At 45.2% G+C, this 65,356-nt stretch overlaps 1 protein-coding gene across 2 annotated transcripts; it reads right to left on the bottom strand.

The window, feature by feature from the left end:
- Nucleotides 1–13,205: 13,205 nt before the first annotated feature.
- Nucleotides 13,206–43,113, bottom strand: LOC124118937 (noggin-2-like). 2 transcript variants are annotated; one of them, XM_046481263.2, is made up of 2 exons: nt 42,588–43,113; nt 13,206–14,962 (listed from the first exon to the last, which is right to left on the bottom strand). In XM_046481263.2, the coding sequence occupies exon 2, from the start codon at nt 14,951–14,953 to the stop codon at nt 14,171–14,173; it is 783 nt and encodes a 260-aa protein (XP_046337219.1). In that variant the 5' UTR covers nt 14,954–14,962; nt 42,588–43,113; the 3' UTR covers nt 13,206–14,170. The 2 variants fall into 2 exon arrangements, with proteins under 2 accessions (XP_046337219.1, XP_046337220.1); XM_046481264.2 differs by lacking the exon at nt 42,588–43,113 and adding an exon at nt 16,301–16,680.
- Between the last annotated feature and the right edge of the window lie 22,243 nt (nt 43,114–65,356).

The following is a 65,356-nucleotide window of genomic DNA, read 5'->3' as shown; positions in this document are numbered from 1 at the left end:
GATGGTGGGAGAAGTGGGTGGTGGGGGTGATGGGTGGGGGGTATTTGGGCGAGGATGGTGGGAGAAGTGGGTGGTGGGGGTGATGGGTGGTGGGTAGATGGGTGAGGATGATGGGGGTAGTGGGTGGTGGGGGTGATGGGTGGTGGGTAGATGGGTGAGGATGGTGGGGGTGATGGGTGGGGGTAGATAGGTGAGGGTGGTGGGAGAAGTGGGTGGTGGGGGTGATGGGTGGGGCTAGATAGGTGAGGGTGGTGGGAGAAGTGGGTGGTGGGAGTAGTGGGTGGGGGGTAGATAGGTGAGGGTGGTGGGAGAAGTGGGTGGTGGGGGTGATGGGTGGGGGTAGATAGGTGAGGGTGGTGGGAGAAGTGGGTGGTGGGGGTGATGGGTGGGGGTAGATAGGTGAGGGTGGTGGGAGAAGTGGGTGGTGGGGGTGATGGGTGGGGGTAGATAGGTGAGGGTGGTGGGAGAAGTGGGTGGTGGGGGTGATGGGTGGTGGGAGTAATGGTGGTGGAGGCGATGGGTGTGTGTGTGTGTGTGTGTGGGGGGGGGGGGGGGTAGATGGGTGTGAATGGTGGGAGTAGTGGGTGCGGGGTAGATAGGTGGGGATGGTGGGAGTAGTGGGTGGGGGGGGGGGGTGATGGGTGGTGGGTAGATGGGTGAGGATGATGGGGTAGTGGGTGGGGGGGGTGATGGGTGGTGGGTAGATGGGTGAGGATGGTGGGAGAAGTGGGTGGTGGGGGTGATGGGTGGGGGTAGATAGGTGAGGATGATGGGGGTAGTGGGTGGTGGGGGTGATGGGTGGTGGGTAGATGGGTGAGGATGATGGGGGTAGTGGGTGGGGGGGGGGGTGATGGGTGGGGGGTAGATGGGTGAGGATGATGGGGGTAGTGGGTGGTGGGGGTGATGGGTGGTGGGTAGATGGGTGAGGATGGTGGGAGAAGTGGGTGGTGGGGGTGATGGGTGGTGGGAGTAATGGTGGTGGAGGCGATGGGTGTGTGTGTGTGTGTGTGTGTGGGGGGGGGGGGGGTAGATGGATGTGAATGGTGGGAGTAGTGGGTGCGGGGTAGATAGGTGAGGATGGTGGGAGTAGTGGGTGGGGGGTAGATAGATGAGGATGATGGGGGTAGTGGGTGGAGGAAACCATTGCGCGGGTAGGAAGGTGTGCTCGTCGGTGGATGAGTAAGTGAGAGTAATGGGGCGGTGGTTGAGTAAAGGCAGGGAGCGTGAGAGAGTGGGTCCATGATGAGTAGGATGAGTGTATGGGTGAGCGACTGGGTGGTGAGTGAGTCAGTACGCGGCTGGGGGGTTTGGCTGTAGTCACTATGGCCTACAATGTGTGACAGAGCCTGGACCGACCATACCTCTTGGTGTACACTACACAGTGATCTCACACTACAGCATATTATTGCCACTGTATCTGGCCACAAATCCACATTTCAGCGCCTGTTAGAATCGCACGACAGGGGACAGTCGTCTCATGCGCCCCTCTTCGATGTGTAGAGATGTGTCCCTTACTACCGTGGGTTCGACCTCATTATGTTTCTAGGTTTTTCAGCACAATATCTAGTCTGTCGGAGGCACGGGTGGCCCAGTCGTCTAAGGCGCCGCGATTCGCTGTGCAGAGTTGCGTCCCTTGGGCACGCCAGAAACCTATGATTGTGGGTTCGAATCCCGGTTCGCCCCGATTATGTTTCTAGGTTTGTCAGCACCATACCCGTGCTCGTGGGTTTCACCGAAGCGGTAAAGGTCTGAGACCTGCATCACTTCGGGCTTTCCTCCCACATTAAGCTGACACGCCGCGATATAACTGGAATACTGTTAAAAGCGGCGTAAAACCCAACTCACTCACTCACTCACTCTAGTCTGTCTTACAGACCCTGATACAAATATATATCAAATACAGCCCATGCAAGTCTATAATGTTTGGCAAGTCTAGATCACTGCAGTATCAGGGGAAGAGAGTCACTGGGCTCCTTTTTATTATATTTTTATTAAGATACCTGAACAACTGTTTTTTTATGTACGATATGTTCATTTCAGAGACTAGATTTTAGTCTACACAATATCCGTCTTCTTTGGTTACGTCTGAGAACTACATCACTTTGGGCTTTCCTCTCACAAGTTGACAAGCCGTGATTAAACTGAATGAATGAATGATTGAATGAATGAATGAATGAATGAATGAATGATAGAGGATAGAGACTGATACATGGCTCAGGTGTGGTGTAATATATCTACATAATAAAGAAGAAATATTGTAGAGGTTGTTTTTAGACGCCGCGAGGTGAACTCCGGCGACAGGCACGATATCGGATCTGCATCTCCCCATCCATTCATCACCGGCGACAGTGACGGCATATCTCGCAGCGGCTGTCTGTATCGGGGTGTCGGGGTACACGGGGTGAGGTGCAGCAAGATGGCGGGAAGGGATGGGAGGCGTCCCTTGTTTTCCTATCTCTACGTGTGCATTCTGAACACGCCAGTGGGAATACAGCTCAATGGGAAAACGTAGATGTTGATATCATCAGTTCATAATGGTTAAGTTTCAATCTACAAATAGCACCCAACATTCGTCCATGTTTATATATATCTACAACACGTTAAACGGGTGCAGCACGGGGGGGATGGGGTAAAGTGTGCATTTTGATCTGCGGGTGGAAACGAGTGGCCGAAGGGGTGGGGTTAAGTAGAGTGTGAGTGAGTGAGTGAGTGAGTGAGTGGGTGGGTGAGTGAGTGAGTGAGAGAGAGAGAGTGAGTGAGTGAGTGAGTGAGTGAGTGAGTGAGAGAGTGAGTGAGTGAGTGAGAGAGAGGGTGAGTGAGTGAGTGAGTGAGTGGGTGGGTGGGTGGATGGGTGAGTGAGTGAGTGAGTGAGTGAGTGAGTGAGTGAGTGAGTGGGAGAGAGAGTGAGTGAGTGAGTGAGTGAGAGAGTGAGTGAGTGAGTGAGAGAGAGAGAGAGAGAGTGAGAGAGAGAGAGAGTGAATGAGTGAGTGGGTGAGTATTGTTTAACGCCGCTCTTAGCAATATTCCAGCAAGATCACGGCGGGTGGGGGGATTGGAGTGCGGGGTGCACCAGAAATGGGCTTCACACATTGTACCCATGTGGGGCATCGAACCGGGCCTTCGGCGTGACGAGCGAACGCTTTAACCACGTTGAGGGGTGGGGAAAGAGGTAAGAGGTAATCACGGGGGTCGGGTGGAACAGTGTTTACATCAACTGTTGGTGAGGCAGAGTTGAGTGGGAAGCAGGTTGGATGAGGATGGTCATCTGGAACAACTCGGTAGAGGGGCTCAGGTGGACAAAGGGTTCAGATGAAACAGCGGGTAGAGGGGGCAGACCAGCAGTTGTTGAATTGTTGAATGTGTATTGTAGGCCGTTGTTGAATGTGTATTATAGGCCGGTGTTGAATGTGTACTATAGGTCAGTGTTGAATGTGTATAATAGGTCGGTGTTAAATGTGTACTGTAGGTCAGTGTTGAATGTGTACTATAGGTCAGTGTTGAATGTGTATTGTAGGCCGTTGTTGAATGTGTATTATAGGCCGGTGTTGAATGTGTACTATAGGTCAGTGTTGAATGTGTATAATAGGTCGGTGTTAAATGTGTACTATAGGTCGGTGTTGAATCTGTACTGTAGGTCAGTGTTGAATGTATATTAAAGGCCGTTGTTAAAAGTGTATAAAAGGTTGGTGTTGAATGTGTATTGTAGGCCGTTGTTGAATGTGTATTATAGGCCGGTGTTGAATATGTACTATAGGTCAGTGTTGAATATGTATACTAGGTCGGTGTTGAATGTATATTAAAGGCCGTTGTTAAAAGTGTATAAAAGGTTGGTGTTGAATGTGTATTGTAGGCCGTTGTTGAATGTGTATTATAGGCCGGTGTTGAATATGTACTATAGGTCAGTGTTGAATATGTATAATAGGTCGGTGTTGAATGTATATTAAAGGCCGTTGTTAAAAGTGTATAAAAGGTTGGTGTTGAATGTGTATTGTAGGCCGTTGTTGAATGTGTATTATAGGCCGGTGTTGAATGTGTACTATAGGACAGTGTTGAATGTGTACTATAGGTCAGTGTTGAATGTGTACTATAGGTCGGTGTTGAATGTGTATAATAGGTCGGTGTTAAATGTGTACTATAGGTCAGTGTTAAATGTGTATTATAGGCCGGTGTTGAATGTGTACTGTAGGTCAGTGTTGAATGTGTACTATAGGTCAGTGTTGAATGTGTACTATAGGTCGGTGTTGAATGTGTATAATAGGTCGGTGTTAAATGTGTACTATAGGTCGGTGTTGAATGTGTATTATAGGCCGGTGTTGAATGTGTACTGTAGGTCAGTGTTGAATATGTATGATAGGTCGGTGTTGAATGTATATTATAGGCCGTTGTTGAATGTGTTTTATTAGACAATATACCGGTTTCACAAGTTCTGCCAATTGTTGGGAATCAGTGCAAGTTTGTCTGTTTGTTTGTTTGTTTAACGCCGCACTACCAATATTCCAGCTATATGACGGCTGTTTGTAAATAATCGAGTCTGGACCAGACAATCCAGCGATTGATATCATGACCATCGATCCACTTAATTGGGATACGATGACATGCATCAACCAAGTTGCCTGACCACCCGATCCCGTTAGTCGCCTCTTACGACAAGCATAGTCTCCTTTTACGGCAAGCATGGGTTGCTGAAGACCTATTCTACCCCGGATCTTCACGGGTCTGTTGAATGTGTACTATAGGTCTTTGTTATCCAAATGTGCGCATAACATGCATGGTATGGGTTGATGCCTGAATATTGCTGAGTGCTATTGTGAAGCGGCCACGTGAGTGAGTGAGTATGGTTTTAAGCCGCTTTTAGCAATATTTCAGCAATATCACGACGGGGGACATCAGAAATGGGCTTCACACAATGTATCCGTGTGTGGAATCGAACCCAGGGTTTAGGCGTGACGAGCGAACACTTTAACCACTAGGCTACCCCACCGCCCCGAAACAAACAAACAAACAAACAAACAAACAAACAAACAAACAAACAAAGCACCACACTGAAATGTTGAGGGAACTGAAGCGGCAGTAAAATATAGGTATATATATATATATATTATATTATCTTAAAGAGCTGAGATTACTGTGGGAGCGCGGGCTGCCTGTCATCATCTGGGGTACCGGAATCTCCTGTGCGGATGCTTACCCCTAGGCCTTCCAGGAACCTAAGATCTAGGGCTCGAATCTTGTTCACCCTGACTATGTTGCTAGGTTTGCTATCACCTGTTACCTATGCTCGTGAGTTCTACCACGAATTCCATCACTTTGGCTTTGCTACCACACCAAAACTTAAAGTATTGTGTAAAGTGAGTGAGTGAGTGAGTGAGTGAGTGAGTAAGTATGGTTTTACGCCGCTTTTAGTTGTATTCCAGCAATATCACGGCTGGGGGCACCAGAAATGGGTTTCACACATTGTTACCATGAGGGGAATCGAGCCCGGGTTTTCGGCGTGACGAGCGAACGCTTTAACCACTAGGCTACCCGACCACCCCAGTGTGTAGAGTGAGAACAAAGCGACAACTTGATGTAGGAGGAAGTCGGAATGAGACATGATGTTAAACCCACGAGTTTAGTGCTGATTAACATGCTAACCAGGACGAACCGGGATTCGCATGTTTCTGACATGCCTAAGGGACACACCTCCCAGACCCTATAGAATAAATAAAAAAAGAGAGTCCTAGTCAAGTCTAGACTGATTTGGCAAGTCTAGGCTGTCTCAGCTGACATTAAAGATTGTTCTTGCATGAGGGACTCACCTAAATATGTCTTCCAGACCCGAGTGAATAAATTAAAAAAGGAGTCCATGTCAAGTCTAGAATTATTTGGCAAGTCTAGGTTGCCTAGGCTGAAGTTAAGGATTGTTCTGTGCTCCATTTGGATTTTATTTTTTTCTATTTTGTAGAAACCTGACAACACCAAATACCGGGTATGTAAATTGGATATATGTTATTAAAAAATGTCGTTGGCCTGCTATTCGACAAACGGTGCGTCAAAACGCAGCCATTGTTGATTTCGAATGTCTTAAACGGCATTGTTTTCACACTTGTTCAGAAATGTCATGGTGGAAAACAGTAAAGCGAAATGCACGTGCAAATTATGGCATTCGTAATTCGTGGTAAAAGGCAAGCATAAGCCAATAATTTGTCATTCAAATGTCAACATTTTTCAAGTTCGAAAATGCCGAGACTCAGCGCTGCCGATCGGAACATTGCCATAGGACGTATCCAAAGAGGGGAATAGCAGTCTTCTGTTGCACGCAACTTAAACGTCCACACCAGCGCCATTTGCCGCCTTTGTGACCGATACACACAGTTGAATTCCACTTCAGACCGTCCGAGAACCGGCCGACCAAGAGTTACCACCCCTGCACAGGATCGCTACATTCGACTGTTCCACCTACGTCATCGCAATGCCACAGCGTCCCTGGTTTGAGGAGGATATCGGACCAGTTTGCCAGGAACCATCTTCGCGAGGCTGGAATCCGACCCAGACCAGTTATCGTCCCTGTTTTGCAACAGATCCATCGACAGCGACGCTTGCGTTGGTGCCATACCTTACAGCCTTGGAATATCCTACACCACGAGATCTGACTTGGTTGTGGTTCAGGGAAATTTGACAGCAAATCACTACATAAATCAAATTCTTCAAGCTCACCTTCTTCCAACCATTGACCGCCAGAGGGAACTGTTTCAACAGGACAACGCACCACCGCACACAGCTCCTGTCACGGCAGACTGCCTTCATAATGCCAACATCAACGACTTGCCCTGGCCGTCGAGATCTCCAGATCACAATCCAATCGAACACCTCTGGGATGAACTCGATCGACGTGTACGTCAACGTCAGAACACACCGCAGACCGCAGACATTCCCACAACTGGCCAACAACAAGCAGAATGGCGCAGAATTCCGCAGGACAGAATTCGTACACTTATCCAGTCAGTGCCGAGGAGATGCAGAGCCGTGATTGCTGCCCGGGGCGGTCACACGAGATACTGAGTTCAGCGCTACCTTGTGGCCTTATGTGACATGACAATGAACTGTTTTCAATGCCTTTGTACAACGACAACATGTGACTATCGAGCTCCAAAATGTCATATTTGTATCTATGATATTAAATTAAATATATCGACTTTATTAGGTACAATAAATTGAAGAGTGATATATAAAGATAACTTTATTTCTTGGACTAAATGTTAGTCCAGGACGCACCTCTGCCCGGCGAACCGCTGAGACTCAGACAGCTGTTCAACTGTGCCCCCGTGTGAGATGAGATGCAGGCCAGGAGCACTGATGCTAGACAGGTCCAGCACTTGACCATCCTATGCGATAAACACGTCTGTCCAGGAAGTCGCTGGTCCAGTATTAATTACTCTCAGAAACAGCTTTCGTCACCTAATCAACAGGTTAATCGCCTTTGACGACAACCATAGCAACCTTGCTTCACTCAAAAGACCAGAGATCTAAAACCCAGCTGAAAAAAGTATAACCCATGTGTACAAAGCGAATAAAATGTAGCTTTATTCCAATACTTTGATATCGGCTTACAGGAGACATAGCGCTAAGACCGCATGGTGCACGTGGGTCCGTATTCATGTCGGCGCATCTGAAGCATTAGCTTATATATATATATACTTGAGATATATCTGAGATATGGCTTACATACTAGTTTATACTTGTGATATATCTGAGATATAACTTATAAATATACATTTTAGTTATACTAGCATACGATGAGATATAAATTAGTTTCAATATGCTGATCTATATGTGCCATGTATGTGAGATATTGTTGAGACACGGCTGAGATTTAGCTGACATGATATTGCTGATGTGGTGCTGCTATCAACTGATATCAAGGTAAATTCACAATCTCTTACTCATCCTAGAGTAACATTAAGTCTCAGTCATGATAAAAAGAAATATGTTTAAGGGTATTTGGGTTAAATTGTCTTTTACTGTTTAATTATCAAGGCGTCAAGTCTTTGAATGGCATTTAGAAGTGATGAGGAAGAGAATTTATGGATGTCAACTTCTTTATTATAATTTCTCATGTAACTGAAGAAATTTAAGACTTGCCAAAGTATTGTCGGCCTCCTTGGAAGATTTCAAACATTTTTGTACCAGGGACTGTATGTGAGACTATCCCATTGTCATCATGTACTTGTTATTTGCATTAATATGCATTCTTGAGGCCGGGGCCAGGTTTCACAGATGCTGCTGACTCGCCGTGATATCACTGAAACACTGTACAAAGCGACCTTAATCCCAACTCCCATTATCAACCGGAACGGGTACGAATGTTTATGTTTTGTTTGTTTGTTGTTTAATGCCGCACTCACCAATATTCCAGCTATATGACTGCGGTCATATAATAATAATATGATCACATGGTCGCTCGTCACGCCGAATGCCTACGCGATTCCCTGCATGTGTACAATGAGTGGGGGCCACGGGTGGCCCAGTCGTCTAAGGCGCCGCGATTCGCTGTGCAGAGTTACGTCCCTTGGGTACGCCAGAAACCTATGATTGTGGGTTCGAATCCCGGTTCGCTCTGATTATGTTTCTAGGTTTGTCAGCACAATACTCGTGCTCGTGGGTTTCACCGAAGTGGTAAACGTCTGAGATCTGCATCACTTCGGGCTTTCCTCCCACATGAAACTGACACGCCATGATATAACTGTAATACTGTTAAAAGCGGCGTTAAACCCAACTCACTCACTCACTCGCTACAATGAGTGCCGCCCCGTCCATGGGGGCTTGTAACAATAATTAGCAGCAAGAGATATCCTTTTATATAGTACCATCACCCCGTTAGTTACCGTATATATCTTGTTGCTAATTTTTGCGTTACAAACACCCGTGGCCCGTCACGACACCGCTGAAAGCGGCGTAAAACAATTCTCACTCATTCTACGACTGTTATCGCTACGACGAGCAATGTGATCTTTCCAAATAGATATAGACGAGAATAACAAATAAATATTGTTCCGTCAAGGACATCAGCGTCCATGCTAACCACTGAGCCGTTTGATGTCATGAAAAGGGTATTTTTTAAAACCATTCATAAATAGCCTTCAGTTGGTTGAAACTATAAGGTGTGGCACCGAGTACTGGGGATAGGTTCCCTGTGACGTCACTGGAATTACCACTATCATTGACGTCCCGGCACCAGCGTCTTATTCCTGTGTGTACAGGAGCCAAATGAAGCTAGTTACCTACTTTCTCACAAGGTCTGCTTCATGGCACCTGCCAAACACTCTTTAACACTCCGACTGAGAAAACAGGGCGTGTTAATGGGGACCCTTGTGTTGGCGAGTTGTGCGAGGGACTCCGCGGTGATGGGGTTATCATGACATATCAATAGTGTTATGGTGATCTTGACATCGAAATAATGATATGGGTTATCCTTATGTCGCCCTCATGATATGGGTTATCTTGAAATCGCAATACCTATGTCAACCACACGATACGAAGATCCGTATATCTTGCTAATCATATGCGTCATACTGACATCTCCATAGTGACATCGGTGATCCTGACATCTCCATAGTGACATCGGTGATCCCGACATCTCCATAGAGACATCGGTGATCCTGTCATCTCCATAGAGACATCGGTGATCCTGTCATCTCCATAGAGACATCGGTGATCCTGACATCTCCATAGAGACATCGGTGATCCTGATATCTCCATAGAGACATCGGTGATCCTGACATCTCCATAGTGACATCGGTGATCCTTTCATCTCCTTAGTGACATCGGTTATCCTGTCATCTCCATGGTGACATGAGTGATCCTGTCATCTCCATAGTGACATGAGTGATCCTGACATCTCCATAGTGACATCGGTGATCCTGTCATCTCCATAGTGACATCGGTGATCCTGATATCTCCATAGAGACATCTGTGATCCTGACATCTCCATGGTGGCATGAGTGATCCTGACATCTCCATAGTGACATGAGTGATCCTGTCATCACCATAGTGACATCGGTTATCCTGTCATCTCCATGGTGACATGAGTGATCCTGTCATCTCCATAGTGACATGAGTGATCCTGACATCTCCATAGTAACATCGGTGATCCTGTCATCTCCACACTGACATCGGTGATCCTGTCATCTCCATGGTGACATGAATGATCCTGTCATCTCCATAGTGACATCGGTGATCCTGACATCTCCATGGTGACATGAGTGATCCTGACATCTCCATAGTGACATGGGTGATCCTGTCATCTCCAAAGTGACATCGGTGATCCTGTCATCTCCAAAGTGACATCGGTGATCCTGACATCTCCATAGTGACATCGGTGATCCTGTCATCTCCATAGTGACATCGGTGATCCTGTCATCTCCATAGTGACATGAGTGGTCCTGTCATCTCCATAGTGACATCGGTGATCCTGTCATCTCCATAGTGACATGAGTGATCCTATCATCTCCATAGTGACATCGGTGATCCTGTCATCTCCATAGTGGCATGAGTGATCCTATCATCTCCATAGGTACATCGGTGATCCTCTCATCTCCACAGTGACATGAGTGATCCTGTCATCTCTATAGTGACATGGGTGATCCTGACTTTTTGACAGTGACATGATCCTGTCATCTCCATAGTGACATCGGCGATCCTGATAAAGTGACATAAATTTAACTTATTGTGGGTTACCCTTGCTTCCTCATGCTGAGTATCTCCCGGTGTAGCCCCACCCCCATCAGTTAACTGCATCCTGTAAATGAACACAATGTTCCACGGTCAGGTATCCATTTCAACCGTAGTTGCTGGAACTAAACTGGCGGGCGAAAGAAAGTATACACCCATGTTTGATGCTGGCGATGGTGAAGTATTTTATACAGGTATCAGAGTTGTGATTTGGACCTTAAGTTTGCAGTGTTCCTGGGACTGTTTTCACACTAGTAACCTTTTAAAAACGTTTGCAATTTTTGGGTCAAATTAAATTGTAGGCTTTCTTTTCCCCCGAAGTTTTTTGCGGTGTTAAGATGACGGCATTGTGGCTGTGTACTGTTGATACTCATATCTACATGATTATACACAGCAAGATACAGACATACAGAGGCAAAGGGGACCTTTTCGTCCAACATGTATAATTTGCTGTGAAGATTGGTTGGTTTGTTGTTTTACGCCGCAGTCAGCAACATTCCAGCTATATGACGGCGGTCTGCAAATAACAGAGTCTGGACCAGGCAATCCAGTGATTGATATCATGAGCATCGATCCAGCATCAGCGAGCCTGACCACCCGATCCCGTTGGTCGTCTTTTACGACAAGCATAGTCGCCTTTTTTACGGCAAGCATGGGTTTCTGAAGACCTATTTAACCCATGTTCTTTACGGGTCTTGCTGTGAAGAGGCACGCCAGAAACCTATGATTGTGGGTTCGAATCCCGCTTCGCCCCGATTGTTTTTAAGTTTAGCAGCACCATACCTCTGCTCGTGGGTTTCACCAAGTGATAAACGTCTAAGACTTGCATTACTTCGGGCTTTCCTCCCACATTTAACTGACACGTCATAATATAGTTACTGGAATACTGTACAAAGTGGCGTTAACACATACTCACTCACTGAAATACACTCAATGCCGATACTGCCAATTACCCGAGTGCAGTTCCCCTTTAACACCCCATTCTGTACCGTTATGTGTATCACCCCTGGAGGAGATACCCTCCCGACCAGATCGCCCGCCGGAGTTGGGGGCAGATGGCTTTCATCTGCTGGACCGCTGGGCAGAAGACCTCCCTTATTAGTCCGTGTATTACATCTCATTATCTCAACCATCTGAAAACAAGTCCCCACCATCTATGAGGTGTACAGTCCCCGAAACTAGAGCAAGGAACTTGGCTTCCCTATCTCCCAGCTTACATTCACCAGTAGTTAATCAGACCATCAACGACGCCAATATGGCCATAGGCTATCACAGCTTAGAATTCCAAGCTGTGAATGCAGTGCTTTGTGGCTAGCCAACACTACAATCTCGGGAATCAAAGTCTCGTGTGACCCACGCGAGATCAGCCATCAGCATACCGTGGCATCAACACACAGTATGCACGGAGCTGAAGGAGCTGACCCAACACAACGCGAGACACCGGCAGATACGTCATCTCGGCATGTGGTTAAAGGGAGACATCGTTTTGTTTCTTTATTAAACGCTGCACACAGCAGTATTCTAGCCATATGGCGGATGTCTGTAGATAATCGAGTCTGGACCAGACAATCCAGTGTCTGACATCATGAGCATCGATCCACGAAATTGGGATACGATGACATGCATCAACCTAGTCAGCGAGCCTGACCACCCATCCCGTTAGTCGCCTCTTACGCCAAGCATGCGTTGCTGAAGACCTGTTCTTCTCCGGATCTTCACGTGTGAGGGAGACATCGACCGAGACCCAAACACCGCAAGTGACACGTGACATAAATACGTCACATAGGATCCCTTTCTGCACAATGCACCAGTGTTCTAACGACTACCACTAAGGATTTAGGTGGAGTTAAAAACATGAATGGATAGGGCGACGATGTAAGCCTCGTTTGGGGATTATAAACTGCACTATGAGCGCTCGTTGGCTACTTTAGGACACACCAATTTGATGTGTTGCCTCCCTTAGACGCTTGTCGTGGATCGAATCCCATTAGGACCATTGGTTTGACTGCACCATTACCGTGCTCGTGGGCTCCAGGAAAAACGTGGCGCATGCTAGGGTGTTAATGGAACGCTGTTGATAAGACATACCGTGGTGTAGCAGAGTGTGGTTGAAATACAAAAACATGGACCAGGAATGTTGGGCACTCTCTTTTGCAAATTTTTATTTGTGTGTATATCATTTGAGAAGAGACTTGGGTTGGGAGGGTAATAACTTTCATTAGATCCATAGCATAGTGATGCTTTAGTTCAGAGTCACAAAACTAAAAAAAATAAACAAATAAAAAACACGAGCTAAATTTAGGATGAATTTAAAAAAAAATAACTAGGACATTGGACGCCGGATGTAAGGGATCCCGCCAGTAAAGACATTGAATACATGGGTAAGGGAACTATCACATTCAGAACAGCAAAACTCCTCTATCATATTGTTTGCGTGAACGGGAACGAAATGTTATGTTGAAAAGAACGTGAAATGACATAAAAACAACATATGGTGTAAATGCAAATAATACTTTATAATAACTGTTCAAAGTTTGATATTTACATAACACTTTATGTACAGTACCTATGTGTAAAGCATGGTATTTACAGCCGACACGATACCGACGCGCCATCCCCGAATATCCAGACCATTAGCATAACCACCGTGCTCTGACGTTCCGCTGGTGACACGACATCTTCACTTCTAGGGCGTGTATGTTGGTCCACGCCCCGACATCGTTACTGCTCTTTCAAGAGCATCCCTTTAAATAACGCGTTCACAAGAGATCTCATATTTTATCTCACGAAGGCTTCAAAGCTATCGGTACACACCGACCAAGACATCATTTGATTAATGTTCTACCTACCTAATATCTGATCTCAGGGTTCCATTAATCCAATTTTTGTCAGGAACGGGATAACACCAACGGTGCTACAATATTACATTTTACAACATTCGTCGGTAACCATGGACACCTGCAGGTTCAACACGTGCTGAAACAAAGGTTCTGTGAACTCAGTTGACTCTCGGCAATCTCCGGTGGTCATAGATGGCATGTCGGCTTAAGATTATTCTACGTCGGTGAGAAACTCCCTTTGTCAAACACATTATAGCTGTGTTGTAAGCAGTGTATACGTAAAAATATGCAACAACACATTATACCTATATTATACACACATATGTACATGTCATACAACACTAATATGTATCACACTCGCGATGTGGCGGTAATACAGTCAACTTCCGGCGGAACCGGAACAAGTTTCATCGCCTTCAGCATGTTCAGGTGTCATACCATGATGGTCCATGGTTCCAGCACGTTCCACAGTTACACAACACGAAGCCCTCTATATACCAAGTCCGCATACGTCGCACAACAGTTATGCATATGCCACATCAGCGCCACCTGGTGTCCGTGAGGCGTTGCTCACAATACACTCGATTCACAGTATCCTTGTCAGGTCAAGGTAGTCCTGCTCAGCATCCACAATAGCACGAATCTGTGATTGGGTACGGCACCTTCACCCATTTGCATCGCTTCCCGAGTTTAACATGGCGGCCCCTGTGGGGTCGCACCCAGGTCTCCGTGTCATTGGAGTCATCATCCGTGTTCCCGCCATGCCTTGAGGGTCGTCTGCCTCGACCTCTGCCTCCCCGCCAGGGTCGACAGTGCCACCTGAGAATCTTGATCCGTCGTGATTTAGTGGGGATACAGTGCATCCCTGGGGGCCAGGAACAGGAAGGGGTCCCTACACACTCCCCACGCTTAATCCAGCGTGGCCAGAAGAAGCTACCAAGGTCCTCCCAGCGGTAATGGACCGGGCACGAAGCCCTGCGAACCAGCCAAGACTGCATCGCTTGGATCACCGTCTGATTCAACTGAAGCTGCAAGCCGTTGATGTCGGTCAGGTCGATGTCGAGGCTCTGTACGGCGTCCACCGTCTCGTCCTGCACTTGTTGCACTATTATTTCATTAACAATGCTCGGTCTCTCGACAGACATGTAGTTTTTGTTGAAATCCCCTGAAAGTCTTTTCATGAGTTTGTGTGTCTTGAGATGCTTCTTCCTCGGTTTGAGTCTGAGAAGGTCAGAATCACGGATGGGTATTTTCAACATCAGTCCTTGGGAAGCGGGGTTTACGGGCAATGAAGGTTGGATCGCCCTTCTCATGAACGGCGCCATGTTGCCGACAACGTCACCCAGCAACTGAACGCCGACGACCACGGACATCAGACTGTGGAGGACGTCATTCATCCTCATCGTGAGCCTCTGCAACATACAAACATACAGTACAGGCTAATGACACTATTCCATGAATCAGACTCAGCGAGGATGGGTTGAACAATGTTAACGACTTGGTGATATTCCTCGAAACGTGCTTTTCATGAGACATGGCAAGGTTAATAGCAGACAGTCTGGCGGACAACCCAAACTCGCAGCAACAGCATTCGTCCTAAAGTAAAACAAATGTATGAATGTTAAGATGCAGTTATAGACAGCGACACCCTATTAATGCGAACAAAACCGCTTCATGTAAAATCGCCAGGATTAACAAACACATTCGAAAGAATAACTGATGCAGTAACCTGTTTGTTACAACGGCAATCGTCCGTTAGACGGGTTAACTGATTAGCGGTGTTTCTTTGTATGAAGACGCATATGCTCGTTGTGTTGCACACATAGCCAACATCGGGCATGACGCCTGAGTCGGAGACGGTATGGTTGCCACATGGCAGACTCCAGAGATGAATGTCGGATCACGCACCTGCTCCTTAGAGAAGCAAATTCCACATAAACATGGGCTACATGTACTGATGTCAGCACTTGGGCTGCTAAGACATTGAAAAAGACAAGTAATACAATTTCAGTTGCTATAACGTTACAGCACGTGCGTTTCTATGTGTCATGAGTTATGCTCTCACAACTAGACATCCTGCGTGTCTCCATATTGGTGGGTGTCGTCCAATACACCCGAAACAGCGAAATGCTATTGGTCTGACTAATCACAACTATTCAGAGAACATAGAACATTGCTACATGTGACTATTCAGAGAACACGGAACATTGCTACATGTGACTATTCAGAGAACACGGAACATTGCTACATGTGACTATTCAGAGAGCATAGAACATTACTACATGTGACTATTCAGAGAACGCAGAACATTGATACATTTAACTATTCAGAGGACACAGAACATTGCTACATGTGACTATCCAGAGAACATAGAACATGGCTACATTTAACTATTCAGAGAACATAGAGCATTGCTACATGTGACTATTCAGAGAACACGGAACATTGGAACATGTGAATATCCAGAGAACATAGAACATGGCTACATTTAACTATTCAGAGAACATAGAACATGGCTACATGTGACTATTCAGAGAACACGGAACATGGCTACATTTAACCCCCATTTATCAGCTGATAAGGAATAAACGCACATGCACACGATAAGAATAGTTGCCCAAATGAACGCGAGAATTCTATAAACCTAGCACATTTATAGTTCCTGCTAATGGTCGACAATGAAACATCCAACTAATCAAATCACAGTCTACCATCGAAACAAACTTGGTTGTCGCGCAACAAAACCTTACCTACGCCACTCTCAGCAAGTTTTTTGTTTCAAGGGTCAGTACTTTGTGTGGTATGTTGTCATGTCACCAGCTGTCTCCGGTCTTCTGGAGATCACTGACCAGACTCTCGCTGGGTTCACTGTCCTCGCCGAGTTGTCGGGGGTACTGTCGTAACTGCACACATCCGCTCCAACCATTCAATTATATTATTCTAATGACACATAATGTGGTAGGTACGCAACAGCGCATGATTGATCTCCAAATGTCGCGTTTTTACTCCTGTCCGGAGAGTGAGTGATGTGTTCTCGCTGTGAGATCCGCTATCCCCGTGACGTAGTTCTACAACCTGGTCACGTGACACGTGCGCTAACTCCCACGGTGTATAATCCTCCCATTCATGCTTTTTACGACTCGTGCGCGCATTCTGTTAGCGATTACCATTCCATCAAGCCTGGGGAACGGTGTCGCGCCAAACTGAACGTGCAGTCGGCACGTACGCTGAACAATTGACAACCCCGGATGCGTGATGACGGGACAGTTAATTGGTTTACACCGAGCAATGACGGACGTACGGAGCCAGGTTACGCTGCAGATGGGGCGTGTACAGACGGAGGATGAGTTAATAAGTGTCTTCTTCATCACATTCTGCAATTTGAATCAGTTCCCAAGGTGGACGAGATTAGCAGCTGTAGCACTCTTCACAACCCCACATACACGTTCGCATACACACATACACTCTTATACACACACAGACACGCTCCACTCTAGCCCACATTCAGATACACTCTTATACATACACACAAGCTCCACTCTAGCCCACATTCACATACGCTCTTATACATACACACAAGCTCCACTCTAGCCCACATTCACATACGCTCTTATACATACACACAAGCTCGCTCCACTCTAGCCTACATTCACATACGCTCTTATACATACACACAAGCTCGCTCCTCTCTAGCCTACATTCACATACGCTCTTATACATACACACAAGCTCGCTCCACTCTAGCCTACATTCACATACGCTCTTATACATACACACAAGCTCGCTCCACTCTAGCCTACATTCACATACACTTTTATACACACACACGCGTGCATACACACATACGCGCTTATACACACACACACACGCTCCCCTCTAGCCCACATTCACATACGCTCTTATACATACACACAAGCTCGCTCCTCTCTAGCCTACATTCACATACTCTCTTATACATACACACAAGCTCCATTCTAGCCCACATTCACATACGCTCTTATACATACACACAAGCTCCACTCTAGCCCACATTCACATACGCTCTTATACATACACACAAGCTCGCTCCACTCTAGCCCACATTCACATACGCTCTTATACATACATACACGCTCCACTCTAGCCCACATTCACATACGCTCTTATACATACACACAAGCTCGCTCCACTCTAGCCTACATTCACATACACTTTTATACACACACACGCGTGCATACACACACACACACGCTCCCCTCTAGCCCACATTCACATACGCTCTTATACATACACACAAGCTCGCTCCACTCTAGCCTACATTCACATACACTTTTATACACACACACGCGTGCATACACACACACACACGCTCCCCTCTAGCCCACATTCACATACGCTCTTATACATACACACAAGCTCCACTCTAGCCCACATTCACATACGCTCTTATACACACACACGCGTGCATACACACATACGCTCTTATACACACACACACACGCTCCCCTCTAGCCCACATTCACATACGCTCTTATACATACACACAAGCTCGCTCCACTCTAGCCTACATTCACATACGCTCTTATACATACACACACGCTCGCATACACACATACACTCTTATATACACACACACGCTCTACTCTAGCCCACATTCACATACACTCTTATACATACACAGACGCTCGCATACACACATACGCTCTTATACATACACACACGCTCCACTCTAGCCCACATTCACAAACACTCTTGTACATTCATACTGACTGAGTATGGTTTTACGCCGCTTTTAGCAATATTCCAGCAATATCACGGCGGGGGACACCAGAAATGGGCTTCACACATTGTACCCATGTCGGGAATCGAACCCGGGTCTTCAGCGTGACGAGCGAACGCTTTAACCACTAGGCTACCCGACCGCCCCTCCTGTACATTCATACACGCTCGCTCCAATCTAGCCAACATTCACATACGCTCTTATACATACACACACACACGCTCGCATACACACATACGCTCTTATATACACACACGCTCCACTCTAGCCCACATTCACAAACACTCTTATATATACACACACGCTCGCATACACACATACGCTCTTATACATACATACACGCTCCACTCTAGCCCACATTCACATACGCTCTTATACATACACACACGCGTGCATACACACATACACTCTTATACACACACACATACACGCTCCGCTCTAGCCCACATTCACATACGCTCTTATACATACACACACGCTCGCTCCGCTCTAGCCCACATTCACATACGCTCTTATACATACACACACGCTCGCATACACACATACACTCTTATATACACACACACGCTCTACTCTAGCCCACATTCACATACACTCTTATACATACACACACGCTCGCTCCGCTCTAGCCCACATCCACATACACTCTTATACATACAGGAATTATTCTAGTGCTTTAATTTTTACAAAAGAAAATATGTCCTAATTTTCAGTTATGTTATATCAATTATTTATTGTCGCAGACTTTATTCAACAGTCTATTTCACATGAATAGATATTTAGGGCTCACGATTATGTTAGGCCTAAGTCTAGGGTCATAGCGTTCATGAAGATTTATTCTTTGGGAAGTTAATGGGTTTTTAACCGCGCCATTTGAGCCCATGATACATTCCTTTTCACAACAAACCCAATTGTTTCAGTAGAAAAAAGGTCGCGGATAGCGGGGATTCCGACAAATACTTGAATTGTTGAATTGTTGTGTAGGGATGAATTTGTTGTGTTGTAATTCAAGTGTTGTGTCGTAATTATTTGTTTCGTAACCAACTGGTATGTCGTAATCATTTTGTTGAACTGTATTCTTTGTGTGCCATAAACAATTTGTTGTGTCGTAGTTCGTTTTTGTGTCCGAATACATGTCTTGTGACGTAATACATTTTTTTGTCGTTATATATTTCTTGTACAGTATTACTTTTTGTGTCGTAAATATTTGCTGTTGTAAACAGAGTGTTGTGTCTTAATCAATTTGTTGTGGCATTTTTAGATTGGTGCATTTCAGAGACACCGCCGACCCTGCATGGAAGCCGATTTCACATAGTGCGATCCTGGAATAGTTTTGCACGAGCGTATGAATTCCTAAATAAAAACAAAGAAAAAGGGCTAATGTTAGGGTTTAAGTAGAGCCTCGACGGGCCATACTTATCGCTGAGCACCCAGAGGGCTGCATTCATACCAAGCCAGGAGAAGGATCCGATAACGCATCGACACGAGGAGACATACATATGATAGTCCAACATTATTTACATGTAATTATACCTTGGTTCCATTCTGGCGCCAGTATGCGGAGAGTGACGTCACGATGCGCAGACGTCATGCGCCGTGGAGCACGTAGTGGCATTAGTGATAAGGCGGCAACAGTTCCATTTGCCCGCTGTGATTCATGCCATGTCTGTGTGGCTGATGTGCTGCAAGACGTCCACTGATATGGCATGTCTGCCTCAGCTTGTCGACAGACGCACAGTAGTAGGAACGGAACATTAACTGTTGGTACTGCATTGTATCTTCATATATACATTACCAGAGGATTGGGCAATAACCTTTATGGACAAAAGCTAGACCGGTGAATATCCGGGGTAGAATAGGTCTTCAGCAACCCATGAAGCCGTAGAAGGCGACTATGCTTGTCGTAAGAGGCAACTAACGGGATCGGGTGGTCAGGCTCGCTGACTTGGTTGATACACCTCTTCGTATCTCAATTTTGTGGATCGATGCTCATGATGCCAATCCCTGGATTGTCTGATCCAGACTCGATTATTTACAGACCGCCGTCATATGGCTGGAATATTGTTGAGTTCGGCGTTACAGAAAAACAAATCATGGCTAATACCCAGATATTACAACATATACCACCAGACATTAGTAATCCGAAAACAAAGGTACCTCCCATGTCCATGAATCATTACAAATAGTGGCGACAGGTGTTCGCGAAAAGGTGATCGTATCCTGCACCACCGGTGGCACCCGTCATAAACACATGCAACGACAAGTCAATTGTTCACCTGAAAAAACCCACGCGAACTGCCAAAAAAGGGACCAGAATCTTTATGCATAGATCTGATTATGAAGAGATGACGCGGTCTCACTAAGTCTCCTTTATTTCTAGTTCAGGTGGGTAAATCAGTGGAAGGGGATGAACTATTTGATGATCATTGAACGATATCAGATCATCGATATACCTTCAAGGTAAGTTAAACTTCTTGACCAAATTACCGACTTTGCCAAGCCGAGCAGAAATTCCGATTCGCATAAGGAAACAGATCCGCAAGATCACAGTTGGTGCCCATGGGGATGCCGAAATGTGCAACAGTGACCAGTACCATGTGATACAGCCATTCCTGACAATAACCTCAACGACGACATATAACTTTTTATGTTGAGCCCCATTACAAACTAAACACGTACCAAATTGTATTACATTTTTAACAAAAATGTTACGATAGATTTCTCCATAAATAGTTTTTTCAATATGACTGCGTGCCTCTTGATCACCTTGGTGGGAACAAGAACAATGGATGTGAAGTTTCAGCGTCATTGGTCCAGTGGTTCCCGAGATGTGTACGACGGACAACGTAAGACGGACGCTAGACAGACAACGACAAAAGCTCCCTTGACAAGTAAGCACCCCTCCAACCCCCACTCCCTCCCCCTTCTGAACCCCTAGCTGCCTAATCTCAGCTCTTCTCATTCCCCTTTCAGCTCTAGGTAAGAGACGGGAGGGTTGTTCCTGATTACACCAGTGTATATGTATCCATCTTCCCGAGGCAAGGGAGTTAACTGACTGTGAAAGTCCAGTTTCCACTCTTGCCGAACTTCTAGGGTGGACGGGTGCGCCATTACCAGTTATGTCCTTTCTATGCCCCTCCTATTAACTTATCAGATTCCACCTCTGATATAACTTGCATTTGCTTCAAACAAAATGGCGTCGCCCAGTGAAGACGATTTGATCCATAATTTGATCCAAGTCATGTGAGCACCTTGATTAAAAACATAAACAAATTGCAAAATATTTGCACGGCTGTCGCCATTTTGTTTACGAACAGGATGTTGATTTCGTTACGCGATTTTGGTTGGACTATGCATAGACTCAAGCCAAAATGTAACTCCATAATCCCAACCTGGTTCGGCAAGGGTGTAAAGTGGACTTTTATAGTCAGTTGGGTACTGTATGTACCCCCCCACCCCCCCTTCTCTCTCCTCTCCCCCCCCCCCCCCCCCCCCACACACACACATACCCATAGGTTTCGTTGAATACCTTCGGACAAACAGTCGTAACTAATGTTGTACATTCATACAACTGGCGAATCCGGAAGCAACGTCGATGGCTCAGTCTCCAAAGGCTCAGTCGGCACGACATCGGCAACATAACAACAGCGCAGCTCCCTCCAGAACGTAGACGATGCCACCCCGTCTCACCCGGCTGTATTTTATCCAGGGAAGACACCACCAAAGAGGAAGCCATTGAACGATACCCAACGGCAGGAAGACCTAAAGTGTCACGTGGCTTAAAACGTCACAATGGAATTCCCTTGTTATACCCTACAACAGTGTTATTACTACCACCATAACATCTTGACTGATCGTATCTCTCACAAGGACGCTACAAATAGTACAACAGTATAACCCTTGTTTTGGCATGAAGCAGCTTTCGGTGACACTCTTTAAAGTATGACGCGTTTTAAATAACGCCCAATGTTCTCCAGGTCGTCCCTATTGCCCTGTGTGCCCCGTGGCGCGTGTGACATGCTCCCCACCCCCACCCCCCACCCCTGCTCGGCCTCCTATCTGGCGCTGACGTGTTAAGCGAACATAACACTCCACACATTTACAGTGGTGATAGATTTACCTCCTACAATTCGTGGCTCCTGCAGATATAGACTTCTTGTATCTTTAAAGGACGGCTGTTGTCAGTAAAGGAATTAAACAAAATATTTTATCACTGCAATAAAATTAGTAAGATTGTCAGAAAGTGTAAACGATCGGTCTGTAGCGACGGTTGTGGATGGGGATAAGGGCAGCCACGTCACACTGTGGCCGTATAACACAGGGTGAGCCTCACGGTGCCGTTCAGGGAAACACCTCCGTTTTTCAGTCAATCTGAAGCTGAGGCCGACGTCAGTATCAACACCACATTTCAATGTGGACGTAATCAGACTAGGCTGTCAACGCACATCGCATCACGACTGATAGCCGCAGAGCGTATTCTAGATACATATTGCCTTCATCTGTTTGTTTCGTAACAAACCATTGAGGAAGTAACAGAGGTCAGGTAGAAGCATATTGGAGCTATACTTCCTGGGTATTTAGCCCGATAGCTGTCTCTCTCGGTGTGAAGAACCACCATGCAGCCGCGAGGGTCACCGCCATCAGCTTCATTCATCTGAACGCCGTACCAGCTGTAGTGGTACTACTCCTGCCGCCATTTCTTTTCATCTAGGGACCATTTGGTACTAGGGTCCGTTTGGTATTAGGGTCCGTTTGGTACTAGGGGCCGTTGGGTACTAGGGACAGTTGGGCACGATGCACCGTTGGGTACTAGGCACCGTTTGGTACTAGGCATCTTTGGGTACTAGGGGCCGTAGGGTACAAGGCACCGTTGGGTAGTAGGGGCCGATGGGCACTAGGCACCGTTTGGTATTAGGCACCGTTTGGTACTAGGGGCCGATGGGCACTAGGCACCGTTTGGTACTAGGCACCGTTTGGTACTAGGGGTCGTTGGGTACTAGGCACCGTTTGGTACTAGGCACCGTTTGGTACTTGGGGCCGTTGGGTACTAGGCACCGTTTGGTACTTGGGGGCCGTTGGGTACTAGGGGCCGTTGGGTACAAGGGGCCGTTTGGTACTAGGCGACGATGGGTACTAGAGACCGTTGGGTACTTGGGGCCGTTTGATACTAGGGGCCGTTGGGTACTAGGGACCGTTTGATACCAGGGGCCGTTGGGTACTAGGGACCGTTGGGTACTAGGGGCTATTGGGTACTAGTGACCGTTGAGTACAAGGGGCCGTTGGGTACTAGGGACCGTTGGGTAATAAGCACCGTTCGGTACGAGGCACCGTTGGGTACTCGGTGCCGTTGGGCACTAGAGATCGTTGGGTACTAGGCATCGTTGGGTACTAGGGGCCGTTTGATACGAGGGGCCGTTTAATACTAGGGGCCGTTGGGAACTAGGGACCGTTTGGTACCAGGAGCCGTTGGGTACTAGGGACCGTTGGGTACTAGAGACCGTTGGGTACTGGGGGCCGTTGGGCACAAGGGGTTGTTGGGTTCTAGGGGCCGTTGGGTACTAGGCACAGTTGGGTACTAGGCACCGCTGGGTACTGGGGGCCGTTGGGCACTAGGCACCGTTGGGTACTAGGCATCGTCGGGTACCAGGGGCCGTTTGGTACTAGGCAACGTTGGGTACTAGGCAGTGTTGGGTACTCGGGGCCGTTTGATACTAGGGGTTGTTGGGTACTAGGGGCCGTTGGGTACTAGGGGCCGTTTGATACTAGGCGACGTTGGGTACTAGGCACCGTTGGGTACTAGGCATCTTCGGGTACTAGGCACCGTTGGGTACTGGGGGCCGTTTGGTACTAGGCGACGTTGGGTACTAGGCACTTTTGGGTACTAGTCATCTTTGGGTACTAGGCACCGTTAGGTACTAGGGTCCGTTTAGTACGAGGCACCGTTGGGTACTAGGGGCAGTTGGGTAGGCTTGTGGTTCACCGTTACTTCCTCACAGAAGATTCGTTTTCGATACCCCACATGTGTGGAATGTATGAAGCCAGCGTTAGTGTCTCCAGAACGTGATGACAGACAAGTGACACGGTACAGGACGTGATGACAGACATGTAACACGGTACAGGACGTGATGACAGACCAGTGACGCGGTACAGGACGTGATGACAGACATGTGACACGTTACAGGATGTGATGACAGGCAGGTGACATGGTACAGGACGTGATGAGAGACAGGTGACATGGTACAGGACGTGATGACAGACATGTGACATGGTACAGCACGTGATTACAGACAGGTGACATGATACATGACGTGATGACAGACAGGTGACATGGTACAGGATGTGATGACAGACAGGTGACATGGTACAGGACGTGATGACAGATAGGTGACATGGTACAGGACATGATGAAAGACATGTGACACATTCCAGGATGTGATGACAGACATGTGACACGTTACAGGACGTGATGACAAACACGTGACACATTCCAGGACGTGATGACAGACAGGTGACATGGTACAGGGCATGATGACAGACATGTGACACATTACAGGATGTGATGACAGACATGTGACACGTTACAGGACGTGATGACAAACACGTGACACATTCCAGGACGTGATGACAGACAGGTGACATGGTACAGGACGTGATGACAGACATGTGACACATTCCAGGACGTGATGACAGACAAATGACATGGTACAGGACGTGATGACAGACATGTGACATGTCACAGGACGTGATGACAGACAAGTGACATGGTACAGGACGTGATGACAGACATGTGACACATTCCAGGACGTGATGACAGACAGGTGACATGGTACAGGACGTGATGACAGACATGTGACACATTCAAGGACGTGATGACAGACAGGTGACATGGTACAGGATGTGATGACAGACATGTGACACATTCCAGGACGTGATGACAGACATGTGACATGGTACAGGACGTGATGACAGACATGGTACACATTCCAGGACGTGATGACAGACAGGTGACATGGTACAGGACGTGATGACAGACATGTGATACATTCCAGGACGTTATGACAAACAGGTGACATGGTACAGGACGTGATGACAGACATGTGACACATTCCAGGACGTGATGACAGACAGGTGACATGGTACAGGACGTGATGACAGACATGTGACACATTCCAGGACGTGATGACAGACAGGTGACATGGTACAGGACGTGATGACAGACATGTGACACATTCCAGGACGTGATGACAGACATGTAACACGGTACAGGACGTGATGACAGACCAGTGACGCGGTACAGGACGTGATGACAGACATGTGACACGTTACAAGATGTGATGACAGGCAGGTGACATGGTACAGGACGTGATGAGAGACAGGTGACATGGTACAGGACGTGATGATAGACATGTGACATGGTACAGCACGTGATTAGAGACAGGTGACATGATACAGGACGTGATGACAGACAGGTGACATGGTACAGGATGTGATGACAGACAGGTGACATGGTACAGGACGTGATGACAGACAGGTGACGCGGTACAGGAGGTGATGACAGACAGGTGACACATTACAGGATGTGATGACAGACATGTGACACGTTACAGGATGTGATGACAGGCAGGTAACATGGTACAGGACGTGATGACAGACATGTGACACGTTACAGGATGTGATGACAGACATTTGACACGGTACAGGATGTGGTGACAGGCAGGTAACATGGTACAGGACGCGATGACAGACAAATGACACGTTACAGGATGTGATGACAGACATGTGACACGGTACAGGATGTGATGACAGGCAGGTAACATGGTACAGGATGTGATGACAGACATGTGACACGTTACAGGATGTGATGACACACATGTGACACGTTACAGTTTCTTATGACAGGCAGGTAACATGGTACAGGACGTGATGACAGACATGTGACACGTTACAGGATGTGATGACAGACATGTGACACGGTACAGGATGTGATGACAGGCAGGTACCATTGTACAGGATGTGATGACAGGCAGGTGACATGGTACAGGATGTGATGACAGACACGTGACATGGTACAGGACGTGATGACAGACAGGTGACGCGGTACAGGAGGTGATGACAGACAGGTGACATGGTACAGGGCATGATGACAGACATGTGACACATTACAGGATGTGATGACAGACATGTGACACGTTACAGGATGTGATGACAGGCAGGTAACATGGTACAGGACGTGATGACAGACATGTGACACGTTACAGGATGTGATGACAGACATTTGACACGGTACAGGATGTGGTGACAGGCAGGTCACATGGTACAGGACGCGATGACAGACAAGTGACACGTTACAGGATGTGATGACAGACATGTGACACGGTACAGGATGTGATGACAGGCAGGTAACATGGTACAGGACGTGATGACAGACATGTGACACGTTACAGGATGTGATGACAGACATGTGACACGTTACAGTTTCTTATGACAGGCAGGTAACATGGTACAGGACGTGATGACAGACATGTGACACGGTACAGGATGTGATGACAGGCAGGTACCATTGTACAGGATGTGATGACAGGCAGGTGACATGGTACAGGACGTGATGACAGACATGTGACACGTTACAGGATGTGATGACAGACAGGTGTCATGGTACAGGACGTGATGACAAACATGTGACACATTCCAGGACGTGATGACAGACAGGTGACATGGTACAGGACGTGATGACAGACATGTGACACATTCCAGGACGTGATGACAGACAGGTGACATGGTACAGGACGTGATGACAGACATGTGACACGTTACAGGACGTGATGACAGACAAATGACATGGTACAGGACGTGATGACAGACATGTGACACATTCCAGGACGTGATCACAGACAGGTGACATGGTACAGGACGTGATGACAGACATGTGACACATTCCGGGACGTGATGGCAGACAGGTGACATGGTACAGGACGTGATGACAGACATGTCACACATTCCAGGACGTGATGACAGACAGGTGACATGGTACAGGACGTGATGACAGACATGTGACACATTCCAGGACGTGATGACAGACACGGTACAGGACGCGATCATAGTTCGGGGATATGAAATAATGGATGTACTCGACGGAGAGCACGCGCTGCCAAATACCATACATCAAACAGCATTTTTAACATTCTAAAAAGTGACTGAGACAAGCAACAAGTCTTGTCTGTATTTATATGCCCGTTTATTTGTACAGAACGTGTGAGAGGCTCCAACGTGACACCCTTCCCATTAGTCTCTGTCATTCAAATACTATCCCACCAAACGGTGTAAATATATTACATAGGTCCTCTCCTAATTTACGTTTAGATGCACGAAAGGAATTTCAAGGCGTGGAATTTTACATCATCAGGCTTATTCGTAGACCGTGTCAAGTATAATGTGCAAGGTGCTCACGTCGACGGGAGAGGTGCATGTCGGGAAGCCATCAATTAGAGGCACCACTCTTGCCAATCAGAGCCGAGGACAACACAAGGTGTTTCCTGGTTGAGGAATAAACGACACGTCTTATAAGCCCTGACACATGTTTACGTATTTATTGTTGCTAAGTCGGTGTTCATATTTGAGAAAAAGGTGGCGAGACCTGGAAAAGCTCGTAACTCCAAGTAGACGCGTGTAGTCTTAGATTGCTCGAGACGTGGAGGGGATTCTCCTCTCTTACTGAAATAGGTGAACAACAAACTTCTCTCAGCATTCCTGTATTTTCGGGCAAATAGCTGACCTTTGAGGTCAAGGATGCAGTTTCGTCCATTTACCGAAGATGTTAAACACGATTTGGTTACAAAAGTGACTTTATCAAACTGGGCGTCATTTGAAGGTGAAGGTCAACGTGAAAACGCAAATAACAGCCATGCCCTAGTTCCATTACGTGTGCATACCTAAAAGTAGTACCAACCTTTGCAATAACTATCTGCATGTTTACCCTGCAAAGTCAAAACACCTTGTCCTTCTAGGAAATAACGTGTGGATATTACGGTTATGTAGTATAAACTGATTTGATAGTAGAGCCCTTGATAGGGTATGGCATACCATAAAATATTCATAAGCTCAATGCCAACAGCATCCGAGGTGATTCAGAAACTAGTGATGAATGGATATAGTTCAGAAAGTAACGATCAATGGTTATAATTCACAGAGAGAGTGAGTATGGTTTTACGCCGCTGTTAACATTTTTCCAGCAATATCACGGCGGGGGACAACAAAAATGAGCTTGATACATTGTACCCATGTGGGGAATCAAATCCGGGCCCTCGGCGTAACATGCGAACGCTTTAACCACTAGGCTACCCCACCTCCCCTTATAGTTCAGAAAGTAGTGGTCAGTGGTCATAACTCAGAACCTAAGACGTACAAGCAGGAGTACGTCAGGGATCAGCCCTTGACCCACATTTGTTTATCGTTTACATTCATAGTATTATCGAAGTACGTCAGAGCACAACACGCATGTTTGATGACGATACATCAGTATCATAGATGATCCAGCGACGGCTGCCAAGTGTGTTAATAATGATTTGACAAAAATCTCGAAGTGTGGAGAAAAATAAGCAAGGGTGATTTGGTCCTGGACGAATATATACTCACACGCAAAAGAAACGCAAGTGGTTTTAAGCAAATAGGTAACAAACACGGAACCATAAATTGATACGAGTTTTAGCATGTAGTGAAGCCTGATGGTGTTATCAATATTTTTGGTTGCATTTTGGACGCCCCAGTGATCAATGCTAATGGTGGTCACACCAGGTATTGACTGACATTTTGGGTATTGACCCGAAACTGTGTAAGCCCTTAACATTTGAATTTTTTTTTTATGTCATCTGCCTTTTAATCCATTAAACTGTCTTCAGTCAAATTTTTGTCAATCTTGCCCTATTAGTATTTCTTGTCTTTACTGTTGAAAATAAATAACATGTATACTGCATACTCGACTTGCGTTTCTTTTGCGTGTGAGTATATATGCATGGACGGTAGTCTCATTCAAGAAGTAGAACTCTATAAACACTCGGGCTGCACTTCAAAGCGAAAATTCATGTCGATGATATTGTTAAAAAGGGAAGTTCCATGATCAACTGTTAGAGGCATTTAAAATAGCGCTAATCTACAAACTGTTGGAGATTCTGTATAAGTCTCCTATAATGCCGATTCTTATGCTATCGTTGTCATATATGGGGCAACTGTATTGACGAACAGTCACTGTCAAGTGAAAATGTCCCCTTGGGTGCACTAACAATTATTTGTGGTGCAGTTCTTTGTACCAGTAAGGACACCCATTTCAAATCTTTCAAAGATAGGCGGCAGCGTTTCAGATTTATTTATAAAAAAATACAATGAATATCGGTATTACGCCTGGTATCTCAATGAACTTATTCCAGGTCTAGCCCCATACAATAGTAATTATCAACTTAGAAATAAATCTGAATTACTTCTAGTCTGTTTAACCAAAACAGTGAACAGTAGACATTCTTAAATCAGTCCAGGACTTTATTGTCAAGAGCTGAAGGTTCGAAAGATAAACAATGAAAACTATCTCTTGCACCGGATGAGTATTTAACTTTATGCACGGTACGTTTAATTATGTTTAGCATTAAGCAGTTTATTTTACCAGCTATTTAAATTGTTTTCATGAAACAATATTTACTTTAGCAATCCTGCTTGTTAACCAATTCAGATTTCATTTATTTATAGAAATATGTTTAAATCAGTTGATTTGATAGGAACACGGTTTGCGGAGGCCGCAGTGGTCCAATGCGACTCGAACACACAAGAAGATTGTGATAAATCTACAACAAATGTTTGAGTTTGTTTGCTTATAATATAAGGGCGCTTATTGTGGTCGAGTCATCCAGTTATTAAATTCAACAACATAAAAACCTGCATCACGGGCAGCTGCAGAGAACGACTGAAGCCTCCCAAAAGAAAATAGTATCGCATCTCACGTGAGACCATCACGCTTACGATTATTCCCAAGCAAAGAGAAAGCTATATCAATCTGGAAGTGATAGACAAGGGTTGAATGGCCGACGCGATTAGCTCGGTGAGTTTACACTGGAATAAGTTGTGAAGAAAATAGTATCTGCTGTCATTGAGGCTCTGTTTTGCACTAAGTCACGACGCAAGAAGCAAGTGGCCGGCTGTGCGAGAGCATTCCTCGGCTGTAATTCAAACGCACACTAAAGTCGTATTTGTAAAATAAAGTTTGTTTGGTTAAGTTTTTTGTATGTTTTGGTTGCTGAATCTGGTGATAACATCCCCCACCCCACCTCCACGCTGTTCCCCGGTGGTGCCGATACCGAGATGACGGATACGATCCATTAGCTTCAAAAACTCAGTTGCAAATCAGACGTGAAAGATTGGGTTACCTGGATCCAAGCTGCATTGAAGAATACACATGTTATTTCAGTGCAAACTCTGCAAGGAAGCTAAGGGAGTACGGATATACTTTTTGCACTTATACATACGTCGCTTCCGGACAGCGTATACTCACTAATACAAGCAGAAAGAAGCCTTACCGTAAAGGTGCAACACAACTGCTATACCCTGCTTCGTGCGTAATACACAGGTGCCTCTTGAGTGCCGTACACTACGCTCGCCCCGAGTGGTAAAGGGTATGTTACGCTGCCTAGCGGGTACCACTCACGACACGGATCCCAAATGGGTAAATAGTATGTTAGCTGATCTTGAACGCTGCCTATGGCGGGTACTGCACGCGACGTAGATCCCGAGTAGATGAACACTAGCATGTTACGCTGATCTTGAACGCGGCCTCACGAATACCACACTCGACGTAGACCCCGAGTGGATGAATAGTATGTAACGCTGATCCTGAACGCTGCCTCACGCGTACCGCACACGACGTAGATCCCGAGTGGATAAATACTATGTTACGCTGATCTTGAACGCGGCCTAGCGCGTGACGTAGATCCCGAGTGGATAAATAGTACGTTACGCTGATCTTGAACGCTGCCAAGCACACGACGTAGATCCTGAGTGGATAAATAGTACGTTATGCTAATCTTAAACGCGGCCTAGCACACGACGTAGATCCCGAGCGGATGAATAGTACGTTATGCTGAACTTGAACACTGCCAAACACAAAACGTAGATCCTGAGTGGGTAAATAGTATGTTACGCTGAACTTGAACGTGGCCTAGCACACGACGTAGATCTTGAGTGGATGAATAGTGTGTTATGCTGATCTTGAACGCGGCCTGGCGCGTATTTTGCGAGACGTAGATCCCGAGTGCATGAATAGTATGTTACGGTGATCTTGAACGCTACCTATAGCGGGCACCGCACACGACGGAGATCCTGAGTGGATGAATAGTATGTTACGGTGATCTTGAACGCTGCCTATAGCGGGTACCGCACACGACGGAGATCCCGAGTGGCTGAATAGTATGTTACGGTGATCTTGAACGCTGCCTATAGCGGGTACCGCACACGACGTAGATCCCGAGTGGCTGAATAGTATGTTACGGTGATCTTTAACGCTGCCTATAGCGGGTACCGCACGCGACGTAGATCCCGAGTAGATGAACACTAGTATGTTACGCTGATCTTGAACGCGGCCTCACGAATACCACACTCGACGTAGACCCCGAGTGGATGAATAGTATGTAACGCTGATCCTGAACGCTGCCTCACGCGTACTGCACACGACGTAGATCCCGAGTGGATAAATACTATGTTACGCTGATCTTGAACGCGGCCTAGCGCGTGACGTAGATCCCGAGTGGATAAATAGTACGTTACGCTGATCTTGAACGCTGCCAAGCACACGACGTAGATCCTGAGTGGATAAATAGTACGTTATGCTAATCTTAAACGCGGCCTAGCACACGACGCAGATCCCGAGCGGATGAATAGTACGTTATGCTGAACTTGAACACTGCCAAACACAAAACGTAGATCCTGAGTGGGTAAATAGTATGTTACGCTGAACTTGAACGTGGCCTAGCACACGACGTAGATCTTGAGTGGATGAATAGTGTGTTATGCTGATCTTGAACGCGGCCTGGCGCGTATTTTGCGAGACGTAGATCCCGAGTGCATGAATAGTATGTTACGGTGATCTTGAACGCTACCTATAGCGGGCACCGCACACGACGGAGATCCTGAGTGGATGAATAGTATGTTACGGTGATCTTGAACGCTGCCTATAGCGGGTACCGCACACGACGGAGATCCCGAGTGGCTGAATAGTATGTTACGGTGATCTTGAACGCTGCCTATAGCGGGTACCGCACACGACGTAGATCCCGAGTGGCTGAATAGTATGTAACGCTGATCCTGAACGCTGCCTCACGCGTACCGCACACGACGTAGATCCCGAGTGGATAAATACTATGTTACGCTGATCTTGAACGCGGCCTAGCGCGTGACGTAGATCCCGAGTGGATAAATAGTACGTTACGCTGATCTTGAACGCTGCCAAGCACACGACGTAGATCCTGAGTGGATAAATAGTACGTTATGCTAATCTTAAACGCGGCCTAGCACACGACGTAGATCCCGAGTGGATGAACAGTACGTTATGCTGATCTTGAACACTGCCAAACACAAAACGTAGATCCTGAGTGGGTAAATAGTATGTTACGCTGATCTTGAACGCGGCCTAGCACACGACGTAGATCCTGAGTGGATGAATAGTGTGTTATGCTGATCTTGAACGCGGCCTGGCGCGTATTTCTCGAGACGTAGATCCCGAGTGCATGAATAGTATGTTACGGTGATCTTGAACGCTGCCTATAGCGGGCACCGCACACGACGGAGATCCTGAGTGGATAAATAGTATGTTACGCTGATCTTGAACGCGGCCTAGCGCGTATTTCTCGAGACGTAGATTAGATCCCGTATGTTACGGTGATCTTGAACGCTGCCTATAGCGGGTACCGCACACGACGTAGATCCCGTAGATTGCCATTAACATTATCTTCAGAAAGACACCTTACCAGACGAGTACAGAAAAAAACTTAAAATGTACCTCGAACGGCGCCCAGTGAATACATCTGCAACATTGAATGGCGCCCAGTGAATACATCTGCAACATTGAATGGCGCCCTGTGAATTCGTCACTAACGTAACCTTGAACACCTGGTGAATGCATCTTTAGTGTAACCTTGGACGCCTAGTGAATTCATCTCAAACGTAACCTTGAACGCCTAGTGAATGCATCTCAAACGTAACCTTGAACGCCTAGTGAATGCATCTCTAAAGTCACATTGAACGCTTAATGAATGCATCTCTAACGTAATGACGACGTCCACAAAACACATTTCAAATCTGATGTGGGCCGGGCCCACAATACAGGTACAGGTACAAACAATACGGTGTTAGAGACACCTGCCTGACAACTATGACAATAATATGTCGTTCTTAAAGTTATGAGGTGATACAGATTTACAAGAACTGCCTGCCTGGCAGCAGTGAGGAGCGATTGTGATCGACCGTCCGCCATGTGATGTCTGTCTGATCCCGAGCAGCACCGGGGAAACATGCATAGGTACTGGCAGTGCACCCATGCCAAACAGGGCGTGCCTCAAGAAGTTGTTTTTTAAGGATCGAGATTGAATAATGGCTCGTTGTGATGTTGATAAAGTATCATGCATGACTAGAGTCTCCGGAACCTGACTCTGCCTATAATCTAACCCGCCCCGACTGACAACATATGGGCCTCAGTGTGTTGTCACTGAAGCCTACAAGCAGGTTGAACGCTGGAGATACACCAAACTACAGCCGGGGTGATAATGAACCCTGCTGGCGCCCAAATGCTCATATTATGAACTCAATAATTCTCAGGTGACTGACTTAAATTGCATTTATACTGTTAAAACTAAAGCTGGTAAGCCACAACGCGAGCACTGTCAATACTCAATGGGAAGAAAAACTAAACAAAGAAATATGTTTTGTAGCTTCAGATGGTTCAGAAGAGACGAATTAACGACATAAAATAGAGGGCTGTTTGTCACATTTATTGGTTTCGGAAACAGTTCCCATGATAAACCATCTCAAGGCTCATTAGGAATGTCACTATCTCTCAGTGAAGCTTGTTATGTAATTGAAACCTACTGCGCTAACATGTACCAGCGCGGAGGACCCCTTACTCACGGGATGATATAGCGAACCAGACTTCACCACTGGGAATTTCCCAAACACATAGTTTTGTTTAGTTGGGTAATAGTTTCCCTCCTGCGTCACGTGCTTGGTCGGACGCCATGTTGGCCTCGCTCTGCGCTCGGTTTCGCTTGGGTTCCCGCCTATCAGCTCACGCGGCCGGTTTAAACCCAGTTACACATATCGGCCTCCTGATATCGCAGCAATCTCATTGGTGAGATCTTGCCTTCCTCAGTGCATCCCACTGGCTGTGTCAACAAATGCGGCTTGATATTCTGTCTTCTGAAAAAACAGTTTTTGTGTGAATGTTTTTTATTGCCGATGACCCTAAACGAAGCCAATCCTTTGATAAGGATCATGCGCCAAAGAAAAAGACGAAACAATATTATCAGGTATTATCAGAACGTGTTCTGTGAAAAAGTTAGATACAATCGGATAACCTGAGACAACGAACCTTGACATCGTGGATACTTTACAAGCCTGTTGACAAAAGATGGTCTCATTGTCCGGTTTTAAATATTGAATTGAACATCTGACATATTCAGGTGTTGATTCACTACGCAGTACTTATGAACCACATTTGGTGAAGGATTTTAAACGTTTATCGGCAATCAATAATATGTTTATATGGAGCTAAAGAAAACAAGGCCAATGGTGAAAATGTGAACAAGACTTCTCTCAGATATGTTCAAGTGTATGTAGAGGATGTAGACTCCGTACACTCTGGATCTGGAACACCAGTCTTTGGGGCCGCCATATTGGACTAGGCAGACCCACAGGGCTTTGTTAGATTATTTGGAACCCTCTCGCCCGCGTCATAAAAGGGTCGTCTCCGTGCAACATTCAGACACGTGGGCGTTATATATACTTGACCAGACGGAACGATATACGCAGTTGCCATACTTGACCAGGGAGACCGTTATACGCAGTAGCCATACTTGACCAGACGGAACGATATACGCAGTAGCCATACTTGACCAGACGGAACGATATACGCAGTAGCCATACTTGACCAGACGGAACGATATACGCAGTAGCCATACTTGACCAGGGAGACCGATATATGCAGTAGCCATACGTGACCAGGGAGACCGATATACGCAGTAGCCATACTTGACCAGACGGAACGATATACGCAGTAGCCATACTTGACCAGACGGACGATATACGCAGTAGCCATACTTGACCAGACGGAACGATATACGCAGAAGCCATACTTGACCAGGGAGACCGATATATGCAGTAGCCATACGTGACCAGGGAGACCGATATACGCAGTAGCCATACTTGACCAGACGGAACGATATACGCAGTAGCCATACTTGACCAGACGGAACGATATACGCAGTAGCCATACGTGACCAAGGAGACCGATATACGGAGTAGACACACTTGACCAGGGAGACCGATATACGCAGTAGCCATACTTGACCAGGGAGACCGATATACGCAGTAGCCATACTTGATCAGGGAGGCCGATATACGCAGTAGCCATACTTGACCAGGGAGACTGATGTACGCAGTAGCCATACTTGACCAGGGAGACCGATATACGCAGTAGCCGTACTTGACCAGGGAGACCGATATACGCAGTAGCCATACTTGACCAGGGAGACCGATATACGGAGTAGCCAAACTTGACCAGGGAGACCGATATACGCAGTTGCCATACTTGACCAGGGAGACCGATATACGCAGTAGCCGTACTTGACCAGGGAGACCAATATACGCAGAAGCCATACTTGACCAGGGAGACCGATATACGGAGTAGCCAAACTTGACCAGGGAGACCGATATACGCAGTTGCCATACTTGACCAGGGAAACCGATATACGCAGTTGCCATACTTGACCAGGGAGACCGATATACGCAGTAGCCGTACTTGACCAGGGAGACCGATATACGCAGTAGCCATACTTGACCAGGGAGACCGATATACGCAGTAGCCATACTTGACCAGGGAGACCAAATATACACAGTTGCCATACTTGACCAGGGAGACCGATATACGCAGTAGCCATACTTGACCAGGGAGACCGATATACGGAGTAGCCATACTTGACCAGGGAGACCGATATACGCAGTTGCCATAATTGAACAGGGAGACCGATATACGTAGTAGCCGTACTTGACCAGGGAGACCGATTTATGCAGTAGCCATATTGACCAGGGTGACCGATATATGCAGTAGCCATACTTGACCAGGGAGACCAAATATACGCAGTTGCCATAATTGAACAGGGAGACCGATATACGTAGTAGCCGTACTTGACCAGGGAGACCGATTTATGCAGTAGCCATATTGACCAGGGTGACCGATATACGCAGTAGCCATACTTGACCAGGGAGACCGATATACGCAGTTGCCATACTTGACCAGGGAGACCGATATACGGAGTAGCCATACTTGATCAGGGAGACAGATATACGCAGTAGCCATACTTGACCAGGGAGACCGATATACGCAGTAGCCATACTTGACCAGGGAGACCAATATACGCAGTAGCCATACTTGACCAGGGAGACGGATATACGCAGTAGCCGTACTTGACCAGGGAGACCGATATACGCAGTAGCCGTACTTGACCAGGGAGACTGATATACGGAGAAGCCAAACTTGACCAGGGAGACTGATATACGCAGTTGCCATACTTGACCAGGGAAACCGATATACGCAGTTGCCATAATTGAACAGGGAGACCGATATACGCAGTAGCCGTACTTGACCAGGGAGACCGATATACGCAGTAGCCATACTTGACCAGGGAGACCGATATACGCAGTTGCCATACTTGACCAGGGAGACCAAATATACACAGTTGCCATACTTGACCAGGGAGACCGATATACGCAGTAGCCATACTTGACCAGGGAGACCGATATACGGAGTAGCCATACTTGACCAGGGAGACGGATATACGTAGTAGCCATACTTGATTAGGGAGACCGATATACGCAGTAGACATACTTGATTAGGGAGACCGATATATGCAGTAGCCATACCTGACCTGGAGAGCCGGTCTGGACCAGACATGGGTGATATGCTCCAGTGATATTGTTTAGTGATATACCAGGATGATGATAATGTATATAAAGGCTGAGGCGGAAGTGGTCTGGTACATAGCTACCCTGGGTACAATACTAGCCCTGGTACATAGCTACCCTGGGTACAATACTACTCCTGGTACATAGATACCCTGGGTACAATACTACTCCTGGGACATAGCTACCCTTGGTACAATACTACTCCTGGTACATAGCTACCCTGGGTACAATACTACTCCTGGTACATAGCTACCCTGGGTACAATACTAGCCCAGGTACATAGCTACCCTGGGTACAATACTACTCCTGGTACACAGATACCCTGGGTACAATACTACTCCTGGTACATAGATACCTTGGTACAATACTACTCCTTGTATATAGATACCCTGGGTACAATACTACTCCTTGTATATAGATACCCTGGGTACAATACTACTCCTGGTACATAGATACCTGGGTACAATATTACTCCTGGTATATAGATACCTTGGGTACAATACTACTTCTGGTACATAGATACCTGGGTACCATACTACTCCTGGTACATAGCTACCCTGGGTACAATACTTCTTCTGGTACATAGATACCCTGGGTACAATACTACTCCTGGTACATAGCCACCCTGGGTACAATACTACTCCTGGTACATAGATACCCTGGGTACAATACTATTCCTGGTATATAGCTACCTGGGTACAATACTACTCCTGGTACATAGCTACCCTGGGTACAATACTACTCCTGGGACATAGCTACCCTTGGTACAATACTACTCCTGGTACATAGCTACCCTGGGTACAATACTACTCCTGGTACATAGCTACCCTGGGTACAATACTAGCCCAGGTACATAGCTACCCTGGGTACAATACTACTCCTGGTACACAGATACCCTGGGTACAATACTACTCCTGGTACATAGATACCTTGGTACAATACTACTCCTTGTATATAGATACCCTGGGTACAATACTACTCCTTGTATATAGATACCCTGGGTACAATACTACTCCTGGTACATAGATACCTGGGTACAATATTACTCCTGGTATATAGATACCCTGGGTACAATACTACTTCTGGTACATAGATACCTGGGTACCATACTACTCCTGGTACATAGCTACCCTGGGTACAATACTTCTTCTGGTACATAGATACCCTGGGTACAATACTACTCCTGGTACATAGCCACCCTGGGTACAATACTACTCCTGGTACATAGATACCCTGGGTACAATACTATTCCTGGTATATAGCTACCTGGGTACAATACTACTCCTGGTACATAGCTACCCTGGGTACAATACTACTCCTGGTACATGGCTTCCTGGGTACAATACTACTCCTGGTACATAGCTACCTGGGTACAATACTACTCCTGGTACATGGCTTCCTGGGTACCATACTACTCCTGGTATATAGCTACCCTGGGTACAATACTACTCCTGGTACATAGCTACCCCTTGTTACAGCACTATCCCTGGTATATAGATACCTGGGTACAATACTACTCCAGGTACATAGCTACCTGGGTACAATACTACTCCTGGTACATGGATACCCTGGGTACAATACTACTCCTGGTATATAGATACCCTTGGTACAATACTACTCCTGGTACATAGCTACCCTGGGTACAATACTACTCCTGGTATATAGATACCCTTGGTACAATACTACTCCTGGTACATAGCTACCCTGGGTACAATACTACTCCTGGTATATAGATACCCTGGGTACAATACTACTCCTGGTACATAGCTACCTGGTACAATACTACTCCTGGTACATAGCTACCTGGATACAATACTACTCCTGGTATATAGATACCTGGGTACAATACTACTCCTGGTACATAGCTACCCTGGGTACAATACTACTCCTGGTACATAGCTACCTGGGTACAATACTACTCCTGGTATATAGATACCCTTGGTACAATACTACTCCTGGTACATAGGTACCCTGGGTACAATACTACTCCTGGTATATAGATACCCTGGGTACAATACTACTCCTGGTACATAGCTACCTGGGTACAATACTACTCCTGGTATAAAGCTACCTGGGTACAATACTACTCCTGGTATATAGATACCCTGGGTACAATACTACTCCTGGTACATAGCTACCTGGGTACAATACTACTCCTGGTACATAGCTACCTGGGTACAATACTACTCCTGGTATATAGATACCTGGGTACAATACTACTCCTGGTACATGGATACCCTGGGTACAATACTACTCCTGGTACATAGCTACCTGGGTACAATACTACTCCTGGTATATAGATACCCTTGGTACAATACTACTCCTGGTACATAGCTACCCTGGGTACAATACTACTCCTGGTATATAGATACCCTGGGTACAATACTACTCCTGGTACATAGCTACCCTGGGTACAATACTACTCCTGGTATATAGCTACCTTGGGTACAATACTACTCCTGGTATATAGCTACCTGGGTACAATACTACTCCTGGTACATAGCTACCCTGGGTACAATACTACTCCTGGTACATAGCTACCTGGGTACAATACTACTCCTGGTACATAGATACCTGGGTACAATACTACTCCTGGTATATAGCTACCCCTGGTAACAGCACTATCCCTGGTATACAGCTACCCTGGGTACAACATTGACCCTGTTACAACACTAACCACGAATATCCCGAGCTTGTGACTTCCCCCATCACAACACAACCCGTAGTTTTAACTACCCTGGTACAACACAGAACTTCTTCGTGGGGTGAGACGGAGTTATGAATCCCAATACTTTGAAATTAGTTTGTACAAAAAAATATGTACATGCTCGTATTTCAGAAAAATAATGTGTTTTGGTAAAGAGCAATTGTTTGGGTTCTTTCGGGGAATAAATTGCATGTATTGAAGTGCCACTTCAACCAAATATCCCAGCACTTTGACAACATGAACTGATCGGCATGCCATTTTCTGGTTTGAATATATGTAACAACTGGGGAGACGACGGCCGTGTAAGCCCAATGCTTAGTAAAAGGACGCACGCACGCACGCACGCACGCACGCACACAGATATCGACATACACAGACAGACACAGCTTCCTTCGACCAGCCACTGTGGAGATTGTGTTGGGGGATTGCGTGAGGGGATTGTGTGAGTGGATTGCGTGAGGGGATTGTGTGAGGGGATTGTGCGAGAGGGTTGTGCGAGGGGATTGCGTGAGGGGATTGCGTGTGAGGATTGTGTGAGGGGACTGTGTGAGGGGATTGTGCGAGGGGATTGAGTGAGGGGATTTTGTGAGCGGATTGTGTGAGGGGATTGTGCGAGAGGGTTGTGTGAGGGGATTGTGCGAGAGGGTTGTGCGAGGTGATTGCGTGAGGTGATTGCGTTTGAGGATTGTGTGAGATGATTGAGTGAGTGAGTGAGTGAGTATGGTTTTACGCCGCTTTAAGCAATATTCCAGCAATATCACGGCGGGGGACACCAGAAATGGGCTTCACACATTGTACCCATGTCGGGAATCGAATGTGTGAGAGGATTGTGTGAGGGAATTGCGTGAGGGTATTGTGTGAGGGTATTGTGTGAGAGGATTGTGTGAGGTAATTGTGTGAAAGGATGGTTTGTGGGGGTTGTGTGAGGTGACTGTGTGAGAGGATTGCGTGAGGGGATTGCGTGAGGGGTTTGTGTGAGGGGATTGTGTGAGAGGATGGTTTGAGTGGGTTGTGTGAGGTGACTGTGTGAGGGGATTGTGTGAGGGGATTGTGTGAGAGGATTGTGTGAGAGGATGGTTTGAGTGGGTTGTGTGAGGTGACTGTGAGGGGATTGTGTGAGGGGATTGTGTGAGGTGATTGTGCAGAAAGACTTGAATAATGGGGAATGACGCTTGGTTCATTGCGTGATTGTAAACAGTTCCGCGCATTTTCAAGGCGATCACAAACACAGGAAGTACGTGTATGTATGCGCAGATTCGCCTGATTTAAATGCAGTTGCATGTCAGAATTAATGCACTGAGACACAGCAAACAAAAAGCAGTAAATACTTCCACACCGTAACACGGTGAAACATTCCCTTGTCATGTGTTTCAATTTCGACGCCTTGAAAATAGCGCTCGTGAAAAATAATTCACTTAAACAATCCAGTCGTTTCATCAGCATGCGACCTTAAATCAAATAAACACATTCTGCAAAAGGAAAATATTTCTATCAACTGACCCAGATTTCCAATAACAAGAACGCCAGGCGCACGTGCTATATCAAAGCGACACGTCTGATAATCCTGCAAGTTCAAGCAGACGACTCGGGAGTGTGTCAAGACAATACGTAGTGTAATTAGTGGTGCATGTGGTGTAGATGTCGCTGCTATCTGTCGCGGGCGGCGAGTCGCGGAGTTCCCAGCTGTCGTCAACACAGGCTTGCGCTCATAAGTTACATCCACAATCCTCAGGCTCCGTGCAGTGACAGTGTTAAGAGGACCTAGTGCATTTTTTAACGTGAAGTCCAATTATTTACCATCTACGTTTTAACAGTTTACAACATGCATTGTACATGGACCCATCATTGCACAGTTTGCCACTTTAAGAACATTATTTGTTAAATATTTAGGGATAATCTGCAAATGTTTTTAGCTAAAACCGGTTTTATATTTTACATAACTTTACTCATTAATAGTCTCGCGTAATTCCATAGGAAAGTATCACAAAATAATATGTAGTATGGATTGTTTTTTCAAATATGTATATAGAGTGAGACTCAAATAAATCCCCGTGTGTCACCAATGTGGGCTCGTCTGTTTGCTAACTCATTAAGATAACAATATTATGTACACCTTGTGAAAATCCTTCTTACTTTGATATTACGATCCATTTGGGCCAGTGACATTCTTGGTATTTTGCCATCAAATAATTTTCGAGGAATATATATATATATATATATACACTTTTTCTTATACGTAAATTTCATAGAGTAATGTATAACTGTCAGTGTTAGTTAATATATAACATTAAATAAGACTTAAATCTATTTAAATCTTAAATATGTTGTCAAATATTTACCTGAAGGACTAATTATCATGTCTTACCTGAGCGGAGTGTCCTAGACGGCGGTCCTCGTCGGTAGGTGAACAGCGTTCTCGCAGTGTTGCGCTGGTGTGGACTTTATATTCCCCATGAATCTGCTACAAGCTGATGGCGAGATCGCTAACACTGGACCGTTTATCCGCGATTGTGGCCGCTGTTGCTGCTGCTGGCGACATCCAAACTGTTCTTTCTATCTCTACTTGAACCACGGCACGTACCACACTCGAGGTAAGCAGGTCGTCTGCTCGGAGGCAGATTTGGCGGGAAGCTGACCGACTGGAGATCAGTAGTGGCGAGGTTGGTGTTTCTGAGACGAGAGTCGTAGACAATGGTGCCGTGTGTTGTGGCGAGACCACCCCTCGGGCACTGGAACCAAACTTCCCTCGGTTACGGCTCGAGGTGGAGACGTATCCTAATCGCTCCTGAAGTTGGGGAATCGCTGCTCTTGCTATTACAACAAAGGACAATAGTTGGTTATCTACATTGACTCTTACGACATATTTGAGACTCTGGGGAGAAAGGGAGATAAACCCGACACTGCGACAAAGACTAGGAACACGTTACAGACTTGATAAGATCTTTGAGGCATGATGAGAAGACATCATTCTGGAGCCTCTTGAGATCAGATGCATCAGACGTATCGTAGAATTAGCCAGTTACATGCCACATACCTATAGATGCCGGTTGGTGCCATCAGACAGGTTGTCATGGCATTGTACATGAAATGCGACCCGTGAAGATCCGGGGTAGAATAGGTCTTCAGCAACCCATTCTTGCCGTAAAAGTGACTATGCTTGTCGTAAGAGGCGACTAACGGGATCGGGTGGTCAGGCTCGCTGACTTGGTTGATGCATGTCATCGTATCACAATTGCGAAAATTTACTGACCGCCGTCATATACTAGTATCTGGAATATTGCTGAGGGCGGCGTTTAACAACAAACAAACAAACAAACAAAACATGAAGATGCCGTTTGGGGAGTCTCGGGTGATTCGTCATAGCATCTTACATGGAAATACCGTTTGGCCCAACCCAGATGAGTACCAGATAGGGAGTCCTGACACCTTACATATCGATGTCGTGTGACCCCCAAAACAGATGGTTCGTCCCAGATCATACATCACAATGTTGTTTGACCCCAAAGCATATGCTTCGTCCCAGTACCATACATGACAATGTCGTTTGACCCTAAACAGATGGGATATCCTAACACCATACATGAGCCGTCTTAGCATCATACATGAAGATTCTATTTGACAGTCATCAGATTTTATATGTGCTGATGATATATAATGCTGCTGTTTTGGATAATGTGACGTCAATTTCTCTCATCCAACAAACAGAATATCCCAAGTCGTTATTGTCCAATGTTCGTGCCTTCTCTCTGTACCATCCGTCGCTTGAACACTTTATTCGCTGAGAGGGGCGGTGGGGTAGCCAAGTGGTTAGGGCGTTCGCTCGTCACGCCGAGGACCCGAGTTCGATTCCCCACATTGGTACAATGTGTGAAGCCCATTTCTGATATCCCCCGCCGTGATATTGCTGGAATATTGCTGAAATATTACTAATTTAAAACCATACTCACTCACACACTGTATTCGCAGCGTATACCGTGACGACACACAGGGTGACAGAGCATCACAAATGTAGCCTCCGTCTCTAGAGGTTGTTGATTAACCCCAAGGTCAGCAATGTCCCAGCTACAATGCATATGATACCGGTGTGTAATGTTTTCGACAAACCAGTGATTGATACAATGAGCACCATCCAATGTCACCATACCACAAAGCCTGACCACCCGATACATTTAGTCACTTCACGGACCTATGGTCCGTGGTCACTTCTTACAACCAGCAAACGTTATTTGGGCCAATTCCAATTCTGAATTCCTACACTGCTGTCTCTAATGATATATGTGATTTTACAGTGAATGGGAACACCAAACAGGTTTCAAACCTTGCACCCATGATGAGAATCGAACCATTAGTCTCCATTAGCTATAGTGAACGATCCAACCACTGTACCAACCATGTCATGTTCGTTAGTTCGTGGCCATATTGTATGGATGAGTGAGTATATTCGAGCCATAGCACATAAAAATGGGATTCTTATTTTCTACCCAAAAGAGGAATCGAACCCGGCATTTGTGACAAGCAAACGCTGTCACCACTAGGCTATCCCACCACTCCTGATAGGAAAGAAGCAGTCATTTCACGGGATCACTCAAGCTCCACGTTATTTGCTGTGCATTACGATACGTATATTTGCCCATGTGACCTCAAATGTAGACCAGACCAAAGGCTCCAAGCTGCCGACAACTGACGACGCTATATGCTTTGTTCGTTTGTTTCATTGTTGTTGACCGCCGAATGATTGACATCATGAGCATCGATCTATGCAATTGGGATACGGCGACGTGCATCAATCGGGCCAGCGAGCCTGACCACCCGATCCCAGTAGTCGCCTCATACGACAAGAATTGGCCGCTTAAGATCAGTTCTAACCCGGCTCTTTACTGGTAACGTTATATGCCTCTTTGCTGAAAGCATAGCGAATCAGCAGTATGACGTCATATTTACTACATGGGATGACGAACGCCTTTATGTCGTATACTGCTTAACTGGTGATGAACCAGTACTATGTCATTTTGCTATAAGTGATGACGAACAAACAATATGACGTCTTAATTACTGTATTAATTATAACTGTATTACTATTCATAATGACGGACACGCATTGTGACGTCAAATTGTCATACGTGGGATATACGCCACATAAAGTATGTCTGTTATCGGCCGGTGTATACACTGCTCAGTAGGAGTACCTACTACAAAAAAAAGCCTATATGTTACCATGGGGTACCATCGCCGATACAGAATCTCCATGGAGAACTGGACGTGGCCTGGAATGACTCCACTGGTCACAGTGTTGCAACGTCACTCCCATTAGAACAGTTTCAGATCCTGATATGAAACAGATGGCTGATTCCAGACTTGGTAGATAAGTCAATTAAAGACAACATCACTACGTTGATGTGAGATTCAAGATTGTGTTGGGATGAGGTCAGCAGTGTGCAGGTAACCAGTGGTTGCAGCGTTTTATCAAAGAGGTAAGCGATATGTACCATGTGATTCCATTGTATCTTTGTAAGACGTCATTACCTTCAAGCCAGTGTACCTGTTTGAATGAGGTCAGCGGTATGCATGTACTATATGAATTACCCTGAGGTCCAAATTAAAGTTCCTGAATAAGTGTACCTGGTATTAAGAATTTAGAATCAGAAGTTAGAATTTTCCGTTTAAGTAACCCCCTTTCAGAGTTTAACTTCTGATGATACAAAATTATGGTGTCAGCATGTCTTTACTATACTCGATTGAATTTTATGTTCAATGGTCTTTACCCTCCACCACCCCCCACCCCCCCACCCCACCCCCCCACCACCCCCACCACCCCCACCCCCCTCTCCTCCAATCGACTCATTACCAGACATGCCTCGACGTGTACCACAGAGGTACACTCGAAAGGGATAACGACGATAACTCACAATAAGCACGTGCGTCGTCAGTAAATAGTGTTCAGGCTAAGCGTTATGGATGAGGCTAGGTTAAATTGGGTTTAACGTCGCAGTTTAACGTCGCGGTTTAACGTCGCGGCGTGTGTGGCTGCTTAAGTACTAGTCCGGTTGTATTGAGCTAGCCCACTGAGATACCATGTGGCAGTTTAACATGGATACCGCTCTCAGTATACTGTGACTCCGAGTCGGTCAGACCTTGTTTAAACCCCTTAATGCCGAACTTGTGTGTGTGTGTGTGTGTGTGTGTGTGTGTGTGTGTGTGTGTGTGTGTGTGTGTGTGTGTGTGTGTGTGTGTGTGTGTGTTTGTGACACTGGATTGAATGTTTATAACGCGTGTGACTCCCTTGTCCCCAGACAACTACCTGACCTCGTGATCTGAGTGGCAGTGCTGCTAAGAGTTGGTCCAGATGGTGAGGTACCGATAATGTTGGCGTACACGACCTACAATCTCATCCCACCGATGGTCAATGGGGTTGAGGTCAGGTCTTTGAGCAGGTCAAGGCAGTACCCGGATGCTTCAATTCCGACACAAAAGCCATTGACTCACTGTGCTGTGTGTGGGCGCTGTGTTATCATGTTGGGATGCAAGCCGCGGATGACGTGAAGGAGCAAACACAACAACAAAACCTCCGCCTTGAACTCTTCCGTTTGGACTTTTATGTTCTGCACACTTCCACGCAATCATTTTAGCCTGATGTTGTGTCAGGGTCAATCACACATACATATCTTAAAGTCATTGCACATAAATTGGAGTCTGAGTGTTCTAGTGAATTCAGTGCTTCTTTCGTACCAAGGGTGGAACAACCTTGTTGATAAAGCGTTTGCTCGTCACTTCCAATGCTGAGGTTCGTTTCTCCACATGGGATAAGTGTGACATTCCAAAACGTGGTGTTCCCTGGCTTGATAGGGCGGGAATATTTCTGAAAGCGGCATAAAACCGCACTCACTCATTAATTTGGGCCACGTGGAGAGGGGAACTGACGAAAACTGTTATCTGGCGAATGGGATGGGAAGTACTGTGGTTGGAGCGTTCAGTGCCACGTCGAGGACCAAAGGTTCGATTCCCATGATGGCGGAAGGTATGAAACCTGTGTGTGATGTCCCCACTCGCTGTCATGTAAAATATATCCCTTGTGACGGATTATTGAATGTTAGAAGCCCTTTTAACCTGAGGTGGATGCGCGTATTTCAGGTACAACTGAAGAGACCACCCACGTGGGGATTCCGGGTTCGAATCTAAGCTTGAGGTAAGATTCGGCTAAGCGGATCGGGTGGTCAAGCTCGTTGACATCGTATCAATCTCTGGATTGTCTGTTCATACAGCTGGAATATTTCTGGTAGCAGCGTTAAACAACAAGCTCCAGAGACGGGGCTAGATTATTGATGCTTTGTCACCCTGCGTGTCGTCACAGTTTACCCAACGAGTAAAGCGTACTATTAATTATTAACTGACTGCAAAGGTCCAGTTTCCACCCTTGCCGAACTAGGCTGGGATTTCTGGGATCGACCGATCGACCAGTGGCTATTACAAGTTATTTCCCTTCTATGTCCCTTCTATTGACCAATCTGATTCCACCTCTCATATCACATCCATTTGCTTCAAACAAAATGGCGGCGCCCAGTCAAGACGATCGGATCGATAATCAAGATTGTAAAACTATATTTTTAAACAACGGGTCGCTAAGTGCATCATATCACGTATGCACTGTGATTAAAAACATGAACAGTTTTGGAAAATATCTGTCGACGCCCAGTTCACTGTACACATGCTCTGCAAAGCCTGCAATTGACCGAAATCTGCACGGCAGTCGCCATGTTGTTTATTAACCGGGTGTTGATTACGTTACGCGAATTTGGACTATGCATACACTCGTCAGTCCAGCCAAAATATAACTCCAAAATTCCAGCCTACTTCGGCAAGGGCGGAAACTGGACTTTGATAGTCAGTTAACTCTCTTGTCTCGGGAAGATGCATGGTACAGGGAGAGGACATGTACATCGGAAAATAGCACATTGGGAATTGTTGGATGAGAAGAAATGGACGTCACTTTTGGCAGAAACAGGCTACCTTATATGACATCAAGCGCATCAAACGGCATCCTGATGTATCATGCTGTGCCAACTCATCTCATTATGGTCAAGTGACAGCTTCATCTATGCTGCTATGATAACACGTCTGATTATGGTAAAACGGCATCTTCATGTACAATGCCATGACAACCTATCTGGTGGGGCCAAACGACATCTATGCAGCACATGACTGGTTACCGCTACGGTCTGTCCGATGCCATTGAATGCATCTTATCTCCAGAGGCTCCAGAATGATGTCCCATCATGCCATATAATTCAATGACAACCTATCTGATGGCACCAACCGGCATCTGTAGGTATGCGGCATATAACTGGCTAATTCTACGATACGTCTGATGCATCCTGTCACTGGATGCATCTGATCTCAAGAGGCTCCAGAATGATGTCTTCTCATCATGCCTCAAAGATCTTATCAAGTCTGTAACGTGTTCCTAGTCTTTGTCGCAGTGTCGGGTTTATCTCCCTTTCTCCCCAGAGTCTCAAATATGTCGTAAGAGTCAATGTAGATAACCAACTATTGTCCTTTGTTGTAATAGCAAGAGCAGCGATTCCCCAACTTCAGATGTGATCAGGAACGAGTACAATCTGTTCTTAATCACTTCTCAGGTGATCCCTTAATTTCCTTCTTAAATGTTATTTTAGACTACTGCAATTAAGATATATTTGTAGTTGTCTACGATTTTATTGAACAAATATATTGTTGAAATAAAAGACGATGTCTGCGACACATCTTGAAAAAAAAGTAATTTAGCTCTTTTGTCCCTGGCGTCAGTTGTGGAGAATGGTAAGCAAGTGCAATCTCCTTTATTGACACAGCTTTAGTCTTTTTATAAAAGGTTTATATAAATGTTAAACAGAGTTTTCTATTCAGTACTCTATAAAACAAGGTTTCAAAGCAAACGAATGGTATTATGATTGTCAATCATCACACCTATTAGTTGGTTATGTATTATGTGAAAACGTAACTGTATTAAACACAACACACAATGACCTGTGTAATCTTGCTGTATCAGCCTTGCTGCTCCTTTAAAACACTATGTATTTTCGCATTTGGCAAAACACTGGTGGGCAGTAATGACATTGTGCCTTTTCCGCGGTTATGGTGGTGAAGAAACTGATCATTGTAACGTTCATATGGGCTTCCGTTTAGGTTGTCCGGCCAGATGTCAGCTGATCTGAGTCAACTAGTATGTGTATGCTGGCCTCAGGGAATATGAGGTTGACTGATAACTTCTGAGCCTCACAAGTGAGTAAGAGAGCAACTCATTTCGCTGTAACTGTTAGGTCAGCAACTCCAGAGTGGGACAGCGAATCCACGTAGTGGTGATGACGGATCCGCGGCAGCCTGAGCGTCACATTGTTAGTTCAATTGGCATTTCCCAGAAGAACACATTACATTATCACAGAAACTTTGGTAATGAAGCTTGTTACGTCCGAAGCTTATGACATCTGATAAAAAACACACCAGGACCATGTCTCGTGACACTGAAGTTCTCTTTGATGCTGATCCAAGAAAAGGTTCTTCCAGTGATTTGTGACTATGCCTGCCTCCAGACAGTCCAAACAACAATCAAACCAGGGGAAGCATTTGATATCACCAAAGAAGGCAAAGACTATCCCATCACCTGGAGGGGTTTATGTCATCTGTGTTCTGGGATGCCGAGGGTGTCATCATGGTGGACTATCTTCCAAAAGGCCAGACAATAAACGTAGCATTTTATATTGCACGTTTGGGGAAATTGAAATTTAGACTAAGAGACGTGGAAAGCTAAGAAAAGATGTGTCCTTCCACGAGGTCAATGCACCAGTGCACAAATCAGTCATTGCCATAGCAAACATCGAAGACTGTGGTTTTGAAGTCCTTCATCAACCACTATGTTCCCCTGATCTGGCTCGAAATACCTGTTCCCAAATATGAAGAATGCTCCAGTTCCCATTTCAACTAGAACGTCACAGCAGCTGTGGACAACGTTTTGGACGCTCAAGAAAACTCTTCTACGAAACTGGGATAGAATTCCTCCAACATGGTTGGCAAACGTGTACCAACATGGAAGGGCTTCATGTCCTCAGGTCAAATGTTTCTGTGAGGATCAGGTCTTATCAGTCAATCCTCGTATCACAGTCTCGGAAATCATTCTGAGTCTAGTCCTATGCCATCATACAAACCAAACTACGTTCTCTATGTCAGGAAAATATATAGATTTGAATAAAAATGTTTTGCAAGACGCTTTCCAAAAGAATATTTAGGCCCATAGTATAAAGTTAAAATATAAGGAGTAAATGTACGGAGACCAGTGTATACAATGTGTTTGTATGGGGACCAGTATATGCTATGTGTTGTGTGGAGACCAGCGTATATAATGTGTTGTAGCGAGAGCAGTATATGCAATGTGTTGTATGGAGACCGCTATATACAATGTGTTGTAAGGAGACCGGTTTATACAATGTGTTGTGCATTATTTCAGCCATATCGTGACGAGAAAAAGTATTATATTCAAAATAAATATATATAGACTGTATAAAAACCTGTCGTCGAAGGACAGTAAGATTTAGATTTATCACAGATCTTATTTAAAACAACTAGATAACCATACAAATATAACACCATACGTAACAATACAAGATAAAAAAAAATGAGCTATTGATCGCCAGCCACTGAAGGGAGATCACCATGCTAGGGTCCATGGGGGCTTACAGTACTTTTGCTACCTGCATGGTCCCTAGCAGGAATTACATAATCCCTTCAGCTGTTGGCGATTATTGACAATTTTAGCCAAACATTAAAAAAACACATATGCTACGATTATAAACGTGGTAGAAATAAATATACTTTGAAAGACGTGGTCTTACATATCCCCTCAGGGGGACAATAATTTTACACTACTTTAACCCCCTTCGAGGATATAGGCCACTAACAATCTCAGTTACTGATTTATTTTCCCAAATGTAAAAATGTATTTATTTATTTACACAACATAGTAATCAAAATTTATGAAACAATTCAATTTCCTTTAAAATAACAAGAATGAAATGAGAACTTACCTGATTAAAAAGATCCTTGATGGCTGAAACTTTGAAATGTTGATCCCTTGTGATGGAAAAAATCAATACAGTCAAGCAGGCCATGCTTGACCATGTGTTGTATGGAGACCAGTATATACTATGTGTTGTATGGAGACCAGTTTATACAATGTGTTGAATGGAGACCAGTATATTCAATGTGTTGTATGGAGAGCAGTATATACAATGTGTTGTATGGACAGCAGTATATACAATATGTTGTATGGATACCATTATATCCAATGTGTTGTATGGAGACCATTTTATACAATGTGTTGTATGGAGACCGGTATATTCAATGTATTGTATGGAGACCAGTATATACAAAGTGTTGTATGGAGACCGGTATATGCAATGTGTTGTATGGAGAGCAGTATATACAATATGTTGTATGGATACCATTATATACAATGTGTTGTATGGAGACCGGTATATACAATGTGTTGTATGGATACCATTATATACAATGTGTTGTATGGAGACCGGTATATACAATGTGTTGTATGGATACCATTATATACAATGTTTTGTATGGAGACCGGTATATACAATGTGTTGTATGGAGACCGGTATATGCAATGTGTTGTATGGAGAGCAGTATATACAACATGTGGTATGGATACCATTATATACAATGTGTTGTATGGAGACCGGTATATACAATGTGTTGTATGGATACCATTATATACAATGTGTTGTATGGAGACCGGTATATACAATGTATTGTATGGAGACCGGTATATACAATGTGTTGTATGGAGACCGGTATATGCAATGTGTTGTATGGAGAGCAGTATATACAACATGTGGTATGGATGCCATTATATACAATGTGTTGTATGGAGACCGGTATATACAATGTGTTGTATGGATACCATTATATACAATGTGTTGTATGGAGACCGGTATATGCAATGTGTTTGTATGGAGACTAGTATATACAATGTGTTGTATGGAGACCAGTATATACAATGTGTTGTATGGACACCAGTATATACAATCTGTTGTATGGAGACCAGTATATACAATGTGTTGTATGGAGACCAGTATATACAATTTGTTGTATGGTACCAGTATATATTGGTATTGCGAATAGGCTAGTGGAGTATTGCGTCATTGAACACTTGAAACAACGGACATCTTAGACATTTGTAATAAATAAGAGAAAAGCACCGAGTTTACCTCCTCCCGGTTTTGTTTTGTTAAAACATCGGGTGACTTTGACAGATGAGAGATTAAAAAAACCAATTTGTTAGAGCTATCCTCTCCGTCAGAGCGGCATCTCGCCATTACTGCCCCCTAACCCAGCCTACATCAAGTATCACTCAAGGTGTCAATTACTCCGCAAATGAGTTTGGTTTGGTCATCAGTGATTTATTTCCGTGTGTTTGTAAGATCTGTAGATCTACACAACACACGTGTTGTCACCTGTAGGGCTGACATGCTAATCGCGCGCCCTGTTATCTCCGTGCCAAGTAATGAGCCTTCCCGGCCACGTGCACACCTTCATCACAGCCCGAGGCGCGGCTCGCTTTGCACCGGAGGTAAACCTAATTTGAACTTTATTGCCAATAAACATACGTAGATCTGAAATAGTGTTATAGGCAGGCAGGAAAGTCGATCTACTGGAGTCGCGAATATGTGGCACGTTCCAACCACGCTCTTCAGCACAAACACAATGTGCTTTAACCGCAGATTAATGCTTATGTGTTGTGTCAAGTCTGTTTTACCATCCATCCAGTGCAGCAAAAACGTTCGGTTACGCAGTATCCTATTGTTGGAATGCATGGGATAGTTCTCTAAGTCGTGGCAGGAAATCTCGACCGAGCTGCTTCCACACCGTTTGATTGTTAGTCTCCTCTAGCATTATATTTGGCATCAAGAATATATCTATTGTGGCGTTAAAAACAATGCTATCTGGCACCAGGAACACATCCTATCTGGCACCAAAAACATATCCTATCTTGCACCAAGAACACATCCTATCTGGCACCAAGAACACATCCAATCTGGCACCAAGAACGTATCCTATCTGGCACCAAGAACATATCCTATCTGGCAACAAGAACACGTCCTATCTGGCACCAAGAACATATCCTATCTTGCACCAAGAACATATCCTATCTGGCAACAAGAACACGTCCTATCTGGCACCAAGAACACGTCATATCTGGCACCAAGAACGTATCCTATCTGGCACCAAGAACACATCATATCTGGTACCAAGAACACTTCATATCTGGCACCAAGCATACGTCATATCTGGCACCAAGAACATATCCCATCTGGCACCAAGAACATATCCTATCTGGCACCAAGAACACGTCGTATATGGCACCAAGAACACATCATATCTGGTACCAAGAACAAACCCTGTCTGGCACCAAGAACACTTCCTATCTGGCACCAAGAACACATCATATCTGGCACCAAGAACATATCCTATCTGGCACCAAGAACATATCCTATCTGGCACTAAGAACACGTCATATCTGGCACCAAGAATATATCCTATCTGACACCAAGAACACGTCGTATGTGGCACCAAGAACACATCGTATCTGGCACCAAGAACACGTCGTATGTGGCACCAAGAACACATCATATCTGGTACCAAGAACAAACCCTGTCTGGCACCAAGAACACTTCATATCTGGCACCAAGAACACATCATATCTGGCACCAAGAACATATCCTATCTGGCACTAAGAACACGTCATATCTGGCACCAAGAATATATCCTATCTGACACCAAGAACACGTCGTATGTGGCACCAAGAACACATCGTATCTGGCACCAAGAACATATCCTATCTGGCACCAAGAACACGTCTTATCTGGCACCAAGAACATATCCTATCTGGCACCAAGAACATATCCTATCTGGCACCAAGAACATATCCTATCTGACACCAAGAACACGTCGTATGTGGCACCAAGAACACATCATATCTGGCACCAAGAACACACCCTGTCTGGCACCAAGAACACGTCCTATCTGGCACTAAGAACACATCTTATCTGGCACCAAGAACATATCCTATCTGGCACCAAGAACATATCCTATCTGGCACTAAAAAATATCCTATCTGGCACCAAGAACACACCCTATCTGGCACCAAGAACATATGCTATCTAGCACTAAGAACATGTCCTATCTGGCACCAAGAACACACCCTATCTGGCACCAAGAACATATCCTATCTGGCACCAAGAACATATCCTATCTGGCACCAAGAACACGTCGTATGTGGCACCAAAAACACATCATATCTGGCACCAAGAACAAACCCTGTCTGGCACCAAGAACACGTCCTATCTGGCACCAAGAACACATCATATCTGGCACCAAGAACATATCCTATCTGGCACCAAGAACATATCCTATCTGGCACCAAGAACATATCCTATCTGGCAACAAGAACACGTCCTATCTGGCACCAAGAACATATCCTATCTGGCACCAAGAACACGTCCTATCTGGCACCAAGAACATATCCTATCTGGCACTAAGAACATATCCTATCTTGCACCAAGAACACACCCTATCTGGCACCAAGAACATATCCTATCTGGCACCAAGAACACACCCTATCTGGCACCAAGAACATATCCTATCTGGCACCAAGAACATATCCTATCTGGCACCAAGAACACATCCTACTTGGCACCAAGAACGTAGGCTCTTTGGTATCATTATAGCCTCAGAATCGGGCTGGTACCTTGATTATATCATACATTTGTATTAATAAAACACGTTCATCGCAAACAATGTTTCTAAAATGAAGTATATGATTTTCAGATTCATTCGGAACATAGGAAGGTTTCATTTAAATGAACGAAGATTCCAGTATCAACTGCGCTCCACTCCCCGTCAAGATAGAAGTAAGAAGATAGATGAATGGTGATGCGGAGTTATTATTTAGCCAAAGTGTATATAGTACACCTCGCGTTTGCGCGAACGTCACTTTGATTTCTCAGCCACGTTCTTACTTCATACTTGTTCTACGTCCTCTGCATCCCCTTGTTATAACCGCCTGGGAATATAGCTGACATGTGATTGGTGCACACGATATATGTGGAGTTTGTGTGATTGGAATTTTACGAATATGTTTTATCACTACCGTGGGGTCTGGATCGTGATAAATGTTTAGTTAGCTCCGTAAGAGGTCAAGGTCACATGTGATCTATGAAACAAACCTCAGATATATTTTGTTTAATTCATGAGAAAACAAACATGTTTAATCAGTGAAAATAAACCGTAAATAACTCAGTCATCACCTACTATGTATGTGAAGGTTAAGTCACTATCAAGGTCACTCACAAGGCCATTTACACATGAAAAATTATTTTTAGCATTTTTATTCAGAAAGTACAGGCATTATGGCATGGGTGCTTCATATTTCTGTTTTGTGACACTGTTTTTAAACCCAGGCGTTAAACCCACCATATCCCTACTCATTTCCATCTCAACATACGAGGGGTGTTCATTAAAGATTTCCCCTAAACCACTTAGGGTTATCATATTTGGTTGAAATTTCACATGTGTAATGATACATCTATCTATGGGTTATGTCTGAATTTGCAGCACCGAACTATTAATCTTACCACTTTTACAGGTGTTATGATCGAGTAGGGTGTGACAATAGAGCCAGTAGAATAGCGAGCAGTGATTAGGTTTTTATATTTGAAAGGTCGCACACCAAAAGAAACTTTCGATGAAATGAAAGCAACTTATGGGGAAGATGCCCCATCATATGACATTGTTAAACACTGGCATCGCCAGTTCAAGTATGGTCGGAAATCTGTGGAAACAGCTGCCATTCCTGGTCGCCCCCATTCAGCCATTGATGAGGACACTATCCATCAAGTGGAGACCGCCATTTCAGTCGATGCAATGGAAGCATGTGGAGTCACCACCCCCAAAGGAGGCACGTGTCCAACCCTCTGCAGGCAAGGTCATGCTCACGGTGTTTTGGGACCAGCACGGAGTACTGATGATGGATTTCTTGGCAAAGGGTACCACAATTACAGGAGCTTATTATGCTTCACTGCTGCGGAAATTGCGGGACGCTATCAAGCTTAAGAGGCGTGGCATGCTGACCAAGGGTGTCCGTCTCCTGCAAGACAATGCTCCAGTACACAACTCTCATGTTGCCCAGACAGAAGCGCGGTCCTGTGGCTATGAAATCCTTCCACATCCTCCTTACTCTCCTGACCTTGCACCATCTGACTTCCACCTCTTTCCAACCATGAAGTCACTTTTGAAGGGAAAACGTTTCACAGATGATGAAACACTGATTTCCGAAGTCAAGTCCTGGTTTGAGACGCAAAATGAGGGCTTTTACAAGCGAGGTCTCCATAGTTGCATAAAACCATGGGAGAAGTGTGTAACTCTTGGTGGTTCCTATGTGGAGAAAGCCTTATACCTATGCCAAGTTTCATTCCACTAGGTCCATCGGAAGTGGGTCAGGGGAAATCTTTAATGAACACCCCTCGTACATCTCAACCATCCCGATAGTTAGAAATGTTCGGAGGGGTAGCCTAGTGGTTAAAGCGTCCTCTCTTCACGGCCCAGGTTCGATTCCCAACAATATGTGGAGCCCATTGCTGGTGTCCTCCGTCGTAATATTGCTGGAAAGCAGCCCTCTCTTCCTCACTCACTCACTCACTCACTCACTCACTCGCATAGAGGGGAAGGGCATAGTTATCCGTTGAGACCCTCGAATACACGCCACACATTGCGGACCGCACCCGGGTCAATGGGTGTATAAGAAACGAATTTCTCACGATTAGTTCTAAGAAAAAAATAAGAAATTAATTATTTAAAAAAGATTCAGACATGGCTGGATCTACGTGTATCAGACATGACCGATGTGTTTCATCACAAATCAAATCACGTGACCTTATTGCCCTAACATGGGGAGCATCTGCGCCTGCGCGTCTGTATTTACTACTTCCTGCCATCAGTAGATCATCATGAGCAAGTCTGTGTTGATAGTGGGGCGGTAACGAGCTACACAACAGTCTACCCAGCCACTCGTCAGTGTAGGTAGTAAACCCGAGTTTACGCAATACGATTCCTCAAAACAATCCCGCCATTGAAAGGCCTACTGACAGAGTAGAACGGCCCCATTCACACGGAATATGTTGATATTCTGGTGGCGATCCTCCCCAGTGATTTCATTCACGTATGATGTAAACGCTGGTTACCAGTGTCTTCGGTCTGTCTTGCGATGTATCGATGTCGTTTTATCTATCGACGCCGGTGTAGTGAATGTCTGTCCGTGTTGGCAGGACGCCGAGAAGGCGTCTCAGTCGTCCACGACGCTGTATACATGTAGTGTGTGTGTGCGTTGTTGAATATACATGGCTACATGCTTAGTTGTCACATTGGAAGTCCACCATGCTATTTCAGAGCTCCAGATAACTTGATGAGCAATTGATTTGTAAATTACTCTTGGGTTTCTATTTTAATTGGGTTATTACATTTTTCATTGGGTAACCAATATTTCTTCACTCATCCATTCGTCACTCTATTGGTTTTTTTCCAAAAAAGGTGAACATTGTAAGATTGAAAAAAAAATGAAATAATGTTTTAGATGTATTTAACTGTTCTAAATATATAGATTTGACTCAGAAAGTAAATAAGCTCATAATTGTGTTTCGGAAATTAGCTCCGTTGTCCGCATGCTGAGAAAGCTTCACTGGGTATTTACGCGTGCTGTTTTTGTACATTTGAGTGTTTCATTGAATTCATACGTTTCTGTACGCAAGATAATTGAAAGTAATTGGGTTTTGTATAGTTTTGGGGAGTATTTTACGCACATACGCAGCTTATTTGTCGCTCTGCTATATGCACTATTAACAGAGCTAAAAGATGTGATGGGTTTCTCGGAAGGCTTATCTGTGAATGTGTTGGAAATCACCAAAACAACACATTGGGGAATCTGGCAAAGATTCGGATTCCGAAACGTGATTTTAAACCTCTCAAAATGTTGAAATCATGAAGTACCTTCCTGTAGACCCCTGGCCTATCACGAGAACAATCAGCTTGTAAAACAGGCACTGGCGTTTCATTAACTTCTCTGAAACATGACGCTATTGGCTGCCACTGATGCCTTTGTCTGGATGTAGGAGGGTCCCATGTTATGAAGCAAGATATTTGCTTTAACTTTTAACAATGTCACACATTTATCTTCATTAAAGCAGGATTCGGGATAGTGAAACTGATGAGTGAGTGAGTGAGTTGGGTTTTAAGGCCGCTTTTAACATTATTCCAGTTATATCACGGCGTGTTGGCTTAATGTGTGAGGAAAGCCCGAAGTGATGCAGATCCTAGACCTTTACCACTTAGGTGAAACCCACGAGCACGGGTATGGTGCTGACAAACCTAGAAACATAATCCGGGCCGACCGGCCATTCGAACCCACAATCATAGGTGTCTGGTGTGCCCAAGGGACGCACAGCGAATCGCGGCGCCTTAGACGACTGGGCCACCCGTGCCCTCGTGAAACTGATGACCACACGAAGCAGATGTATTCGTGATGTTACAAGTAAACATTGTCGTTGCAAGGATAGACACTTTCAAGCAAATGTATCTTCGGGGGTTTCAGCTCACCTTGGTCGAGCTGTAGAACTGAACTTGAACGTCCTCTCTTCCAAAACACTGTTGAACATTGACACAAAACACATTCTTCATGTCGTGCAACAAGATTAAGGACTTTCCATGTTGAAAAAAAGATAAAATGGCCGCCGCAATGGGATCTGTGAGTGAGAACACTTCCTTCACATCACAGTTTTAATCCTTATCTGTCTTCATATTTCTCTGCTTATATTACTAGTTTACGATATAGAAAAGACTTGCTGGGGACGTGTTTTTATCTGAATTATTAAGTATATCGCTATAAAGAAGAAAATGACCACAACAAAATGCTATGTTTTTACTTCTTAACACAATGGCTGAGTGCAGCCTTAAACAACAAACAAACCAAACCAATCTCCACACAGTGACTACTCTCGTTTGGATTCCTGGTTAGAAAAGGTCCGCAGCAAACTCTGCTGGCCGTTACAGGTGACCACGTGATTGGATGTTCAGACTTCGTCACGTGCTTGAATACGAGTTATATTCAATTGTGGATACATGATATATTTTATGGAAGGACTGCTTCCTAGTGTCAAAAGTCAAAAGTCAAAATAAGTTTATTGTACAAAAGGGCTCCGGCCCATATACAAGAAATAGTTACGCATGTAGATACAATCATATATGTTACACATTGGGATTTACACGTTGTTTGATTAATTCATTTCTTTTGGCTAATGCATGCTTAATATAAAGAGAAAGATTTAATATATTTGATTCGCTCTTTGTCGTCAGCATAACTACAAAGGCGTTTATCGGTGACATTGTTATTAAATAATCTGTTATATATTTCTTTCGGAGATCATTGTAAAATGGGCAGACAAACACAAAATGAATTTCATTTTCTATCTCTAGATTACACAATGGGCAAATTCTTTTCATTTTTCAATGGACAGTTTTCTTCCTTCATTTACAAAAAGGTCTAGCAAACCAAGTCGATATTTAATAAACTGTTTTCTTAAGTTTTCCGTAGTGAGAACTGATAAATATATTTCTGGTTGAAGTAAAGTCTTGAAAGTTTTGTAATATTCATAACGTGAACTATCCTCTAAAGTGGAGTGCCATTCTTGGTAGAACATATTTATAGACCGATTCCGAAATTCATTAAAGAAACATATTTACATTTCCAACTGACTGACATAGCCATATAAAACCAAAAACCATGCGAAAATAAAAGATTTCTTATATGCGATGTCCAAGTATTCTTTCCCATGTTATCTAAATGTAAAAACATGTTTTAAGCTAATTTGGGGAGACGTTGTTCATGCATATGAAGAATTTTAAACCAGTATTTTAAACATCTGATCTGATCTTAGTGGATAATAATTTATCACTGTTTCACTCATGTTTGTGGTCCACGTCATAATGTTTTAGGCGGAGTATGACACAATGAATAGTCATTGCCTTAAAATCAGTAGATGGTGGTTTAATGTGAGCGTTCGACCGTCGCGCCCAGGATCCAGTTCGATTCCCAACTTGGATTCAAGGTGCAGTTACTCACTGGAGTCAGCTAGAGCCGTCACATGACAGGAATATTGCTACACGTGGCTCGCACAGGTGGACGGACACGGCTTCATCATGATGATGATGATGTTGGGGATTTAACTAGCGCTTCCAGAGATGCCGATTTCGCACGGCTTTAGATTTCTGATAACAACCATGTAAATTCATATATACAATGCAGAAACACACCGGATCTATTTGAAGGAAATCATGATTCTCACGTTACACATGCTGTGAATGTACAAGTAGTCAGATTCCGTAACGGGGTGGTGACATCAGAATACAAGACACACAGCGGCCCTGCCCACAGTAACACTAGTTTTCAATTGGCATTTCTATAGGTATCTGTTTTGATAATGGACACGTTTGGCAGATTGCTAAACCTAAAAGAAAGTGCTATTGTTTCTGGAATTTGGTGAATGTAACCTCTGCACTCTGTCCGCATATTGAAGCGATTTCAATGTAACTTTGTATTTATGAAAATATCGGGGATTCAGTATGGAGGCCTATCAGTTACGACTCCTGTGTCTGGCGCATGGAGCCACTACAGGTTCTGGGAGGCTCCAGCTAAAAAGGGCTCATTGTACTTTCAGAAAATTACGATAAAATTAATTAAAGCAAACAAAATAAGAGAATTTTCCATTTTCTCTAAGCGAAGTCTAGTAGCCGCGGCGCCGGGGCATCATTTTACACGGCAGCGGAGACGGGGTTGTTGCCTGGGAACACTGGAGGATTGAACAACGCAGCACCACCTTAGTCAATTGTTTTCCCAGAACTGTTGTGCAACTGTATCTATAAGTTTCCTTGCTTTAATATTACACTTAATAATTTGGATCAGACTCGGAATTAATGACTAGCACTGAGACGTCTGTACGTCTGATTGGAAGGGTATCATGGAGAACCCCAGCTCGTGTCGGTACATCTGTACTGAGGGTCATACACCTGGCAAAATATTAACACCACTCCTATATTTTCTTGTACATGCATTGAAAAATGTATTTTGTAAATTAATCCATTTGACACTGACCTCATTTTATTGAAATTGACCTTAGATACCACCAATATTTGATTAAAAGCTTGTATAAGAACAATGTATATTCCTCCAGGTTTGTTTGTTGTTTAAAGCCGCACTCCGCGATATTCCAACTATATTGCGGCGGTCTGTAAATAATAGAGTCTGGGCCAGACAATCCAGTGATCGACTTTATGAGCATCGATTCGCGCAATTGGGATACGATGACATGCATCAACCAAGTCAGAGAGCCTGACCACCCTATCCCGTTAGTCGGCTCTTACAACAAGCATATAGTCGCTTTTGCAACAAGCATGGGTTGCTGAAGACCAGTTCTAACCGGATCTAGCCGTTATATAGCTGGAGTATTGGTGAGAGCGGCGTTAAACAACAAACAAACAAAGCTTTGAACAAAACGACAGAACTGTTCAGAGCCTAACCACGATAGACTGCGTTGATGGAGCTGGTTGGTGATGTTTTTCAACATAATCACCTCCGAGGTCCACACACTCCTGCCAGTGATGCTGGAGTGCCTGGATCCCACTGATCTTCAAGGCTTCCTCCTGGTGGCGTAAGGGGCGGTCGGGTAGCCTAGTGGTTAAAGCGTTCGCTCGTCACGCCGAAGACCCGGGTTCGAATCTCGACATGGGTACAATGTGTGAAGCCCATTTCTGGTGTCCCCCGCCGTGATATTGCTGGAATATTACTAAAAGCGGCGTAAAACCATACTCTTCACTCACTCACTCCTGGTGGCGTAATATGTCCCCCCTAAAAGAAATGACGTTATCATTTGCAACATGCTTGCCAGACAGTTCTTACTTCAAGTTTGATGGTGCCAAATCAGGTGATACTTGGTTTGTTCAATGAGTTCAAAGTCACAGTCATGCATGGAAGTCATGGTGACAATAGACTTGTGTGCAGGTAGATAGCCCTGATAGAACAAAACATCTTAAGTGAGTTTTCCACGACGTAGCCTTAATAATCTCTCGCAATTGCCCAAGCTGATTACCATCATACTGGCCATTTTAGACCTTTCGGGAGGTAGTCTACTGACTCCACCAGTAGGATTTCTCTGCAATCCTAGAAAACCGGAGCCATCACATTGCCAGCGGATGGAACAGACTTTGTCTTATTCGGAGGAGGAGACGTAAGTTGTTTCCACGGTCTTGACTGTTGTTTACTCTCTGGCTGATGGTGGTGAACCCAAGACTTATCCATGGTTACAAGTCAGCTTGGTCTGCTTCAAAACAACGAGTCTTCGATCACCCGTATCATGTATATTATCACCATTTCCTTAGTGTTGGAAGTCGAAGGTCCCTGATGTTGGATCATCTTGGACGTGCTCTCTTCCCCTGTAGAACTCCGCTACCCACCTCTTAACTATGGCAATGGGAGGAGAGTTGAAAACATGTCCGCATGGACGGCTGTAGTAGTTTCATCACTTTCAGTTGCTTGAACTCGTTGGTAGCGCGGTAGCCAATTTTGCCCATTTTCATCAACAGCGATCGACGCCGACAAAAGATATGCTGCCTGGTTGTATATTTGAATCAGTGCATCCTGTAAGCGTTTTGTACTTGATACATGGAAGCTTTCATGGGTGCACTGTACGTCCTTCGTAGTTAGGCTAGAGAAGGTTCCAGCCACTGCTCGTATTGTATCACGACGTGTCAACTCAACGTATAGGTGAAGCCCCAGAGTGCCACATTGAGTAGGCATCTATCATTGTGATGATGAGACCAAGGGTGTAGTTCTAACAAACCAACAGATCTAGGATACGAACCCATGACCAGCGTTCCTGAAAGGCAAGATTAAGTTACCTTGCGCATCTAAAGGGGTTGAACTGCCAGTGTATCCAGTGTTTGTCAGATCCTTGCGCATCTAAAGGGGTTGAACTGCCAGTGTATCCAGTGTTTGTCAGATCCTTGCGCATCTATAAGGGGTTGAACTGCCAGTGTATCCAGTGTTTGTCAGATCCTTGCGCATCTATAAGGGGTTGAACTGCCAGTGTATCCAGTGTTTGTCAGATCCTTGCGCATCTATAAGGGGTTGAACTGCCAGTGTATCCAGTGTTTGTCAGATCCTTGCGCATCTAAAGGGGTTGAACTGCCAGTGTATCCAGTGTTTGTCAGATCCTTGCGCATCTATAAGGGGTTGAACTTCCAGTGTATCCAGTGTTTGTCAGATCCTTGCGCATCTAAAGGGGTTGAACTGCCAGTGTATCCAGTGTTTGTCAGATCCTTGCGCATCTATAAGGGGTTGAACTGCCAGTGGGTCCAGTGTTTGTTAGATTCTTGCGCATCTAAAGGGGTTGAACTGCCAGTGTATCCAGTGTTTGTCAGATCCTTGCGCATATAAAGGGGTTGAACTGCCAGTGTATCCAGTGTTTGTCAGATCCTTGCGCATCTAAAGGGGTTGAACTGCCAGTGTATCCAGTGTTTGTCAGATCCTTGCGCATCTAAAGGGGTTGAACTGCCAGTGTATCCAGTGTTTGTCAGATCCTTGCGCATCTAAAGGGGTTGAACTGCCAGTGTATCCAGTGTTTGTCGGATCCTTGCGCATCTATAAGGGGTTGAACTGCCAGTGTATCCAGTGTTTGTCAGATCCTTGCGCATCTAAAGGGGTTGAACTGCAAGTGTATCCAGTGTTTGTCAGATCCTTGCGCATCTAAAGGGGTTGAACTGCAAGTGTATCCAGTGTTTGTCAGATCCTTGCGCATCTAAAGGGGTTGAACTGCCAGTGTATCCAGTGTTTGTCAGATCCTTGCGCATCTAAAGGGGTTGAACTGCAAGTGTATCCAGTGTTTGTCAGATCCTTGCGCATCTATAAGGGGTTGAACTGCCAGTGTATCCAGTGTTTGTCAGATCCTTGCGCATCTAAAGGGGTTGAACTGCCAGTGTATCCAGTGTTTGTCAGATCCTTGCGCATCTAAAGGGGTTGAACTGCCAGTGTATCCAGTGTTTGTCAGATCCTTGCGCATCTAAAGGGGTTGAACTGCCAGTGTATCCAGTGTTTGTCAGATCCTTGCGCATCTAAAGGGGTTGAACTGCCAGTGTATCCAGTGTTTGTCAGATCCTTGCGCATCTAAAGGGGTTGAACTGCCAGTGTATCCAGTGTTTGTCAGATCCTTGCGCATCTATAAGGGGTTGAACTGCCAGTGTATCCAGTGTTTGTCAGATCCTTGCGCATCCAAAGGGGTTGAACTGCCAGTGTATCCAGTGTTTGTCAGATCCTTGCGCATCTAAAGGGGTTGAACTGCCAGTGTATCCAGTGTATGTCAGATCCTTGCGCATCTAAAGGGGCTGAACTGCCAGTGTATCCAGTGTTTGTCAGATCCTTGCGCATCTAAAGGGGTTGAACTGCAAGTGTATCCAGTGTTTGTCAGATCCTTGCGCATCTAAAGGGGTTGAACTGCCAGTGTATCCAGTGTTTGTCAGATCCTTGCGCATCTAAAGGGATTGAACTGCCAGTTTATCCAGTGTTTGTCAGATCCTTGCGCATCTAAAGGGGTTGAACTGCCAGTGTATCCAGTGTTTGTCAGATCCTTGCGCATCTATAAGGGGTTGAGCTGCCAGTGTATCCAGTGTTTGTCAGATCCTTGCGCATCTATAAGGGGTTGAACTTCCAGTGTATCCAGTGTTTGTCAGATCCTTGCGCATCTAAAGGGGTTGAACTGCCAGTGTATCCAGTGTTTGTCAGATCCTTGCGCATCTAAAGGGGTTGAACTGCCAGTGTATCCAGTGTTTGTCAGATCCTTGCGCATCTAAAGGGGTTGAACTGCCAGTGTATCCAGTGTTTGTCAGATCCTTGCGCATCTAAAGGGGTTGAACTGCCAGTGTATCCAGTGTTTGTCAGATCCTTGCGCATCTAAAGGGGTTGAACTGCCAGTGTAT

The sequence above is a fragment of the Haliotis rufescens genome, unplaced genomic scaffold, assembly GCF_023055435.1.
Source record: "Haliotis rufescens isolate VD_foot unplaced genomic scaffold, xgHalRufe1.0.p SCAF_20, whole genome shotgun sequence".
Lineage (NCBI taxonomy): Eukaryota > Metazoa > Mollusca > Gastropoda > Lepetellida > Haliotidae > Haliotis > Haliotis rufescens.
This window is presented reverse-complemented; position numbering and strand designations above follow the sequence as displayed.

Excerpts from the sequence above, each read along its gene's own strand:
- LOC124118937 (XM_046481263.2), bottom strand. The coding sequence starts at position 14,953 with ATGAGGATGAATGACGTCCTCCACAGTCTGATGTCCGTGGTCGTCGGC.